The sequence below is a fragment of the Brienomyrus brachyistius genome, chromosome 14 (assembly GCF_023856365.1).
Source record: "Brienomyrus brachyistius isolate T26 chromosome 14, BBRACH_0.4, whole genome shotgun sequence".
In the NCBI taxonomy this organism is placed as follows: Eukaryota; Metazoa; Chordata; class Actinopteri; order Osteoglossiformes; family Mormyridae; genus Brienomyrus; species Brienomyrus brachyistius.
In genome coordinates, this window is record NC_064546.1 from 17960525 (window position 1) to 18031241 (window position 70717).

General features: G+C 44.4%; 4 protein-coding genes across 15 annotated transcripts in view; all 4 read right to left on the reverse strand.

The window, feature by feature from the left end:
* LOC125707328 (cytochrome P450 1B1-like) overlaps positions 1-3601 on the reverse strand; it is a 4045-nt gene extending 444 nt beyond the window's left edge. Inside the window, exons 1-2 of one of the 2 annotated variants that reach the window (XM_048974397.1) lie at positions 3590-3601; positions 1-2645 (exon numbers count right to left, since the gene is read on the reverse strand). The exon at positions 1-2645 is cut by the window's left edge and continues 444 nt beyond it. In XM_048974397.1, the coding sequence (XP_048830354.1) occupies positions 956-2536 (1581 nt within the window). In that variant the 5' untranslated portion in view covers positions 2537-2645; positions 3590-3601 and the 3' untranslated portion in view covers positions 1-955. Of the gene's footprint in view, positions 2646-3026; positions 3045-3589 lie in introns of those variants that run through there. The other variant, XM_048974396.1, reaches the window with a different exon arrangement.
* Positions 3602-23227: 19626 nt separating this feature from the next.
* Positions 23228-33805, reverse strand: rad51 (RAD51 recombinase). 4 transcript variants are annotated; one of them, XM_048974402.1, is made up of 10 exons: positions 33699-33805; positions 32995-33128; positions 32769-32906; positions 31426-31543; positions 30172-30263; positions 28357-28451; positions 25417-25530; positions 25045-25174; positions 23981-24102; positions 23228-23892 (listed from the first exon to the last, which is right to left on the reverse strand). In XM_048974402.1, the coding sequence occupies exons 2-10, from the start codon at positions 33073-33075 to the stop codon at positions 23769-23771; spliced, it is 1014 nt and encodes a 337-aa protein (XP_048830359.1). In that variant the 5' UTR covers positions 33076-33128; positions 33699-33805; the 3' UTR covers positions 23228-23768. The 4 variants fall into 4 exon arrangements, with proteins under 4 accessions (XP_048830359.1, XP_048830358.1, XP_048830357.1 ...); XM_048974401.1 differs by having other exon boundaries at positions 32995-33122; positions 33699-33802; XM_048974400.1 differs by having other exon boundaries at positions 32995-33122; positions 33637-33756.
* A 458-nt stretch (positions 33806-34263) lies between these two features.
* knl1 (kinetochore scaffold 1) lies at positions 34264-46710 on the reverse strand. Of its 4 annotated transcripts, none has more exons than XM_048974394.1 (27): positions 46563-46710; positions 46111-46162; positions 45590-45629; positions 45335-45394; positions 45156-45238; positions 44989-45044; positions 44723-44744; positions 44544-44581; positions 44403-44455; positions 42007-44065; positions 39326-41892; positions 39095-39245; positions 38912-38979; positions 38723-38821; positions 37803-37912; positions 37554-37644; positions 37344-37460; positions 37127-37214; positions 36902-36985; positions 36735-36774; positions 36495-36599; positions 36206-36306; positions 35742-35801; positions 35535-35644; positions 35313-35434; positions 34979-35104; positions 34264-34864 (listed from the first exon to the last, which is right to left on the reverse strand). In XM_048974394.1, exons 2-27 carry the CDS (start codon positions 46137-46139, stop codon positions 34768-34770), a joined length of 6576 nt encoding a protein of 2191 aa, XP_048830351.1. In that variant the 5' UTR covers positions 46140-46162; positions 46563-46710; the 3' UTR covers positions 34264-34767. The 4 variants fall into 4 exon arrangements, with proteins under 4 accessions (XP_048830351.1, XP_048830352.1, XP_048830350.1 ...); XM_048974395.1 differs by having other exon boundaries at positions 39326-39597; positions 39757-44065; XM_048974393.1 differs by having other exon boundaries at positions 34264-34597; positions 34765-34864; positions 39326-44065.
* Positions 46711-48412: 1702 nt separating this feature from the next.
* On the reverse strand, positions 48413-59718 carry LOC125708011 (adhesion G-protein coupled receptor G2-like). 5 transcript variants are annotated; one of them, XM_048975472.1, is made up of 17 exons: positions 59645-59718; positions 59364-59536; positions 59123-59203; positions 58911-58976; positions 58602-58739; positions 58139-58207; positions 57706-57871; positions 57415-57574; positions 56877-57005; positions 56616-56726; positions 56044-56083; positions 51008-51105; positions 50428-50546; positions 50066-50334; positions 49553-49643; positions 49124-49407; positions 48413-48858 (listed from the first exon to the last, which is right to left on the reverse strand). In XM_048975472.1, the coding sequence occupies exons 2-17, from the start codon at positions 59443-59445 to the stop codon at positions 48725-48727; spliced, it is 2037 nt and encodes a 678-aa protein (XP_048831429.1). In that variant the 5' UTR covers positions 59446-59536; positions 59645-59718; the 3' UTR covers positions 48413-48724. The 5 variants fall into 5 exon arrangements, 4 of the variants coding, with proteins under 4 accessions (XP_048831429.1, XP_048831430.1, XP_048831431.1 ...); XM_048975473.1 differs by having other exon boundaries at positions 57770-57871; positions 59364-59686; XM_048975474.1 differs by having other exon boundaries at positions 57415-57515; positions 59364-59686.
* Between the last annotated feature and the right edge of the window lie 10999 nt (positions 59719-70717).

The following is a 70717-nucleotide window of genomic DNA, read 5'->3' on the forward strand; positions in this document are numbered from 1 at the left end:
GCTGATGACTCCCAAAAAAAAGCCCATTTGTTTCGCCAGTGTAGCCTAAGAGACTGATTACTGACTCAAGACTGAAGTAACGTTCTTCATTTTGGACATAACACAAATAAACTTGAAACTAACGTTACATTTCCTCTCCGTCATCAATATCTCATTTTAATCCCATTCAAATGACATGTTTTATTTACAGTAGGTGCTGAATTTGAATTAATGTCTTGCAAGACAGGTTTGCTTAAACGCTGCATATTGCATATAAACACACATGAAAAATGATTTGTGCCTTTAATCTGAGGCTATACTAGTTAGTATATCTAGATGTTCATTATTCTTGGGACAAATACTCAAGCATTGGGGCTACACATAAATAGTGTTTAAAATATCAGTGGAAGCGCTGAGTTTCCCCACAGATGTCTACATCCTTGCCCATATACACTCAGTGATGCTGTGAATACTGCAGTGAATGTTTATGCAGGGAGCTGTGGAATATTTCTAAATATTTTAAGCACTTTACATTTTATTGGAAATTGTGCATAACTACTTATATGACTCATACATGTGTATCATTACTTGTACAAGCTGGATGCTGAGTATATGTAATATATAATTTTGAAATATCTAAAATATCCATTCGCACATGGTGCTCATATTTAGTAACTTATTTTCACGGAGCCTGAAGTATACGTTATTATACAGCAATACTTCACAGACATTATCTTACCTGCCCTCAATCGACTCTCTTGGAAAATCCCATTCTTACTGATCATGTGAAAAAAAAATCAGCTTTAACTTCTACAAAAATAGTAAATTAACTGATAGCTGACCAGTAATTAAATATTAAATATGAAATACCTTAACTCAGTCAGTGCAGTTTCCTTGAGATTACGGATTAACCAATTTGACACCCTTGAAGTCTTTGCTAGCCTGCAAGGTCAAGGCTGGAACAGTTTGCAGCTTTTCATGCAGGTGACACCAAGCCTAGAAATTTTCCCCTGAGTGTGGCAGAGATGGTGTAGTTGAGGGGCTTCAGGGCTAAGCTGTAGGAACAGTCCATGGTGAGATTTTCTGAGGGGTTGCTTTCAAAAGTGCACTGGTGTAGTAAGATGGCTGTGAACAAGAAGATCTCAGCCTTGGCAATCTGGTCACCGATGCACCTCCTCTTTCCGATGGAGAAGATCATGACACTGCTGGTCAGGTCCTTGTTTATGGCACCATTCTCATCCACGAAGCGGGAGGGGTCAAAGACTTCGGGGTCTTTCCACTTCTCTGGGTCGTGGTTGACGGACCACTGGTTGATGAACACGACAGTGTCCTTAGGGATGTGCAGACCTTCAATGGTGACGTCGGAGGTGGTGGAGTGGGGTATGGTGACGGGCACAAAGCTTGTGTAGCGCATGGTTTCGTAGATGAAGGCCTCCAGGTATGGCAGGTTTTTCTTGTCCTCAATGAAGGGGAGTCTGTCTCTGCCCACAATCTTATCAATCTGCTGCTGCAGTTTAGTTTGGATATCAGGGTATTTCACCAAGAGCAGAAGCATCCATTGCAAAGCTGTTGATATGGTGTCTTGCCCAGCACCTATAAGGTCATTAACAGTGCCTTCAACAAATTCTTTATTTAGTCCATTGTGTTTTCCATGTTCAATGACCCTGATGATTGCATCACTCATGTCTCGGGTCACCTCGGGGTCATAGGTCTCCCTGTGCTGGATCACTTTGTCTTTCACAAATGTAAAGAATTCATTATTCAGCTTTTTGAAGCTTAAGAACCCACTTCGCACCGGATTGGGGAAAGACTGTAGCCAAGGCATGAGGTCCACCAGGCTCCCGGCACCCACCGTCTCTCCAAACTTGTCGACTCTGCCTAGGAGGGTTCTGAATTCAGTTTCTTCATGTCCATAGCGCTTCCCAAAGCAGAGGGCACAGATGACATTGGCAGCAGCTACTGTTAGCTCTTGAGCAGGAGTGAAATGTCCTCCATCTGCACTAAGTTTTTGAAACACCTGGACCAGATCCAAGGCTTCTGCGACAATATGCTGCTCAAATGCTTTTTTGGTCTGGCTGTTTGCCGAGGAGAAAGCCCTGATGGTGGACTGAGCGATTCTGCGATGCATCTTCCACTGGTTGCTATAGTTGCTGAACGTTATGCTTTTGCCTCCTGACACCATCTGAAATGACACAAAGTTGGGTCTTCCCGCAAACTCCTTACTGTGCTGAATGAGTGCCTGGCGGATGGCAGCATCTCCGTTCAGCACCACAATGTCGTTGCAGCCCAGTCGTATCTGGTAAACGTTGCCATACTTCTTAGCCAGTCTAGAGAAGGTGATGTGGGGCATTTGTCCCAGCTGCATGGCATTGCCCACCACCGGCCAGGCGAAGGGTCCAGGCAGCCTCCTCTTACGCCTGAAGTTCCTGACCCACAGACAAGCTTCCAGGCAGAAGAGGAAGACGAAAGAGGCGACGAGAGCTGGCTGGACCTGCCCACCCCACTCCTTGATGATGCTGCTGCCTTGTCCTTCAGATTCTGTGTCCCACACGTTCATGGTGCTGGATTATCTGCTCAATAATTAATTCAAAATAAATTTCTATGTTGTAGTTTGCAGAATTGATTTAGCAGCTCTTCATTTGCAGCTTGGGTTCAGATGAGACCTGCTATTTCAAAAACATATTTCACAAAAATATAGATATTTAGTCAATAATTTGTGAAGTGATTCAGCAAGACAAATTATGAAGGTGCCATCAAGTCTTTACTGCAGTTCTGAAAAATTCTCTCGCGTCTCAGTACAAACTAGGTTTAAAAAGCACGCGCGCATTCAATGTCTGTGGAGCTGAAACAGGTAAAGTTAGGATTTTTCAAAGTCAGATTTTGCCTTGTGCGGGTTCGCTTTACTGCTGTCTGATATATGTTTGTCGGGGGGCGGGCTCGACGCTATTATCATACTCCTCCCATTGTAGTAGCCCGGAGACCCCATTACGTTATCCCCTTTCCTGTCGAGTTGCAGATCTCTCCTTGGGACGAGGCAAGAAAATTACCCCGGTAGCTGGTTTCAGCTCCAGCGCTTGCCTGGAGAGGCGTGCGGACTGAAATCCCCCTAGCAGCTTTCGGAACCAAGCGGTGCGCTTTGCCCTTGCTTTGCTCAGTCTGTAAAGTCTGAAGACTTTCTGCAATGTTTTGGGAATGCGTATCACACACGGTTTGTTTCTTTGCTAGTTCTCTTGTGTGTTTTACTGGCAGTTTCAAGCGGAAGCGTATCTTCACTCGCTCTGCCTTCGTATGCTATTAAAGGAACATCTATTATACATTTCTGGAAATATGAGCAGATTCACGTGAATCTAAATTTCTGTAATCTTCCGAGCCTTCAAACTTTCTCTTGGTCCGCCTCTCTCTCTCGATCTGTCTCTCTCTGCACCCACAGCACGTAGTAAACCACAGGGCAGTAATGCAATCATGTCTAAACTGAAAAAAAAAAGAGTTTATTCCAGGTGTAAAGGGATCCGTTTTTAAACCCAGATTCATAATAAAGCCTTCTAAGTAATGTCTGTTTCAGTTTTACGACGTGCATGCTGATTTCCAAGAGAATGACATCCGTACTCACGCGATTATATCGGTATTGGCTAACTGAATTAATGAATTAAGTGGGCCTATCTAAAAGGGTGAACACGTGCTTCTGACATGATAGTGATTAATTGCGTTCTTGTCGTAGTTCATATAATTTATTTATAGTCGAGTTTTATAATGTTATAGGATCATCTCTTAGAATTAAAAAGTATAATACAGGAATGGAAATATATAGTTTCGTATTTGGAGTTTGTGTGTGTAGGGGTGTTACATTCTGTTTTTCTCAAAAAAGTAATCGATTTGGATTACTGACATTGTATTACTAGGTCACATATAGTGATCAGACTTTATGTCTGTACAATCACCGGAGGGCACATTTGAAAAGATTTGCCAGTATAGATTCATTCACTATATTAATTTCCTTTGACTGAAAGGTTGGGCACAGAAAGAATGCATATGTCGTGAGTTAAATATTTGATGCGAGTGACATTAGTTTTATTTGTTCTTTATAAACCACAGTTGAATAGCACGTCGCTATGTCAGCAATATGAGTACCATTTAAAATTAGGAGTCCGAAAAAAGACGTAAAATTGACCGCACCATTCTTAGAGTCTGATAACCCCAGACTTCACGATTGATTAATAAAATCTTATTTTTTATCTCAGCAAATGTCTGGAAAGTAAAATCCCAGCCTCAATGACAAGCTGCCTGTGAGTCGCTGGTGCCGATTTGTCTCCCGGGTACATTAACACCCTGAGCCGAATGAAAGTGTCGCTTGAACCCCGGCGAGGGTCACTGTGGCTGCGTCTTCTTGCCAGTCTGCTATCCCACAGAAGAAGTTATAAAAATGTGGTAAGAGTCACGACACAGCTCTCCAGGAAATATTAATCATTTTACATTGCACTGCCACACGCTATGTGAGTTCCGGTTATTACTGGGATAACTGTATTTACAAGAATAAAATGTCATTAAGAGTTTCCAATATCCGAGAAGTTTATTTAGTTTTAAATAACGGTATTGAATACATAAATTTACGTGTATGTCTATCTGTCTGTGAACGTTTTAACGCAAAATGCAAAACTTGCCAAAATCATTTAAAAACTGCGTTCGAAATAAACCATTACATTGACATCCAAGTTAACAGCATTAAATGAGGAGTTTAGCCTCGATCGTTTATTCACACATTACTTTGCTTGATTTTTATCCATGCAGAGCGACACTGATTACGCGTAATTTAGCATTCTGTTTATCTTAGACTGACGGTAATCCTTCCTGCAAAAATGCATTTATTTGTAATTCATTCAACCCTATTCAGAAAATGTTACATCCCGTGCTATTTAGTGAGAGCTGTATTTGTATATGTGAACAATGTCTATTTTTATATCTCACTTTTTTAATTATTTTGATTTTTTTTTTTACTCTGGACACAAACACATTTATGTGTGTGTGACATGCACCCAAATGAACAGTAAAAAATGTTCCTAATGTACTGTGTTATGATGAAGATGAGGACTTTTGGACAGACTGGACACAGGCTGCCTTAGTTCTTGCTGGGACTCTCGCTGACTCGTCTGTGTAGTGTTGCGTCTTTGACGTGATGAAGGCGCTGCTAGAGACCCCTCCCAGACACACACACACACACACACACACACACACACACACACACACACACACACACACACACACACAGAAGTGCCAAAGAGAAAATTAGTGATTCTTACTTCTTCCCTGGCTGTGAGGTTTGTTTTTGCAGGGAGGTAATGACCCTAATTTTAGGTGCTGAAACATTTCCGAAGGGCAGGAGTGGGCTGGGGGACAGAAACTGTAGCACAGTGAAAAGCCCTTAGGAGCCGTAGAAGCAGGTAAAGGGCCTCCATTCTGGCAGGCATGAAGAATTGGGGGAAAAATTAAACACTAATCCAATAAGAAGGCAAGGAAAAGACTGCGTTTCTGTTCACTCCCCAGCCAGCATTAGCATGATCCTTTCATAAGATTTTCCTTTTACAGTCATTAATGGGTTTTTTCCTAAATCCTGTCACTTAGGCCTGTGTTTGAGACCTGGCAAATTCCCACAGTCTGTGTTAGCCACCCAGGTTTAGCTTCCTACAGGCCCCTGCTCTCACGGTCTGTGTTAGCCGCCCTGTGTTAGCTTCCCACAGGCCCCTGCTCTCACGGTCTGTGTTAGCCGCCCTGTGTTAGCTTCCCACAGGCCCCTGCTCTCACGGTCTGTGTTAGCCGCCCTGTGTTAGCTTCCCACAGGCCCCTGCTCTCACGGTCTGTGTTAGCCGCCCTGTGTTAGCTTCCCACAGGCCCCTGCTCTCACGGTCTGTGTTAGCCGCCCTGTGTTAGCTTCCCACAGGCCCCTGCTCTCACGGTCTGTGTTAGCCGCCCTGTGTTAGCTTCCCACAGGCCCCTGCTCTCACGGTCTGTGTTAGCCGCCCTGTGTTAGCTTCCCACAGGCCCCTGCTCTCACGGTCTGTGTTAGCCGCCCTGTGTTAGCTTCCCACAGGCCCCTGCTCTCACGGTCTGTGTTAGCCGCCCTGTGTTAGCTTCCCACAGGCCCCTGCTCTCACGGTCTGTGTTAGCCACCCTGTGTTAGCTTCCCACAGGCCCCTGCTCTCACGGTCTGTGTTAGCCGCCCTGTGTTAGCTTCCCACAGGCCCCTGCTCTCACGGTCTGTGTTAGCCGCCCTGTGTTAGCTTCCCACAGGCCCCTGCTCTCACGGTCTGTGTTAGCCGCCCTGTGTTAGCTTCCCACAGGCCCCTGCTCTCACGGTCTGTGTTAGCCGCCCTGTGTTAGCTTCCCACAGGCCCCTGCTCTCACGGTCTGTGTTAGCCGCCCTGTGTTAGCTTCCCACAGGCCCCTGCTCTCACGGTCTGTGTTAGCCGCCCTGTGTTAGCTTCCCACAGGCCCCTGCTCTCACGGTCTGTGTTAGCCGCCCTGTGTTAGCTTCCCACAGGCCCCTGCTCTCACGGTCTGTGTTAGCCGCCCTGTGTTAGCTTCCCACAGGCCCCTGCTCTCACGGTCTGTGTTAGCCGCCCTGTGTTAGCTTCCCACAGGCCCCTGCTCTCACGGTCTGTGTTAGCCGCCCTGTGTTAGCTTCCCACAGGCCCCTGCTCTCACGGTCTGTGTTAGCCGCCCTGTGTTAGCTTCCCACAGGCCCCTGCTCTCACGGTCTGTGTTAGCCGCCCTGTGTTAGCTTCCTACAGGCCCCTGCTCTCACGGTCTGTGTTAGCCACCCTGTGTTAGCTTCCCACAGGCCCCTGCTCTCACGGTCTGTGTTAGCCGCCCTGTGTTAGCTTCCCACAGGCCCCTGCTCTCACGGTCTGTGTTAGCCGCCCTGTGTTAGCTTCCCACAGGCCCCTGCTCTCACGGTCTGTGTTAGCCGCCCTGTGTTAGCTTCCCACAGGCCCCTGCTCTCACGGTCTGTGTTAGCCGCCCTGTGTTAGCTTCTTCAGGCTGCACCTCCGAGGGTCCATGTTAGCCATCTTATTATATGTTAGCCATTCAGATGGTGAAACAGACTAGATGTTTTAGTCAGGGGCATTGTAAGGTGGTGTGGGGTGGGTTAGGATGATTCCAAGTGACAGTCCTAAATCATTTGGAACACAGTTGAATTGGTCTGTTTTGGGGGTCTAATATGATATACTTTCAACATTTGCAGCGTCCCTGTTTTTAGCACAAGATGTGCATGCTGTATGGTTTTGCCCTGCGACTCTCAGTTCGTTGTATGACCTGCCAGTCATGATGCCACAGTGCTATGAGACCCAAGTATCAACATCATGTATAGATAAATAATTTTCACTGTATTGGTGAAACGTATTCAAAGAAAAGGAAAGGTGGAGCCAAGAAGAAGAGACAGAAGAGAAGAAGAAGCTGAAAATGTTAGAAAATGACTGACTTGTTCAGCAAAGGGTCAGGTAATGTTAGCGCATATGCAACTTGTCACAAAGGCTTGCAACTAGAGAGACCAGATGCCCAACCTTAGGCCAGACAGTCTAGCTCAATGTCCTCTGTCCAGTGCACATTTGTCCTTCTTTTCACCATAAATGTAATTTGTAAGAGATATTGAACAGATACTAATTTCTGATTAATTTCACACAGTGCCATAAATGAATATGGTGAATTACAAGTTTCCACTGAAATAATAATCCAGTTGCCGATTCATCAAGGAAAATGACAGAACACTCAGTGATCTGTATTATAAGTCCTGTTATTCACTCCGTGATGTCAAACAAATAATGTTGCATTTCATTGGTCAACATCTCACAATACCCCCCCCCCCCCCCCCCCGCTTGCTGCAAAAACACACACATTAATGGCTGAACCTCCACCCCAACCCCCCCCCCTCCAGATGATTTTATTTGCAGTGGATGTTATCATCCGAAATACTTAAACAAAAAACTTCTTATAATTCAGAGTGGTCCAAAGAATGATTAATTTCTAAGAGTAGGAAAGACAAATTCCATGCCTTCTGCACACTTTGCTTGTATGATGTGGATGTAAGCGGCAATGGAAGGAGTTCAAATATCACATGCAGGCATTATTTTGTGAGTGTTAATTTCATTTATTTATTGGTTTATAAACAATGTTCATCAAATTGATCTCAGCTCTGTGACATTACAGGACTGTCCTATATTTAAAAATATAAAATCATGTCTTGTTTTGAACCAACACTGTCACACTGTTCACTCCCATCTCAGTATAGTTGACAACACTAAAAAATGTACAGTTACTTATTAAGCAGACGCCTTTGTTCAAAGCAACATGCGAGGTAGCTAGATACATCGCAAGCATGGGGGCTTCTTTTTCCTTTGACCTTTCGTAGTCAGAGAAATTAATCTTATTTCATATCTGAACCACCAGTCCAGTGTGTAACAGGCTTACGACTATTCGACTTTACATACCAGCAATATTCCAGGAAATAAAGCTGATCTTAGTTTCTGAATGAATCATTACAATATGGCTTTCCTTACATTTTTTTTATAAACTCTAGTTTATGGTTTGAATAACATACTTAAGTACCCAAACTGCATTATTTTTATTTTTGCACCAGAGAGGTTCAGACGAGAAGTTTAGTGTTTTTTTTAATCTTGTGTCTGTAATAATCTCTAACATTTTTTATAGGCATGGAATTTTACAATGTAGGTAGCTTTGCCACGCAAACAGACGTTACGTGCGGCTCTCTGAAGTGAGGGACGGGGCTACTGCACACAGGAATGTGCGACTGCAGTGTTTATGTTACTGGTTTGTGGCTCCCAGGGCTCGCCGAGCTCGAGGAGGTAGAATAACAAAATGGCGTGCCGTGCTTACATTTGTTGGGTTAATGGTGAGATACGATGGGGGCGCAGTCTGGTTTTTTTCCTCTGGGGGGGTGGGGCAGTGTTAAAGCATGCACATTCGCTCAGTTTAATGGCCGGGACCTGCCGCAAAGTTTCCCCGCTGCGCCGGGGCGACCACCACTGGGTGCCAGTGAGGCTTGGGATGCGACTTTTCATTGCTAAACAAAAGGACCTAATCAGGCCACAAGCGGGATCCAAGACAGGAACAAAAATTTGTCAGTGAAGGTCCACAATCAGCCTGAATTTGAAAGAAGGAAGGTGATTAAAGGACTAAATCTTTTCACGTGAAAACAGTGGCCCTAATTAAAATAAAATGTTTGTAGTATCCGTGCAAATGGTTCACAGAAGTACAGTTCCCACTTATCAGTGTCTCTTTAGATGCTTATCCCAGTGTTCAAAGAGAAGGCAGAGCCACTGGACCTACCTAACTGGCCGACAGCAGATAGGCACAAATGGGAATCATTGGTGGACTTGAAGGTAACTGACTCTTTCCACGCATCATTTCCTGTCTCTGCCACCGGTGGAGTCATGCGTGCCTGCATTCAATTTTCGGTCTTGCTCGTCTGTGCTTTGGGGCAGTTGGTAGAGCGGTGGTTAAGGACACTGCCTAATCCCCTTTGAGACTTTGGTTTGGTGTCGAGATGGAGCCTGTTTTGCACCTTACATGAATTACTTTAAAAATATTCAGGTATGTTCAGGTATGTTATTGCTATTACCAGTTTGAATTAATATTCAATTAATATGCTGTTAAAATATAGCAAAACCAATAAAATAGTAGCTCTGCAAAAGTTCGTGCTTTGATGTAATATCTGGCAGCTTTTAGTAGGTGCTTTTCTGTTCCTACCGGCATAAATCCCAATGGACTCTTATGGATGGAAGGGGAAAGACCGACAGAGAAGGCTACATGGAATAGCCTGGTGTCAGCTGCCCATGCTGTCCTGATCAGTGTCTCTGCACCCCAGCTGCCAGGGAATCCCTCCCTGTGTAACTGTATCTCCCAAACTCCCCTCCCTGCGCATACAGCTTCTCTCTCTGGCATCATGTTTAATTAGAGCCAGGTTTGCAGTCCAGTCACGTGCATGTGTGCGCTCACACACGTGTGTGTGTGTGTGTGTGTATCTGTATATATATGTGTATTTTGAGTGTGGCTGCCGTGTTTGCTTGTGATTATCTCCTGTAACCTGGCTGTGAAAGTCTGGCCCTGACCCCAGGGTGACTGCAGAGGGGGGGGGGGGCACAGTAGAGGAGCATGTGGGGGTGGCTGCTGGGTTCACGTTGCATATAAATGGTCGTTGGGGGGTGTGAGGAGACGGTACCCACAGTGGACTAGGCTGCCCTGGCTCTGGAGCTAATCACTGTTTACTAGTCTCATTTCCACATCTCAGTGAGCTACTGTCACGCACGGCCCAGAGACGGGGAGGGGCGGGGGAGTATAGGCGAGGGGTTCAAGCGCTGAAACGGCTGGCGGAGGTGGAGAATAAATGGGGTGTCGAGGCAGGGAGGTGGGAAAGAACAATAAACATAAATAACAAGTGAGCTGCACCGAAAAAAAAAAACAACAAAAGACTAACAACTGAAATACTGTGGGACTTCGTCATCCGCGCCGAGCGATGCTCACCACCGGACACGGCCGTTCGGGAGACAGGGGCTAGCACAAGCACGGATCACTTGTGATTAATTTTTTTGTTTGTTTGTTTGTTTTGTGCATTTTGGCCACAGTCTTAGGAAATGCAGATGCTTCATCCTCAAGACAGCATGCATCTGTATTTTTGCACAGCCAGAGGCGAGTACCAGGGTGTCTCCCCTTCACCGCAGTGGAACAGCAAACATTCTACATCTCCCGTCGGTTTAGGGAAACGGGCATCCCGCCTAGTGCAACAACGGCCCGTCAAATGGTTCCCTTTGCATGATTGGATTTTCACGCCACATGAAACACTCTCAGCGGCCCAGAAATCACTTCTTTCAGTGGGGAAAATTCAGATGAGATGCAGGAAGATGAGGCCCCCTGCCTTCCATGTAAAACTGCTGCATGCCTTTGCTCCTCTTCTCCTTCAGGTCCTGCTGATATAAACCCTCAGGGTCTTGGCCTTGAAGGCCCCATTCAATCCAAGCACCAGCATGAAAGGTAACACAGTCAGTCACTCAGAAACATCACAAGCCTCTTGTCCCTGTTCTGCAAATCTTCCTGTCCTTAAAAAAAATTATCTGCGCCGTCGTTCACTTCAGCTTATTTTTTGCACTTTTTAATTCCACAACCCTGTACTGGATAAGTGATTAAAAGCTGGATAGTTCCCAGATGGGAGTCTAAATATTAAGTAGCTAAATAATTAAATCAAATAATTAGTTACCACATAAAATATGATGATTAATGTAGAAGCAGGGTATTATTCAGAATGGCTCTCCAGTACCCCATGTTGGATTCTGCATCTTCTGACAGACAGGCCTGTCCTCACTGCCTTGATGAATGGGGCCTAAATTCACAGCATAAGTGCAGGTATCCAGTCCCATCCAGAGCTTAACTCCCTGCTGCACAAGATGCTTTAAACCAGGCCTATGGTCCGTATTTTAAGGTGTGGGAACTTGCCTCAAAGCTGGCAGTTGTTGCTTCGCTGTATTGGTCTGTAGGTATTATCTTATATATATATATATTGATACGTCTTGATCAATTTCATCCCCAGTTTTATAAGTCTTCATTACTGGAATAAGTTCCTCCCCAGGACGGCTGTGTTTAACGCTGTTACTTATACGGACTTTCACTTGCTCATCAGGCTGATCACGCAGCCTATAACCGTTTACACGTGATGAGCGGTTTCCCCTTACATCGGTCCAACTTCATTAAAGTCCAGAACTCCCTCCCCCGAGCTACGCACCCTAGGGACAGCCAGAGGACTGGGGGGGGGGGTTGGCATTCGCACCAGCCACATTCCTCTCCGCGTGCTCACGTCCGATGCTAAACCACCCGAAGGTTGCCAGCAGTACATACACGAATTATTGACCAGTCTTTATTATTTGTTTGTCTATTCACTGCACGCTTTTGGCCAGATTTCTGAGGACTGCAGCACCATGAACTCTGCCTGACTCCAGTTTTCAGGGGCTTGTACTTGTAAGGGTGGGATCTCCAGCAGCCGAGCAACATCCAACAGAACCGGAGCTGCGGGATCCTCTGGGCACAGACATAATCACATACCTTTGTAATGTAACATGACCTGACATTTTTAGTAAAGTCAAACTGCTTGGACAACATGATATGTTCTTGGGTGACTGTGGATGTCTTCCTGTTATCAGCCAAGAACATACTGCACTAAAATGTGAAATTTACGATTTGGCACGACCTGGGGTTTCTAAACGACCATTATAGTTGTTAAACATATGAGATTCCGGATATTTGCTGATATAGTTCTCTTTAAATCGGTTATTTTTACTGGGAGACTATGATTGTGGTGCTGCGATAGGAAGTTCATATTATAAAAATGGAAATAAGCGGTCTAAAATATCCGGGGAAATGTTTCCAAATAAAATACATATTTTTTTCTGCATTTATGTAAAATAGATGTTGGCTAAACCTAAATTAAGTTGCATGAATATTACATTTATATTAAACGACATTCATGGCATATGCGGAGAATATCAAATAGATGGCCTTTAAGTGATTTATTTTTGTTAAGCTAAGCTTCTGGGCTGCCTGATATTTCTGCTGCGTTTGTTATGTCTATGCTTTGATTAAGATCGCCGCACTGCAAGCGCGCTTCTAGTCGGGGCGCCGAGTTAGATACCCGACCGCGAGCAGCGCTCCTGGCCGCCGCGCCTGTTTGCATAACCTGCGGAGCTGAGAAGTTCACAGGAGCGCAAATCAAAGCTTGAACACAACGCCATTAAATCAAATCCACTTGTTCTTCCGGAGCAAATGATCCAGTTTATTTGCTTCGTTTAAGACATTTTAGTACCGTATCACGAAATGCCTTCTGCTGGTGGGTGTGGAGGACGGTCTGGTAGTGCGTGTAATATAAGATATGACGTGGTCTTTCAGACATAATAGGCCGACGTATAGTAATAATAACACTGATGTCTTTGGCGTCTTCCTGAAGCTTGAATACTTCCGAATACTTACTATACGCTATCATTATTTATCTTATATAACTTCCGCGTGATTGTATTTTAGGTAACATTTTGATTTATTTGCCTATTTGATTTTTATAGGTTTTAGCCATTCTGCACGTTTAATTGTAAAATGGGTGTGAATGCTTAATTTTCTTATATATATATATATATATATATATATATATATATATATATATATATATATAAAAAAACTTTTATTAGTCGCTTTTCACATTACTTTCAGGAAGCATTTTCCTTTGAACTCCCGAATACACAAAAGTCGCGCATTTACGTGCAAAATCAGTAACTGATGATCGTACAAGCCTCATTCTGTTTATCAGATTAATCGGCCCCACGGAGATGGCAACCTGGGAAATTAGGCCTAATGTTGCATTGAAAGATAAACAGTCTCGTCTAGTAGGCCTACTATTTTTTTTTTTGGATGTTGTGAATGGCAAAAGATTAAACCATTTTCATTTTGAACGGGAAAAAATTATTAATTGTACAGGCTTACTGCTTCAATATTGACATTTCTTTACTGATTTTTTTTCTTGAAAGAATTTTTGGACAATAAATCAAATAAAAACGAACAGGGACTATTAATAATTTCGTGATTTAACAACAAATGTGAAGCTCCTCATTTATTACATAAAGCTAAACAGAAGTGGTCGTAAAATTAAATTAATGATGGAATTTTAGTTCACACATTCAGATGGTTTTGAACATAATTTTAAAAACACACGTGACACGAAACACAAACTGAAAACAACGCAGTTCTGGGATTTGTTTTATTTTTAAATATTTATCTGCAAAGATTACTTAGCAATTATTTTGTATATATATTATTTATTGTGTATAATTCTTTACTTATCAATAACTTTATTTTCAGTTTAGAAATATAGCTTAGAATTTCAGAAATCGCCGTTTCGGGAAAAGGTGCCGTTCTTAAATCGCACGAATCCTTAAAATATCTACAGAGTCACATATAGACTACAAACACATTAAATAAGAGGGTGCATACATTATAAACTGGTTCTATTTCCTTTCCTATTATTTCATTTTTGCGTGCTGAGCAGTGAACCTGGGATGAGCTTGCGTGCCATTGGAGCTTCGCGTGCGTGGGTCTTGGTCACCGAGCTCAGGCTTCCCCGGGGAGTGGGGGTGGAGATTGTACTAAGAGATTAAAATGTGAAGGAGCAGGGGAAAAAAACTAGTAGAAATGGCTTCCAGATGACCCCGATTTCATTTTAGTTGGCTCATCTGGAGCTGCTGACGGACCGATTTGGGCACACTTAGTTAGGCGCCCTCCACCTCGGGAGCCTTCCCTGCGTAACGCTATTCTGTGTTGTACTCTACGCGGCGTTCATTGGCCATTGCCATCCATCCATCCAGGCTCACGTATATTACTCCTGAAGCACAGAGAAAAGCACAAGGCATTTGAAACCACTGTGTACCGTGGATGAATTCGCTTTATATTTATTAGTAAGCAATTGCTTCGTGACCAAATGCTATCTTTTGTAAAAAAAAAAAACAATCTATACGATTAATTTGAATTGTTATATAAACGGCTTGGTAAAGGTGTAACCTTTTTAACGTTTTAAGCGCAAATTGCATGAAATGTAACATTTTTGTCCGTATTTACCAACAAGCTATACACACAAACACACACAAACACAAAACGTAGCAAAATGAACAATAAAAATAGCTTATGTGAAGATAACACATCTGTAAATGTTTTATTTATATAATTCTTATATTATTATTATAACCTAAACACACACACACGCGTGCGCGCACACACACAGACACACATATATGTATATATAGGCCTAATATATGTTTATATATGTGTGAGTGTGTGTATAGCCTAAATATAAATTTTAAGCTTATCGTAGGCCTATAAAATGTAGTTTTTAAAAAAGAATAAAATATACACGCAATTTTTAATTCTACCTTTGGGGACTGCTATTTGGAATGTAGTTATGTAGCTATTGCGTGATTACAAATTAATTAAATAGGTTGGTGGTGGTTTCATTTTTTTTAGTTAAAAGCGCACTTTTTAAGTGGATTTATTCTGTGTAGATGGGGCAGAGCAATGAATATCTAAAATATGACTTGAGATTTATACAGTTAAAAAAATGTGTGCGGTGTATTTACTGACAGTTTCCACAGGGATCATATATCTTCGACGAAAATTCCTGGCAAAGATAGATGATGGCCGTTTGTTCGGTGACGAAAATCGCGAGCAAAAGTTAAGGGCCTGACTACGTTAATAACAATTTAGTTTTGGTTTCATGCCATTGCGATTTCCTCCGGTCAGTTGCCAACTTTCATCCAACCTGCAATGTGCCGCTTATAAATTAGCGTTACGTAAAACTCCGCAAACAGCAGAATTGAGGGATGCTTGTGTTCAATCTCTATTGCGAACACATTAAGTTCGATCCCTACGGTACAGTAGTGAAGCTTTTTTCCCCACCGTCTAAAATGGACACGCCAGCATAAATTCGAGAGCGCGTTAGAAAATCTAATGCAGCATCCATTCACGATATTCTACTGTAGAAGCATCGAAACAGGCTTTGGGGTTAAAGACCAATTTATATGGTCTTGTTTGCCAGCGTCTGACCGTGTCCCTTCAGTACTGCCTCTTCGGTCTATCGGTCCTTGCAGGTGGGAGACCGCAGAAGATCAGCTTTGACAGTGCGAACTCACTAAGCCATTAAGTGTTAAAAATGTCCGAATGGGCGGATAATGTTCAGTGAGTCTCCAGTTTGCACCTTCATGCGTTCCGCGTCAGCGATCGGTGTCATTCGGTAACCTAAAAGTGAAATCGGGTCAAAAATCGGTCGGCCAGTACTTTTCATTTGCAATTGCCGGCGAAGGCTTTTTTCTAGGCGTTGCAGAGAGTTTATTTGTCTGTTTTTAACACAATAATGCTTAAAGGAGAACCGCCCTTGTATTCACTTGCTTAATTTTTTGCTTAATTTTTTTTTGTGTGCTAAACATTTGAATTACAATTGAATTCTTAGCATTAAGAAACAGTTTTTCCGGGTAGGTCAGTTCACAGAATCCTTTTCTGGAAAAAATATCAAATGTTTCCTCTGTTTGTTTTTCACGGGGAAAATGTTCATTGATGTCTGGTGTTTTGTCTCGCCTGATGTTTTAAGCCTGCTCACAATCTGCTTGACTCGTCTGTCTTATGTGCGTGATCAGGGGTGGGAGGCGGGGAGTCGCGTGTGTGCCGGGTTTCGCTTTGATAGTGTCTCTTAGGTCGTGCTTTTAAGTCATTACATGAAACACCAGTGCTCACTTTGAGAAATATCTTGCTCATCAGCCGCTGTTTTTAATCTCCCTTCTACTTCACGCCAAACAGCGGCCATCTGGGCATACATTTCGGCGTTAGTGAAACAAGGAGGGATGCAGACCACTAGTATCCCTGCTCCACTTTCAGGACAACACGAGATTTTTTCCTGCCAACTTCCTGTAAGATGTCAGGCTGGCAGACATATGACTGATTGCTGGTTCCATGCACTCCATCACTACCTCAAAGGAAGCCCTGCTTATAGACACCAAACCCCTCCTCCCCCTACTATATTCCCCTGTGTTGAGTCGTGCTTGAAATAAATTCCAGCCAACTGATCCCTTTCCATCACCAGACACTCTGCTTCATATCCAGTGGATATTCTGCTTTGAATAAACCAGGTCTTCCTTCTTTTGACCCGACTTCACGCCATGAAATGGCCCTTAGTTACTGGTCTGTACTGGAAGTTGTGAAAAGCTCTCCCAGGTATTCCCGACGATGTCCCGCCAAACAGGGCATCTCTCTTTAACACTGGAGCAGAGGGGAACCCCAACACCTGTCCTCATCAGTCACTGGCGTTGCAGGAATAGGCAGCCGCCTAGACAATACTGTGACAATATTCAAAACTGCCACATACCGAAATGCTGATTCCAAGAAATGAAAATGATTCTTCATTTCTTGTTGCGTGGTTTTGGTGTTTTGGCATCCTATGGCAGTAAACACGAAGAGTGGTATTTTTCGCATAAACTGTTGCTGGAATCTTCTTTCCTGGCATGTTGTGTGAGAGCATGTTCTCCCCTGCTGGTCATGTTGGAAGGCACGGCTTTCTGTGTCTGGGGCATGCCTGTAACTGGATTCTCTCAGACTGCACTCGCCTCCGGTCTGGCAGCAGCACTCAAGGGTGTGTTCGCAGATGAGATTTGATAGATCATTTTCCTTAATTTCCTAATTTGCTTCTTCCTTGATCAGCAGCATCAGACCTGCTCTTTGTTGCCCATCTTTATTGTGATGGAAGAGGCATCTCTGCACTGATGCAGTGATAATTCATTTGCTGAATCTCTTCCCCTTGTTGGTTTTTCAGCGTGGTCTTAGAGTTTGTCTCATCTAAGCGAGTGGAGAGGGTCATAAATTATAAAGGTATGTGTGTCTCTTTCATGGTTTTTATTTTCGGGACCCCCCCCCCCCCCCCCCCCCGCACCCCACCTTCCTGCCTCTGCCTTTCCAGCAGGTCCTCCAGGTTAACTGATATATCACATCTGAATCATTTTAGAAACAATGACAGATTTTTCGCTCAGAAGTGAATGCATGCGGAAATCTGGGTTGGGAAGGGGATCCGATCGCGTGAGAAGTGGCATGTGAGCATGTGAGTGGCCGGTTCGCAGAAGACGTCTTGCCTTGAAACATGTGAGACGTGGTCTGAGCCTGGGGCTGTCAAAGAATTGTGAAACCCGGTGCCATGTCGCACAATAACGGGAGGTGGGGGGGGGGGGGGGGTTGATAATGGAGGATCAGAGACAGAGTGAGAGGCATGGAAAAACAGGAGCTTTTGCATTTCAGTATTAGCTAAGGTAGTAACGTGGTGTTGAAGAGCCACTCCATGGGATTATCTTCGGGGGGAAGGGCATGACCCCAGTTTAACTGGCTGGGATTATTCATATTGATCATATGTTTTAGGGCTGGGAGGTTGAGCTTTGTTATTCAAATTAAATTTGAACTTTAAAAATATTTGCATATTGGATGGCAGAAATGATGTTCGATGTTCAGATTTTTGAAGATTTATGTAGGCAACCATGCGTCATTTTTGTGTTACGTAATCACCGTTGTTATGGGACCTGCCACTAGGGGCAGATTACCATAAATTAACTGAGCTAGCCAAGATGGCTGAAACTAGTCCCCCTCCAAGCACTCTCCTCGCCCCTGCTAGGTGAATAAATACCTTACTTTGGAAAATACCATCAAAATACCATATGCTATGGTATGACGTATGGACAGTATGATGGTATGGGAAATGAAATACAGTCATGCGTGCCGTAATGACATTTCAGGTAAAGACAGACTGCATATACGACAGTGGTCCAATAAGATTATAATGGAGCTGAAAAATGCCTATCATCTATGATGTCATAGTGCAGTGATTTACTCATGTCTGCGGTGATGCTGGTGTAAACAGACCTACTGTGCTGCCAGTCGTATAAGAGTATAGCACATGCAGTATTGTATAGTTCATCCATCCATCCATTTTCCAAACCGCTTATCCTACTGGGTCGCGGGGGGTCCAGAGCCTATCCCGGAAGCAATGGGCACGAGGCTGGGAACAACCCAGGATGGGGGGCCAGCCCATCGCAGGGCACACTCACACACCATTCACTCTCACATGCATTCCTACAGGCAATTTAGCAAGTCCAATTAGCCTCAGCATGATTTTGGACTGTGGGGGGAAACCGGAGCACCCGGAGGAATCCCCACGACGACATGGAGAGAACATGCAAACTCCACACACATGTGACCCAGGCGGAGACTCGAACCCGGGTCCCAGAGGTGTGAGGCAACAGTGCTAACCACTGCACCACCATGCCGCCACTTGTATAGTTCATGATACTTAATAATGATTATAAACAACTACGTTATTGGTTTATGTGCATGATTATGTGTAGCCTAAACTGAAGGCAGCATTCGATGGCATGATGTTGTCTAAGTTCTAAGCTATTTTATGCAGCGCCTGTCCAACCCTGCGCTTTGTGTCTCCTCCCCGTTTGGCCAGCAGGTGGTGCTGGCCATCCTGTTCTCCACCCTGTCTCTTGTCCTTCAGTCCCGGTGTGCTCTCCCTATTCACCAGCCCACCACATGGCTCAATGTGCTGTCTGCGACTTAGGGACTGCAGTCCCCACTCATGAGTTTGAGGCTGGCTAATGACCAGCTTTATCTCTTTCTTTGTATTTGAGTTAATTAATAAACTCCTTGTTTTGTTAGCCTCTGAGTGGATCGTAACCTTTTCCCCGCCACGTGTTAACAGCACGTATGACTGTGTCAGCTGTCTAACGGCGATTGTCTGATAGCTTAATTTCATGCCCCATTTTAGACAAACAGCGTTTGTTGCTGCTGGTGTTTCTGTCCTGTGAGTACCTAGATAAAAATGTTATGTTATTGACTTGTCATTTTCCTCACTAATGACAGTAGTGTTCTAACATTGCAGGTTTCATGTTCTGCGTCCGTTATACAGATCTGGCTTAGGCTATTGTGCGATGATGTGCTGGGTCAGTAGTGCAAATGTAACTAATATTTGAATTTCCTAGAATGATGCATCTGTCATATTATAAAAATACGAATTCCCACTTAGTTAATGTATTTCATATGCCTTAGTTTTTCTGCTAAATGTGTGAATTGCTGTGCTCTGCTTTGTTTGGGTCACGGAATCTCTGCCTCCAGCTGCTGCACTTAGTGTTTACAGGTGTCGCGTTGGCCCCAGGGCAGCCCTGCCCGTCTTCCTCATAAACATGTCCTGAAGAAGTCCTTTCATTATCTTCTGAGGGCAGCAGAGTAACATCTATCAGTATCCCAAAGATTATTAACTGAGCTGTGTGCTGAATGAAGATTAGGTGAGACTGTATTAAATAGCCAAAACCATGTATGTATTGGATGATATTTTTGTTAGTAATATAATGATAAGACTTTCTATTCTCTGAACAAATGACCAATACTGGCCGTCGACATTCACATTAAGTTAGTGCCTTTAAGTTCCCTGGGGAAATGCAATGACAGACAATGCGCTCAGCGTTTAGGTGAAGATTCCCAGTAAATACATTGTATCATTGACTACCTGGTAATCATAGGTACGATAGCTGCCCTGTCAGTTCCACGTCCATGAGCTGGACCCCCACAGAAAGCTCCGGCTGTGGTGAACATGGATGCATGAGTGTCCCCCCCAGCTTACCCCTCCAGGGGTCGTGTCTCTGCCTCTTTTCAGGCTGACATGTTCCAACAAAGCAGACGTCAGCTAGACACAGTTAGCAGGTGACGCGGCTTCCAGCGTCCCGCAGCGTGCCGCCTTTGTGTCGGAAGGAGGTGCCGACAGCTCTGCTTCAGACCGTGCTCTGGAGCCAGGAAAAGCAGCGTGATGTGGAAGGATGGAATGTGGGCCTGCTGCCTCGCCGGACGAAACAGGGATCGGGAATCTCATTTGCGCACAGACGTGTCTCATGGGGCCCCCTCTGGGCTGATATTCACGCAGATGGCCCCAGTCCCTTGCCCTGCTCGATTTTAGGCATCTTGGTGAGAACAGTCTGGATACCCAGGGGAGTCCGATGGGCATGGATGGCAGATTCAGGGGGCCCAGATTATACGTGAAATTGGACAAGGGGACCCAAGTTGACGTTTTGTCAGGGTATTCAGAATCTCTAGGTAGCCCCCCATATCCTTGCCCCCCAAAGGGCACATGCAGTGGCCCTTGCCAACATGCAGACTGTGCTTCTCTGAGGGCCCGGTCCATATTTCCATGAATGGAAGACCCCCCTCGTTGGTGCTGGTTTGTTGTGCCTCTGTTGCAGTTTCCTCCCCCCCACTACGCTTGCCTGTGTGTGGGATGTGCTGATGGGGGGGCCACAATGTACCCCTCCCATGCTCACTATACTGGGTCACACATTCACAGAGAGCTCCTGATCTTGGGTGGTTTTCAGGCCGGAAGCCCACAGGCTGTGTGTGCATCCTTCATCCTGTGGTCCCTGAAGCTTTAGGTGTAACACTGTAGTGATACCCCACCCCCCCGCGACCCAGCCAATGAAATGTCTTTGAGTCCCCCATGCTAAAGAGAAGCAAAGGAGGGGTAATGACAGTTAATGTCCCAACCACTTAGTGGATATAAATAGTGCGGGAGCCTGCTTTACACATCACTGCCTTTCCCGCTCTGGCATCATGTTTCGCAGGCACAAAATGAAAAGGAATTAAAGGGTTTTCCTTCTTCCGGCATGAGGGCAATCTCAGCTCAGTGCTTGGCTCGGCTTTCCAGGGGTCCAGTAGGAACGTAAATCTGCCCTGAGTGGCAGGGCTGAGATGATCAGCAACAGGATAATTGGCGGGAGGGTGGGTGCGAAGACAGCTATGGTCTGCTGGGGATGTTACAGGTAAAAGCTCATGGGAGAGAAGAACCACCCTTATGTGACCCCCGTGGTATTAGTGCATGAGTTATATGAGCAACACAGGCCCTGAACTGGACCTCAGGTGCTGAGACGCCCTGTGGGACCCTTTAATAAAGCGTGAGCGTGGCTCTGCAGGTATGCTGGAGCCCTGGCTGCCCGCTTGCCGGTATAATGCTCTTGGTCTGCAGTGTGGAGCTCATTGCCCTCCTCCTGCGGGGCCCTGGGGGGGCTAATAAGTCACAGAGCAGAAACCAGAGAAAACGTCATTAAGCCAAGGAACAATGGGCCCCTTTTATCCCGACAGAGCAAAGGCGACCCCTGCTCAGGTGCCATTTTGGGAGCCGGCTCATCGCACACGCGAACTTAATTTGCATCTCGGACGTTCCATAAACAGGACTCCCCCCCCCCCCCCCTCTGCGTTAAATGTGTGTGTAACTTAAACATTACGTGTAAAAGGTCACCGGGCTCAGAGCAGGATGTGCAAAAGAATAAAAAAAATGCCCCGAGCACAAAACTGTGAGACCGACGGAGGCACATGGGATGTGCAGGGGAGGAAGTCATGAGAAATCAGGAGTTTGACCCAGGAAAACACCCTCCTGTGATTTTTTTCCCCCTTCTTTCATCAGTACCAAGACGAGATGACTATGACCTCGTTGTGTCACACCCCCCAAAGTCTGCAACCAGAAAACCCCCCCTGCCTGATACAAGGGGGGGGGGGGCGTATGTTTCCCAGTCCTACTCCCAGAGAGAAAGGGGCTGCAGTACCAGTCATATTTGGCCCCCATGCTGCCTCTGGGGTCCTGCTTGCTAAATGCCTTCCATATGCTCACATCTGTTGCTGCAGACCACCTGCACTAAACCCCAGACCTCCCTAAACCACTCCTTCCATGCTTTGTTGGTTCCCTTCCTGTGCTGTTATTCTGTGCCTGTGCCGTTTCCTAGATTGCAGTGTGGGCCGTTGTGCATATCCACAAACACATCACTGCTCCGTAACAGTAGCAGGTGACAATATCTGGATTAGTGACATGGAAGTCGCTGCCAGTTGGCTGGGGGGCAGCGTCTAGTGGCTTCTTTAATGCAGTGAGACAGGCCTGATATATTCCTGGAGGTTACCTTAGCTAACCCATGTCCATAAGGAGGATGCTGATGACCTCTGCACTGGCATGACAGAGAAGTTACCTGAGAATGTGGCCCGAGTATGTGTGAGCGCCTCTGTCTGGCCTGGAGGGAACACTGCGCCTGCAGACTGCCTCAGAGAACAGCACCCACATGAGGTCACTGAGAGTTTAAAGGCAAAGCCCACAGGCTCCTTGAATCTCTCTCAGCACCTCGGGCACACCACCCGCTCCACGCTGGGAAAACACAGGTGGAGAGGCACCACCGTACAAACACTCCATCCCCATTTATATGTTCCATCTGCGCCTGGGGGTGGACTGGAGGGAGACAGCACAACAGGCCTCGCCAAACTAGAGGGGGGGCTGCTGATACATTAAATCACCATCTCAGGACTGGTGGACTCGGCGGGGGACAAACAGGACACAACACGGGCCCTGGAAGAGTTCCCTGCAGTGCGTGAAGCCCGGCGGAGATGTGTGTCTGTATACCTCTGCTGCACATTTGTCCCTCCCCACAAGCAAGCACTGTCTGGGAGGCCTGGGTGAGTGAAGATCCGTTTTCCTTTGAATTTCATTTTTAGTGCTTTTCTTTGTTTCTAAGGCAGCTGGTCATCACATGTAAGGAGGCAGCATTTCCAGCTGGATATACCATCCCTCTCCACAGACAAACAACCCAACCTACAATTCACATACATACAGGAACATTCTTTATTAATGGACCCCCCCCTTTAGTATATTACATTTAAAACACGACGTGCGGGGGCAAAAATAATTCAGTGATATCGGACACAGACACAGATAAAGCAGAGTACAGCAGCCACCCAGACAGAAGTAGATGAAACGGAAAGAGGGTTGCTTGCAGAGCACAGCACAAATCAAAGATCTCACAGCAGAAGGCTTGGAGAACTGCACTTAGTACAACATAAAAACCCACAGACGGCCCACGGCTCTTTGGGCCGGCCTGGTGCACAGGGGGGCGGGACGTTCCCGTCAGTTTACGACACAGAGCCAGACCCGAGCCAACCTCCCTTCAAATGAGGGTGACCGCAGATTTATTTTTCGGGAACCTCTCCCTTCCCCGTGCAAATTACTACCTGCAGTCATCGTATATTACATTTCTATCAAAGTTCGTAGTTATTTTATGTCTTGCCATCCGAGACGTCAGGTCTCCTTGAGCGTTTGATAGCGTGGTTGCCGTGACGCTTGTTAAGGCCGTGGGGACGGGCGGCCCTCAATCCTTGGCGTCACCCACGCCATCTGCGTTGATGGCGAACATGGCCTCAGCCTCCGGGAGACATGGAGAGTCATAGATCTTGCAGATCCTGGTCTCTCCTCTGCCCTTGCGCAGGTACAACCTGTTAGGAATAAGAGTAGGGACAATGGGTAAGTTTACCTGTGTTGTGAATGTCTCCATGTCCTGCAGGAGAAGACAGGGCTGCGTACCTGGTGGTGGAGGCGTGAGCCAGGATGTTGCCCCCAATGGGTTTCTTGGGGTCCGCTGAGAACATTGCGGCCCCGTCCACCTGTGCGACCACCTGGTTGGTTATCACCACGGCAACGCCAAACTGCAAGGAATCAGACGCACGCACACACAAGAAACTTAAAACACAGCTCTGCTCAACAGCAGCCTGGCCATGCCGTATGCCTAAGCTGAAAACCAGGCATGCGGAGGAGTACGTGAGAAGCAGGGATGAAAGCGGAGAGCAGGAGAGACGGGAGCCGAGGGCAGTAAATCAGCGGGGAGGGCCCGGAGATGTGCCGGCTGACATTCTCACGAAACCGAGCGCTCACCTCCCCAGGACGGGGGCGGGAGGGAACCCCGGGCTGCTAATGCGATCGCTCAGCTAGGGGGTGTGAGGCGCTCTTACGGGCTGAGGCCTGCGCTTCCGGGGTCAACGGGCCGCGGCTATTTCTGAGAAAGTGCGTTTCGGCGAACAGGGCTAATGAAACGGCTGGTGGTAATAATCCTGCGCCGCGGCCAGGCGTGGTCACACATGTGGCCCTAGAAGAACCACGGAGCATTCCAAGCTCCGCGACGTCCTGCAGGAGGAGGAGGAGTGATGAGGGGCCTTTTTGGGAGGCGGATCTGTCTTTCTGAGAAATGCAACTTGTTTAAAGCAGACATTTATACGTGTGGTATTAACAGGCTGCCCTATTTGTTATTCTAGGTCCTGCGGGCCCTTCGGAGAAGGGGCTTGCTTATTTGTCGATGACAGAGCTCTTACACTTCGAGCCCCGTGGGGAGACAGCGGGGCTGTCTGCAGGAACGCCACATGCGAGCAGCGGTTAAGCAGTCCTGCGTCTCAGCACGCCACATCCTGCTCCCGGAACGAGGTGTCCATCTGGTCTTCGGCCCACCTCCCCTCTCAGAGGACCCCTAAATCCATCGCCCAGTCTGTTATTGTCCAACTGCTTTGTCACCTTGCCGGATAGGGAAAAATTTGCTCTCGCGACGGCGGAATGGAGCACGGCGTTCAGCACGTCAGCAGGCGCCGGCGGCCGCTCACCTCATCCGCCAGCCGCAGGAGCATGCGCAGGAACCTGCCCAGGTGGCCCTGCCTGGCTGAGAGCTCACCCCTGCCGGAATAATCCGTCCTGTAGAGGGCGGTAGCGCTATCCACGATCAGCAGGGCATACCTGGAGGGAAAAAGAAATGAGGCTGGAATGTGACATGCTCTGTGCGGCCAGAAATTGCATATTCACCCTCTGAGAAAAGTACATGGGTCAGTCAGGGGATGGTGATCATCCCAGAGACCTTCTGCAGCCGGAGACGTGGTGGTGACAGACCCTCCCCTTAGCAAGGGGCACTTTGTGTGGGAGAAGTTCCCAGATGGGGTGGCCTGTTGGTCCCCAGCTGCCCTCCCCCACATGCCACTCACCTGGACTCAGCCATCATGGCAGAGGCCTGGTACAGTAACTGCGTCTGGTGGTCTGTGTTGAATGCCCGGGCGTAAGCGACATTGTCGAGGACGTCACTCCCCACCAGCCCATACCTAATAGGGAAAAAGGACAAAACCAACAATCGTGATCAGTTTAGTACTGTGGGCTCCTGCAGCAAGCTGCCCTAAACCCCCATGATTTGAAGTTAACAAAAAGCTAGGCAGGCAACTGGAACGCAGAAATCACTGCTGATGAAATGCTGCCATGTGTCAGGAAAGTTATTATACACGAGGCAACATGCGACTGCTGCAGTCAGAAAAGCGCCATGCTGAGATCAAGCAGCGGCTGTCTTGTATGAAGAAACACGCTATTAAAAACCAAGTGTAAATTTTAAAGGGGTAGCGACACCCGGGCTAGAGGCAGGGGACCCGTTACTGTTACTGAGGCCTCGATGTGGGAGACTAAAGTGGGAATTAGCAGGTCAGCATTAATCCACACACTCAGATGAAAGAGGTGGCTGGATGATTTTAAAGACAACTACAAAAAAAAGAGAGAGACCACCAAAAGGCAGGGGAAGAGAGGAGATGGGCAGATAATCTTAAGGATGAAAGAGCAGTGTCAGATTACAGGGGGTGGATGCCTGCGGCAAAAAGCCACAAGCCGTGTGGTGCGAGTCCTGTTCTATTCTGCACGAATCGCGCCGCACGCCGCTCAAACGCTACACACGCCCCCCCACCCCCCCCACCGGGCATTATTATTCTACGTGCTCCGCTTCTCGTAAGAGCAGGAAATATTTCGGGAGGCGAACATTAACCGGGAAAATAAATGAAAGTGGTGAAAAGGCCAGGACGGAATTCCTTCGTGGATCAGTGTGAGGCCTGCACGCTCGGAGCCAAAGCGTGGAGTTTCCACCGTTACTGGCTGAGCCCAGCTGGTCTGCAGCCAGTGAGTGGTGCTGGAGCCTTTGGATCACACCAGCATGCCGTGAGATGGGGGGCCTTCAGCATGGGGGGGGGGGGGGGGGGCTGTGAAATGGTAGGTCACGCTTACCGTCTAATCTGTTATGTGGCCCCCTACCCTACCCACCCCCACACAGTCCTTTTCTTTTTTTATCCTGACGACTGAGATGCTTAATGAGCACCGGACCCGCACGCACACACGCATGCACGCACACGCAGCTCCATTTGGATCCTGTGCATGCATCTCCTCAAGCCTTCCCTGCAGCCGTCCAGCAGCCAGCATAGCACATTTGCTGAGCTTTATAGCCTTTTAACTAGAGCCGGCTTCGCTGTGCTGTACGTCTCTCTTGCACTGGATAGAATGGTCTCTTATCAACGCTAACACAGAAACTAGCATTACGGCTGGTCCGACTTGCGGCCCATAAATCCACAGGTTTAATGAACACCCCTGTATTTGTCCAGCCAACTGATCTAGGGGTCAGCGCAGTGAAACATATACCCCCATTTAAAACATATGGCCGCCCCTCCCCCTCGTTGCTGTCACGCAACCACTGCCCTGCCTGTTGCCCTGGGTCGGATTTTACTGCAGCCAGTGGCCCACATCGACCCACCCCACAAATAACTTGGAAATAATTGACTCGAAGGAGAGTTGAAATGGGGGTAAGGCCTGAAGGACATAAAGGGGGAGAAAATTCCCGTCTGGGCGACCGCCGTTGTAATTCCGTCTTCGTGTAGGAAGGGAAAATGTTCAAAGAGGCATCACTGATCAGCGACAGCGCTCCTGGATCCTCCTGCTTAGCACCAAATGTTCTGCACATATCAACACCCCACCCCTCCTGTGAAACAAATCAAGGCCCCCTTTCTACTGTTAATTCTATTAGACTAATTAGATTAATCCCAGATGCATGTACTTTCAGGAACAGGGTATCTGAACTCCACAGGTCACAGGAGCAATTGACCCACCTGAGGAGTGACGCGGCCCCATGTCTGCCACTCTAGTCTGCAATGCAAACATCACACGAGTGCCCTCAAGGTACCAGTCAGATCAAACCACTGACAACGACCAGAAATGGAGTATTAAGAAGTGAGGTAGGTGATTTGAACCTGCCTCCTCCCTCGGTGTAATGATTCAAGTCGTTTGCGCTGCATTTTGGACTATTTAAAGGAAGGGGGGGGGTCATCGGTTGCAGACCCTTATCTGCATTTCCAACAGCTAAACACTGATCCCTGGAGTCACAAAGTGCTTCTTGAAGGAGCTCTTCAAAAGGCGGGGGGGGGGGGAAGAAATTTGGGGAAGCCAGAAATGGAACAGTTTACATGATGCTCGAGCAAGCAGTGTCCCCAGGAGGCCAGCAGGGGGGCAACCACAGACACGACATCCAAAGTGGGTGGGGGGTGGGCTTTTCACAAACGAGGCACCAGCGATACTTCAGAGGTCGATGCTGGACTGCTTCCTGGCCAATATCCAGACCACTACTGTACAAGCTGCATGCAGTAGGTTGGAAGCAATTACTATTCGCATTATATCTCAAATTTAATTACTTCTCCATTACATCCTCCTGCCTCAGGGAAATGTATCTGCTCGGTGTGCTAAGCCTTATTCTGGGGGATTCCAGTAGCAATGGAATCAAGCTGAATATAGGAAACACCGGTCAAAGGTAGGCTCATTTCACTGTTTTGAAATGGCTTTCCTGGAGTGTAAGGGATATTGCTTTCAGCCAAAGATATACATTTGAAACCAGAGGTGCATGAGTGGCATTTTGGGGCTAACGGAGAGCGCCAGGCACTGAGGAGGAGAGACAGCTTACGGCTACATCAGTAATACAGTGATACGAGTGTTATCAGCTGGAATCCTGTTCCTTTCTATTACTAATCGTGTGACAGCTATGTGAGGAATAACACCATGGTAGCCACTGGGCATTTGTACCACGTACAATATCATGAACATATCTAGTGAAGCTCTAGGAAACCCACTCCTACCTTTCTGCCACTGCGAGGAGCCTCTCCGGCCTGAAGGTGCCCTCAGTGTCGATGTACATGGCCTTCCCCTCCCCCCCGCCTTGGTCGACAGGCAGCTGGGGACAGACAGACAGCAGTGTTGAGCTTCAAAGCTAATGGTTTCTGGGTCAAATCCCAGAAGTGAGTCAGCTCTAGCACCCTGGAGCAGGTACAATTAAGCATCACTTAACGACCTTCCGCATAGCATCTAATCACATATACGTCTGCAGTTCCAAAAGATTAGAGCTGAAAAATCCTGATCGGCTAACGGATGCAGCAGACGCAAGCGGCTGCAGTGCACCATGTGTAGCTGGTGTAAATAAAGCGACCGCCCTGCCAGCTGTATAATGGCACAGTACATATCTAACTTACAATTCCCATAATGCACCACGTGTAGCTGGTGTAAAGTGACCGCCCTGCCAGCTGTATAATGGTACAGTACATATCTAACTTACAATTCCCATAATGCACCACGTGTAGCTAGTGTAAATAAAGCGTCCGCCCTGCCAGCTGTATAATGGCACAGTACATATCTAACTTACAATTCCCATAATGCACCACGTGTAGCTGGTGTAAAGTGACCGCCCTGCCAGCTGTATAACGGTACAGTACATATCTAACTTACAATTCCCATAATGCACCACGTGTAGCTGGTGTAAAGCGACCGCCCTAGCTGTATAATGGCACAGTACATATCTAACTTACAATTCCCATAATGCACCACGTGTAGCTGGTGTAAAGCGACCGCCCTAGCTGTATAATGGCACAGTACATATCTAACTTACAATTCCCATAATGCACCACGTGTAGCTGGTGTAAAGCGACCGCCCTAGCTGTATAATGGCACAGTACATATCTAACTTACAATTCCCATAATGCACCACGTGTAGCTGGTGTAAAGCGACCGCCCTGCCAGCTGTATAACGGTACAGTACATATCTAACTTACAATTCCCATAATGCACCACGTACAGCTGGTGTAAAGCGACCGCCCTGCCAGCTGTATAATGGTACAGTACATATCTAACTTACAATTCCCATCATGCACCACGTACAGCTGGTGTAAAGCGACCGCCCTGCCAGCTGTATAATGGCACAGTACATATCTAACTTACAATTCCCATAATGCACCACGTGTAGCTGGTGTAAAGCGACTGCCCTGCCAGCTGTATAATGGTACAGTACATATCTAACTTACAATTCCCATCATGCACCACGTACAGCTGGTGTAAAGCGACCGCCCTGCCAGCTGTATAATGGTACAGTACATATCTAACTTACAATTCCCATAATGCACCACGTGTAGCTGGTGTAAAGCGACCGCCCTGCCAGCTGTATAATGGCACAGTACATATCTAACTTACAATTCCCATAATGCACCACGTGCAGCTGGTGTAAAGTGACCGCCCTGCCAGCTGTATAACGGTACAGTACATATCTAACTTATAATAACCATAATAGCTGATAAGGATAATAAACGTTACACAATTATGTATTTTCTTTCATTTATTGTTAATGTGTTCTCTCTCTCTTATGTGAGGTATCTTGGCTGTTTAAGCATATTCAGTGTATATGATGTTCGCATAGCACCAAAGTTGCCTGACATCTTATTGGACAGAACATAACCCGAATTATAAGTGACACATACCTAACCAGTAAAGATGCTAAAGTGCGACTGCTAAAAAACAAAGAAAGCAAAACATTTCATTGTTTATTCATTATTATTATAATAATGCTTTATGTAGTCATGGCTACAGATGGCGTCTGAGAGCCGAGGCAGGCAGCGGAATTGGCATACCTGACAAGTCACCGCCAAAGTGTGGCAGAGCTGTGTCTTCCCTGTACGAAACTCGCCGAACATCTCTGTGATGGAGCCTGTCTCGATCCCACCTGAGTAGAAGACACACCTTAGCAGAGGTGTGGGCCATCGCAGGCAGCCGACACCAAAATAAACCCATTCACCACTGTACCTTTACTACAAACTAATAGATGCTGTATTATTTCCTAATTCTGCATGTTGTAAGTACAAGATTCATCCACTGCAATACATATCAAGTTTTATTGTGTATTACGCAATACCTCATAACACTGAGAACCTGATACGAACAATATATCCTGTGCAACATCTGGTTTACTGCTGAAATAGACTCCATAGTGACAGCCCATTTCATTGTTACACAACATATTTACAGTTTTGGCAGACTTTACATAATATTTTTCTAGTTAGGTGGTTACGTGAAGACAGATGACAAAAGCTTTGTTTGTGTTGCCCAGATTCCTGGGCAGCCCAAAACGTGGTTGCGGAAGAGGGGGATTCTGGGATGGAAGTCACGATCAAGGAGTGACGAATCAGGCAGAGCGTCGAAGAGCTGACAGGAGAGCTGTGCGACATGCAGACTCGCCTCTAAGGTTCCGGGGACCGAATCCCTATGCAACCTCTCTGAGATGACATGCCGACATCGCATGCCAGTGCTTACCTCACCGCAAATTATTTTTAAGCTGAAGAACCCCACCAAGGCATAAACATGGGTTTGTCCCTGGACCGGACCCAGACAACATCCTGTGTTTTTTCTTCTTTCCTAGAGCCGAGTTTTATATATATATATATAAAAAATCCAGACTGCACGGAAGAACAAAAATTACAAGATGTGTCATCACTCAGAGATCCACATCAATGCCTGCGGGAAAGGATGACTTGTGCCATTGTCCTGTCACACGCAAAAATCTCAATCCGACATCAGCAGATGGTGAACATGATGGCAAATGAGAAAGCGAGGCGTCTCGCAGAAAACAGGTGCGAGTGATGGTTGTGGAGGCCACAGGAAGAGAAGTGACAGCCCGTCCCAGACTGGGGCCTCATGACTGCACTCACATTAATAAGTTTAAAGGTACTCAGCACTTTTCCAATACTTGCAGCAAGCTGTTACTGATTTATATTTTTAATTCATACATTCATCCACCCTCTACCACAGATGGCCAGACGGGTTTGACTGTGAGACCTCCTGGATGCTGGGTGGCTGTATGAGCAGAGGGACCCGATTCCCATATTCACCTTGCAGCAGCTTGTCCAGCTCTTTGGAGCCTGTGGAGATCTGAATGATTTCAGCTCTGCGCTGGTGGAACTCTGTGGCCGTGGTGAAGCCCATGGGCACCAGCCTTGCTGCCTCTGCCTTGGGGGGGGACCATCGGGGGGGGGGGGGGGGGCGATAGGGTTAGAAACAAATGCATGGCAGGTTAGTAGAGATGCACCGATCGAGCGGCCAGGGACCGGAATCAGATGTTTTTCAGCATGCTTGGCCTGGACCGGAGACCGGCTGGTGCGTTTTACACATGGTCCCGACGTCATGCTCACAGCCCGCGTCCACGCACACAGCCCGCGTCCACGCACACAGCCCGCGTCCACGCACACAGCCCGCGTCCACGCACACAGCCCGCGTCCACGCACACAGCCCGCGTCCACGCACACAGCCCGCGTCCGCGCGCACGCTCACAGCCCGCGTCCGCGCGCACGCTCACAGCCCGCGTCCGCGCGCACGCTCACAGCCCGCGTCCACACACACAGCCATACTGTTAGCATGGAAATTCTTCACTGTGAGCATAGGTGACACAAAGCTTGCAATTTGTAATACATGTAAAGCCAAAGGTCTCCGCATGGGGAACCACCACGAAAAAGTGATGCAACATCAGAGGTAAACTTTAAAGTGATTATTAAACATATATTAGGTAATCATAAAAAGGAGTAATCATTAAAACTGCAAATCTGGTTATGGTTACTTGCGAATTGGTGCATAAGCAGTGTTGGTATTGCAGCTATTATTATTTGGAAGAGTATATTACATTTCAGTTTTATTCAGAGGTTTGTAACCTATGGACTTGTTTATTTAAGACGAGTAAAAAGAGAAAAAGGTAAATGTCGCGTTATCTGGTGAATTTAAACATACTGGAAAATTATATAAGTAACAAACAAATTTTGTTATTTAAATCTGTTGTACCTCCTCTTGTTAGGTAAAGTAAAATATGTCAGATAAAGTTGAATGTACAGCAACTCATTTTCGGTTAAGTGCTATATGTACCTCTTTCCAGTCACTGTGCACTTTATTTTGAGACTTAAGTGGGACAAGATCTTGTTACACAGTGCAGTTTGGGGGAAATTGTAAAGTTTAGCAATTTCTTTTGTAATCAACATAGTTTTGCTTTGAAGGAAAGTTGATTTTTGTTTGTAAATGCTGTCAATTTTAGTTCTTAGTAGGACAATCATTATCGGCAGGTCACACTTAAAAAAAGGGGAAGTGGCCAAGAAAATTGCAATTGGTGCATCTCTACAGCTTGGCATGCAGGAGTAGAGGAGGCGCAGCTCTGCATGCAGGGGCCGCTACCCCAGCCCCCCCTGCTCACCAGGACTTTCTCTGCCTTGGCTTCACTGATTCCCTTGATGTTGAGTAGCTCCTTCTTGGGGGCGTATGCCACAGCCTCGACCGTGTGGAATCCAGCATCCTCCAGCTTCTTGATGTCACTGGCGCTGATTCCGCATTGCTGAGTGGGAGAAAGGGGAGAGGTAAACTGGGAGGATGTGGGGACGGACTCAGACAGGAACCTGGTGACCAGAAGTCAGGGATGGTACCTCAAGTCGGCTAAGAGGCTGAGGCCCAAAATTCTCCTCCTCAGCCTCCACCTCAACTCTGGTCTCGCACCGCATTGCCATCCTGGACGAAAGGTCTCCGTAGGTCTGGCCAATGACCTAAAGTGATGCTGTGTCTCAAAAGAGAGAGTCAACATATATTAATTTCAACTGAATACAAAGAGACATCACACCAGTGCATAAGGGAAGGGCCCTCTAGTGTACGAAAAAGTCACTGCTCTCCATGTAAAACCGTGTCCTTTTAATAAGATTTCCTTAAACAACGAGAATATTAGAGCTCCAGATGTAAGAACTGTTAGCTGTTTTCCTCCCAACAGGTCAATATCTTCTGATCAACTAAATTAAAGACTGTAATCGTCTGACAGTCTAATTTACCAAGGACTAAAGCACTACGTTTTTAGCCGAATAAATATTTAGATTTGAGGTAAAGGTAAACAAACTGGCATTTCAAATATCTAAATGGCATAACCTATTAATCAGTGTAATCGGCATTAGGATGCTACATAACCACACCTAAGCAGTATTCGTTAGCTAGCGCGCTACACGCTACAAAATCACCTTAACCGGCAACGCGCTTAACTGTCAGTTGTGTGCAATTCCAGAAAACACATCTTTATATCTTACTTAGTCTATTTTTCGTGGACGTGAAGAACTTCGCCGTTTACAGATACTGTTGCGATACAAACCTCACTTCTCAGTTTCAGTCTCCTACACCAAACTTCCCGCCTGACGGCGTATATAGAAACGTCATGACGTCGCCAGCGTCTTAAAGGTGCAGTGTCATAGTTTTCGGCTCTGAAGGCCTGCGCCGTTCTGTTGCCCGCCATCATCGCAGCGGCGATAATCCGAGTGTTTGGGTTCAGGTGTCATAAAGTTGCATCACCATATAAGTATTTCTCAGAGCCAATGAATTTTGTGGATTTCGTTATTTTTTAACTCTACAACACACAATTTAACAATAAATTAGTCCTTTAATAGCGCACGTGATTAATCTTCTAATAGCTCGAAATAGATTATAAGGGGAACAAAAAGTAAAAAAAAAATCCACAACAGATAGTATACTCTGGAGATCTATGAAAATCGAGTCATAAACTGCAGGGTACTTTGCAACAAACTCACAATACGCCATAACGCTTCAAACTCATATGTCATTTCTTTTTAAATGTGTTTCACATTAAATACACGACCTGGAAATTTTTGAAAATCATTGTGATGGAATACCTTGTAAATGAACAGTAATACATGGGATGCTCTTGTTGCATGAAGTATCAATTTATTACACAACAACAATCTAAGTGGCATGATTTAAATCGTAAAAAACACATTTTCTTAAAAATTAAAAAAATACCTTTTACATATGAATAAGAATTTACACTAAACAGAAGAGCAAATGATGCAACTATTGAAACATTTTTAAATTAATGCTTTATTACACTGCCAGGTTCATTGGCTCATGAGTTTCACGACGCATTCATCACCAGTGGTCCTACGATGCCCTCTAGCGTCTGAACGAGCCCCTGCTCCTACTGTAAAACCTTGTAGTTTTAAACCCAGATTTTCTCTGCATTCAAAAGTGGTGACCTGTCTATAAAGAGAAATAATGACAAAAGTAACAAATATGAAAATACTTCTTTTTTTTTATTATAAGCAGTTGTAACATAGCAATGCTGTAGAAAAAAAACCAAACACAAAAAAATGTATGTTTAAATATAGTACACATTTATGGCAGAAGGGCGGTTAATGTTCACACACACTTCAGTGCAGGATCACGTCATGGATCCTCTTAACAATCCTCGTCAGGTAATTTCTGGCTGGCGTGACTGTGGACACAATTTCTTCCAGCTGCTCAAGCCTTGAGGAGGGGAATGACGTAGCGTTAGGCTGAGTACCTGGTTAATGATATGTCAGGATGGAATGGCTCAAAGGAAGGGCAAGGATCCAGCTTTCACACCTTGAGACTTCTTACCTCGTTTTTCCAATGTAATTTTTGAAGCTAAGCACTTCCAGATGAGAAGCTGGGTAAGCAGGATCAATAGCCAGTGCGACTTCAAACTTTGCAAATGCCTTAAGACTTGAGAATAGAATGTTGATCCTGAAATAAAAATAGGAGATAAAGAGGTCAATGTTCATTTAAAGTAGTAACTCATAAGCGCAGGATTAGTCTCTGAAGTATTATGCATGCCTAAATTTAAAGAAAAGTATATACACACATACTTTCCTAGATAATAAGCACAATATCCCAAATTTGAAGGGCAGGACACAACATTAATACTGATATGCTGACCCCAGAACACACTCACTGTGTCTCCTGGCATCCAATCTGCAAGATATCAAATTTCAGGGAGCCCCACTTCGACAACTGGTGGATCTCCTCCCCCAGGACACGGCAGCGGCTCACCACCAATGCGACATCGTGTAGGAGCTAAGTAGGGGGGTCAGAGGAGAAAGTATGAATATTTATCAAGATCCTGAACTGTTTTGCATTAAAAAATACTCCCAACATTCCCCACACTACTACTTGCCAGTGGGATGTTAGGCCTGGTGGGGTACTTTTCCATCCAGTTGCTTTCGCTTTTAATGAACTGGCTGATCAGTTTGTGAACGAGGCGGGCATAACACATTGAGTTCTCTTCTGCAAGACATACAAGTTCAAATTAATTCCAATCTCTAGACATTGCAAAATTGCACCTATAAGCCAGACAACCATTACATTGCTCAGCTCCACTCACCATCCAGCTGTAAATGAAATCTGATGTCATTAACCTTCTGGTCAGTCTGCCCTTTTGTATCTGTGTGGGAGAGGAAATTACTTAATTTTCAGATGCAAGAGAGACCCAGGTTCATGCTGCATATTTTATTTAAACTCTAAAGCAGTGTTTCTCAGCCAGGCCCCCAGGGACCCCAAGACAGTCCACGTTTTTACACCTTCCTAGCTCTCTGCCAGAGATCCCACATTTTGAAAATCAATGAGGCCTGGGTTGCGAAACACTGCTCTAAAGTCCAGTCTGATTTTATTGTGTAACAAACAATGAGTCCAACAATGAGAACAGCATCTGAAATACTGCTGCTCCAGAGAGGCATTTGGCTGTTAACTCTGTAGAACATCTCATGTTCCACTGATCAACGTCTGACAACTGAAGGGCTCCATTAGATTGCAGCAGTCATGCTTCTGATCATGCTGAAGACCACTCACTGGCACATGGTTCAAACAGCACCTCCAGCTCCACTGATCCATTCAGAAAGGTGTAAAGCGCTCTGCTCTCTGACTCCTCAGACAGCTTCCATTCGATCACTCTGAGAATGCAAGCAAGTGTGGGACAGATTTAAGTATGACACTAACAAACATGATACTAATACTAATCAAACTGCTAATAGCTACAACTCCAGACCAAACCTGGAGCCAGCAAGCATTTTTACAGACTGAACCAATATTTATTCAGATTATTCAGATTCAGTGATAATAAATAAACGAACTGCCACACCTGTCTAGGACTGTAATATTCTTTTCAAACTCCCTGGTTTCTTCCTGAGTTCTGCAGATTTTCTCCTCGATGCTGTTCTTCTCCATTACAAGAAAACTTATATGCCTTGGAAGGAAGACAAAACACTTGCAATTGAAATGGTACAGTGTACTGCCAGCAAGCATATTAAAATATACACAAGCTTACAAGAAACATTAGCTCACAGGGTGCTTAAGTAGTCCACGAAAACATGAAACTGACCTTTCATTCTCAGTGACAGCCGCATCGAGACTTTCCAGTTCTGTACAAAGACAATTATAAGTTAATCTGAAATAGCATTTAGTTCACGAAGTCTGAGGCAGTGAGCAAAAAATAAATAAATTAAAGGCCCAGAATGTTGTGCTCTGTTTAACAGCCATTCACTCCACCTTGTTGCTTAGCCTCCAATGTGTGCATCAACTCGGAATTTGCTCCAACTTCTTTCAACCCTTCCTCATCCATTAAGTCCAATTCTACAAAAAAAAAGGCTCTTCACTGATGACAACTGTTATTCAGAAAATCCAATCAAATGCAGAACTAGCCAATCATAACCGGACAGAGTAGCAACCAGTTCAGACAAAAATCCCAGTTGTGTTAACCAAAGTCCCTCCTACCAGCTTGCAAGTCCTGCAGACAATCATCAAGGCTTTTCAGGAACTCATCGGCCTCGTTAATCTTCTCTGTCAAGTTTTGCTGCGCCAGCTAAGAAGAGAGGGTGTAGCTGGTGTCAAAATGTAATTCGAGATCAAGCTGAGAAAGAGCTGCTTAGGGTGCAGCTGAAACGAGGTACCCATCTTGAATCGCACATTGAGTAAACTTGCAGGCACTTACCTGAGTGGTCTGCAGCAGGCTGCTGTATAGCCCAATCTTCATCTCATGTGAGAAGCCTTTGCTCTTCTTTCGGAAGTACACCTTCCTCTCTCTCAGCTTCGACCTCAAACTCTGTAACTAAGGTATAAGATTGGTGTCGGTTAACTGTACAATATACAGTAATGAGTGGGTCTGCTGCAGTGAGGGAAAATAAACTGGTAAGTAAAATACCTGCTCATCAGAATAGGTCTTCACCACTTCCCAAAAGGACTGATTAATCATTTTAAGAGGTTTGTTTTGATCCAACATTCGCGATTTCAGTCTGAAAAAATCAAAGGGGAAAAATAATGCAGTCTTTTTTGCATTGTGAAATTGTCACAAGTACAACAGTTCTCTGACTGGTTTTCGGTCTATGAAAAGAACAGGGAAACGTTTTGGAGACCAGTTTTCCGTTATGCACAGACCGTTATATCGACTTACTTCTCAACAATCCTGGAGAGTTCCTGATTGTCGTCTTCATAAACCCGCTGCTTGGGACGGTTGACATATTTCTCCATAAGCAGGTCCTGTGGCTCAAGAGCTAATGCAAACTGGAGGGAATTTTGCAGATCATAAATCACCCAAAGCAGTACACATGTTGTGGCTAATGGCAGCAGCTAAACTGTACTAATCTTTATTAGAAGAAAAATAAAAACAACAGCATAAATGACCTTATCAATCCATCCATCCATTTTCCAAACCGCTTATCCTACTGGGTCGCGGGGGGTCCGGAGCCTATCCCGGAAGCAATGGGCACGAGGCAGGGAACAACCCAGGATGGGGGTCCAGCCCATCGCACACTTACACACCATTCACCCACGCATGCACACCTACGGGCAATTTAGTGACTCCAATTAGCCTCAGCATGTTTTTGGACTGTGGGGGGAAACCGGAGTACCGCTAAGCTGGAAAAGCATCCCAGGATGTCACCACATTGAATTTGAGACAGTAGGGACAATCAGTATCTGAAGCAATTGGGCTTAATTGCCTTGCTCAAGGGTCCAATGGAAGGGTCACTCTGTCAACTCAGGGATTTGAACCAGCAACCGTTTGAGTCCTAACCCACAGGGCTGCCCCATCCCCAACTATTTTTTTTTACTCTTTTGGTCAGTGTATAATTCCATGTTATTTTATAGTTTTGATGTCTTTTTAAATTATTCTGAAACGTACAGAATAATACAAATAAAGTTTTCTATGGGTAGGGGTGTCCAATTTTTTTTTTACTGGTACTGTACATGCCCAAATACATGAGTAAAAACACCTGAAAACTACAACTACATATACACTCAGTTATGATGCATGATGAAGAAATAATAGTCTATGGTTTTTTCAGCATTGAGTTTCTGAGAGGTGGTCATTACATTATCTGGAAGAACACTTTGCCGTGGTTTGTGAATGACAAAATCAACGCCCAAGATATTCAGGAACTCCTTCACTGTAATGCTGCCATCATCCAGTTTCTGAAACACCAAAACGCATCTGAATGAACAGCAACATCCAATGTATGATGGTAAACATCAGATATGCAAGGAAAGGGGACACTCAAATACCTTTTGAAGGTCAATCTCATATCCTGTTGCTTCATCAAAGTCAGTTTCATACTGACTACATCTCTGAGCTGGAAAGGTAGTGAAAAATTTAGCATAGAGCGGAAAAAACAATAATTTTAAAATTTTATAAAAATACCAAGAATGAGACCAACTAAGATACAAAGCACTGTCTGGAACACTTACCACTAGTATCAAAAGTACCTTCTGCCCTCAAGTAGGTGGAGTTATTACTGGAGTTGGTCGTGTCCAAAGTCTTGACCATTGTACTTGATGGATTCTCCTCAGCAAAATCTGTCACATTTCTATTCAACTGAGATGCAAGCTTGGAGGAGCCCTGAAAAAGTTTAGACTTTAAATAATTTGGAATCACTGTATAACCCATTCACTAATGAAAAAACAGGTTGGATAGCTCACCTCTGAATCAAGGTTTTTCTTGGTCTTCATTTCCTCTGTACTGTCTTCATGGCCATCCATTGGTGAAGACCTTTTCAGGCCTTGTGCTATGTTTTTGATTGGTGCCTCCACTAATGGCTTATCAACAGCATCCTGGCCTAACTCTCCTTTCGAAGTGTCTTCCTGGATGCGGCTGCTTACACGCCCCCTACCTTCAATGGTTTCTGACAGATCTTCCTCACTACTGATCTCAGGAAGAATCTCATCATCTATATTTTCAACTGGGCCACTACCTGAATGATGGAAAGCACTATGCGGCACTCTCTTTGTTAAGAGGCTCTCCAAATGACCGCCTTTGGTTATTTCAGGAAGGTTTTTGCTCAATGGTTTGTTCTTTTGAGGGAGCTTGGGCAGAAAGCCACCAAAAGACATCCTCCCTATTTTAGGCTTACTTTTCAAGAAAGGAATAGGAGCTGTCATGTTAGTTTGCGTCTTGCAAACAAAATCATCTTTCCACTGGTCATTCTCATCTTCCTTAGAGACATTTAATGGACTATGCAGTGCTGGTTCGTAGTTTTCGCAGTCTTCATTAGAAGGACAATTCCCAGAATTAGAGACTGAATCTTTAACTTCTGATGAAAGCTGAGGGACAGGAGCTGTGAGACATCCATTTGCCGTGTCTTCTGGTTCAACAATAATATCCCTTATAGTATTAAGCTTTGACTGAAGATCTGTCAGACTCATTCTTCTGGAAATTTTCTTAGATGCTCTGACAGTTTTCTTTTCATTTTGGTTTAATAATGGATGAACTGTGAAAACCGAGTCCTTTTTGTTGACCAAATCATCACTTTCTTTGCATGTTGTATCTGTACAATCCATGACAAAAACATTATTTTTGTTGCAGCTATCCTTCAGCTCAGAATGCATTACTGTATGTTCCCGGAAGGCGCTCTGATCTATTGATGCTAAATTCCTTTCGGTTTCTTTCAACGTGTTTCTTTCTACTACGGTTACTGCATTTTTCCCCACATTCAGGTGAATATCAGAATTAGAAACTGTTGTTTGAATACCTTGTTTAGCAACCCCATTATTACAGGGCCCAGAATATTCAGTTTGGCTGCTTGTCATTCCAGTGTTGGGCAGATTAAAACATGAAACAGTTGCAGTTTCTTTGATGTAGGCATTTTCATCAATTTCCACAGTAAAAGCTGTTGTCATCTCCATACCATTATCATTTTCTTCTGCAAAAACAGTGATATCCTGAGGAGAAGCAACTTTGCTTGTGTCTGATGCAGCACCAAGTGCTTCATCACTTTTCATTCCCATATCAGAGCCAAAGGCTGGAGAGGTCAATGAAAGGATTTCATCATTAGAAGTTGACTGATTCACCATTCTTGTGCCATCGGACTCATCTGACGAAATCTTTGCCATTTCTCTACATGGCTTTGTGAGACTGCAATGGCTGCTTTCCTTAGTAGGCATGCCAAGAGCTGTAATAATCTCTCCATCACTTCTGATGTCCACCTCTGAAGACGATGTTTTGTTGACATGCATACGAGACAAACTTTTCCTTCCAGTCAAACATAAGGAGTTGGCCGTCCCAAAACCAGAGGTTTTATAGTCAATAACAGTTTTGATCCTAGTAATGTCCACATCATCTGAGTTTGAGGGCTCAGTTGTGAAAAGACTGTGACTAACAGATGCTGTCTGATCACTTAGTAATTGGTGAGATGGACCAGAATGAGCAGTAGACTTTTTACCAAGGACCTTGAATGTTGCTTTACCAGCATTTGTAAGAACATGCCTGCTCTCCTCAAAAGGCACAGTGTGAGCTGTAGTCATCTCCATATCAAAATCATCCTCTGATAACATCACTGTTTTGTCAGTAGATCTGCATGTAATACTTTTTCTTTTGACTGGAGATGAGGGATAAGCCATTCCAACAGCACAGGATTTGGAATCAAAAGTTTGGCTCTTAGTAATTTCCATGTCACCTGTGCTAAAACTACCAAGAGCTGCTGAGCCAATGCAATTACCGGGTACTTTCTGACTATTTCTTGACCCTATATTGTTAGCCTGTTCAATACGATGAGCAGATTTTGCCAAAGGAATTTGTTCACACATATTATTTGTAATAACAGGAGAGTGGTTTTCCTCAATAGGCACAGCTATGGCTGTTGTCATTTCCATTCCAACGCCCTCATCTGAAAAAATAATTGTTCCATTAGCAGGCATACATGAGAAACTTTTCCTTCTGGTGGCATGAAAGGTATTAGCCATTCCAACACCGCAGGTTTTAGAGTCAATAGCAACAGTTTGGCTCCTAGTAATTTCCATGTCAGAATCGATGTGCTCAGCCGCTAAAACATTTTGACTAACAGAACCCATTTCATTTCTGGTCATTTCCATACCATCAACTTGTCCAGATTCACCAATGTGACTTGTACTGGGGAAGCTGATTGCTGCTTTACCTTCACTTGTGGGAACAAGTATATTTTCCTCAACAGGCACAATTAGGGCTGTAGTCATCTCCATACCACAGTCGTCTTCAATTTCGTTGACAGGCACATGTGACCAGCTTTTCCTTCCTGCAGCATGTGAAGGATTAGCCATTCGTACACCATTAATAATAGTTTGGCTCCCAGTAATTTCCATATCATCCGAGTCAAAATACTGCATAGCGGTTGGTCCTCCGCACTTACCAGGCCCTTTCTGATGACTTGATGGTCCTGTCATATTATTCTGCTCATAATGAAGAACAGACTTTGTAGGAGGAATTTGTCTGTTCATTTCTTTATTTGCAATTACAGGAGGGTGGTTTTCCTCAATAGGCATGGTAAGGGCTGCAGTCATTTCCATGCCAAAGTCATCATCTGAAAACATGACCGTTTTATTTGTGGGCATATGTGATAAACTTCTCCTTCCAGGGGCAAGGGAAGGATTAGCATGTCCAACACCACAGGTTCTGGAGAGAGTAACAACAGTTTGGCTCCTAGTAATTTCCATGTCATCAGAGGACGAGGGCTCAGCTGCCAACACATTGGGAATAATGGCATCTGTTTGGTAGCTTGTCGTTCCTATATCACCAAACACATAAGAACCTGGTTTTACTTTAGGTGTCTTGAAAACTTTTTTCTGCTCACTCATTGCTGGGTGATTTATTTCTTCAATGGGTGTTGTCAGAGCTGCAGTCATATCCATACCATAGTCAGCCTCTGAGAAGATAATGGTCTTATCTGAAGCAGTTGTGCTGCATATACTCTTCCTTGAAGAGGCAAGTGAAGGATTAGCATATCCAACATTACAGGTTCTGGAGAGAGTAACAACAGTTTGGCTCCTAGTAATTTCCATGTCATCAGAGGACGAGGGCTCAGCTGTCAATACATTGGGACTAATGGCATCTGTTTGGTAACTTGTCGTTCCTATATCACCAAACACATAAGAACCTGGTTTTACTTTAGGTGTCTTGAAAACTTTTTTCTGCTCACTCATTGCTGGGTGATTTATTTCTTCAATGGGTGTTGTCAGAGCTGCAGTCATATCCATACCATAGTCAGCCTCTGAGAAGATAATGGTCTTATCTGAAGCAGTTGTGCTGCATATACTCTTCCTTGAAGAGGCAAGTGAAGGATTAGCATATCCAACACCACAGGTTCTGGAGAGAGTAACAACAGTTTGGCTCCTAGTAATTTCCATGTCATCAGAGGATGAGGGCTCAGCTGTCAACACATTGGGACTAATGGCATCTGTTTGGTAACTTGTCGTTCCTATATCACCAAACAGAGAACCTGGTTTTACTTTAGGTTTACCACTTATGGCTGGATGATTTATTTCTTCAATAGGTGTTGTCAGAGCTGCAGTCATATCCATACCAAAGTCATCTTCTGAGAAGATAATGGTCTTATCTGAAGCCGGTGTTCTGCATAAACTCTTCCTTGAAGAGGGAAGTGGCGGATTTAACATTCCATACATTTTCTGAGAATTGATGAGAACAGTTTGGGTCCTTGTCATTTCCATATCATCTGGATCAAACACAGACACCTTTTTCTTAACTGTGAACTGACAATTAGGATCCGAATCCACGAATTCATTTGTCACCTTCAGATTCTCTTGATTCGTAGATTGTTTCTGAACCCACAGGTCCTTTCCATCCATCGAAACTGCCTGATTTTTTGTCAAATCCATGTCATCTCCATCTGCTTCTGTCACAATTTGCTCATTAAGCCGAAGGCTGTGCTTTGGGGTTGGAAATGTGGTTGTTGACATCACATCATTTTTGCTTGCCATTTTTGTCATATATGGCGCTTGGTTTACTTTATCGGCTCCTAATCTATATGAACTAAGGCTAGACAAGAAAGCTTTCGTGTTGACTTTTGGACACAGAGCTGAATCACTGCACTGACTGAAGGAAGTGCCCATTGTTGTCGCTTTTGGACCACTACTAGAAGTCCCTGGACAGCTATTTCCAGTGATTCCTGTAAGACTTGCAAGAAAGTCATTCATATCAGATTCCTTTATTTGAGCTCCCACTGAAGTATCTGGGCCTTTAAAGGAGTTACCAGGTTTCCACAAATTCTTCTCACTCTTCTCTTCAGAGGCAAAGGTAAGCATTTCACTGCTTGGTACTTTCTCGTTAAAGTCAGCTGCATCACTGTCAAAAGTGTGGCAGTGGGTCATCTCCATGCATGCAGTGTCCTCTCCAGAAAACAAGATTGTCTTATTGCTGATGCCATCCTGGTAATCCATGTAAAACATGTTTTCCTGCATGAAACAAAAATATATAATTACTGACAGTCCCTAAGCCATTGTTTATAGAAATCAGACAGCACGAGTCTGTGAAACATCATTGCTGATTTTTATAGAGAGTCTGAGCAGGATAAGTGGTTACAAGATGGATGGATAGATGGATTTAAGGAAATTAGATACTATTAGAGGAAATTCAGAGAATCACCCAAAATTTACTACTATTCATTATAATGTTTTGTGTATAGTTAGCCTTAAATGCTGTTTCAATATTTGTTAATTTTTTTCAGAAAGAACTAAAAACAGACATTTGACTTTGTACTGGCAACTTCTAGATTTTAGACAATACATGTACCTTGTTATGTTGGTGTGAAACATGAAGGGGGGCATTCAGCAATGTCTCCATCCCTAAAGCAAAAATATATCTTCAGGTAACTATTTTACGTTAAAAATAAGTCAAGTATGTTAAAATAAGTTTTAAAGTAACTGTCCTTACCGACAATTTGCTGTTCTATGTTGTGAGTACCATAAATCCTGTGTGTACATCAGAAAAATAAAGGTTATTCGATTTTACTGAAAAATACCATTACAACAAAAAGAATTACTCTAGGTGACACTTCAGAGCTCATTTTAAACAAAGATGACCTTGTAAATTAATAAACACCGAAAACATACCTCTCGTTCTGTTGTTCTGTTCCTATTAATACAAAACAACAGAAATGTAGTAGTGCTGCTTTTGAACAATAACTTCTCATGATTACAGAATTTGTATTAAAGACAATCAGCATTGTCAGTGGAACACAATTAACTTAAATGAACTTCTTTTTTGGATATAAATACTACTAGTGAGATTAAAAGATTTAATCATCATTAAGCCTCCTAGGTTTTGAAAGGGTAGCCAAGTCTACCTCTCCAATGCTGAAAATACTCTGAACACTGACCTGTGATGTCAAGGTCCTCACAGAGACCCATCCCGGAAGAACTGTTTTTTGTGTCACTAAAAATGTAAACAACAAAAGACATTAGACATTGTGTCTCATTATGTTGCTGCATGTGACAATGGCAGTAAACACCAGCGATTCAGTGTCACGTGGTGCCCTGTTCATACCTGATGTACTTTATATCGTTTGTTGTTGCAAAACTGACCCTTCTGGACTTCCTTTTCTTTTCAACTGGTTCAGTTGGTTCATCCTTCAAGGAAAAAAAAACCAAAATGGAACAGGACTGCTGCAGAACCTAGATGCAAGATTCTGATCCTCATTAATAGAATGCGTCACCCAGATTTACCTGACAGTCCTCATTGTCTACGTCAACAGCTTTCAGTGGAGTGCGAGGTGCTTTCAAAATCTTAATAAATACAAATAAATAAACATAAAACACCATATAAACAAACAAAATGTCCAGGTTAATGAGAGCCATGCGATCACTTGTCATTTGGCAGTGTTATTTCAGGTTTCCAGAACCACAAATGCAAGAAACATAAAACTACCACAACTCTGTTATAAAGATTATATATTAAACGTTTAACAAAAACACACTAACCGATGAAATCCTCCTTGTACCACGTTTGCTTGGGTTATTTCTGCATAAGGAAAATGTAAATTAAAGTAATGCATAAATATATGTTCATAATAATGAAATTATTATAAAACACATAATATTAATTAATAATGAAAATAACATTCCAATCCATAGTAATGTATGGTTAAATCTTCCCGAATATCACGTAAACGTTTAAGCATACTTCAATTATTAAAAGTATTGTTCGTTAAAGGCAGCAATTTTTTTCTGTGAAGCTATGATACATAAATAAAGATATTTTTAAAACAATGCTTCGGGTGTCATATTAAGAGTATACTGTATAATGAATTATGTAATACAGGTAATTCTCCACATATTATTACCAAATGCACCTATACAATTCTAAAAACGAAAATATGCCGTTGTTAACTTACAATAGTAAAAATACGAATCAGTAAAACAGTTATACATTGACAATTATGGCTACTACTAATTCACAGATTCGGTCTTGACAGATGCAATATAACTCCGCCAAAACTCACCGGTTCCTCTCCGCCTCCTCATGGTCCATGTTCGTGATTATTGTTTAGCTGACTGCATATTTAATATAAAACCACACGAAGAACATGTAACCGAACCCTTTATATCCTCCTTACATGAACACTTAATGAATGTCTTATACATCAGATTTGGTTTTCTGTGAACTCAGATAAGGCTAACCCCAAGGTAGCTGATTAAAATACCATTTACAGATTCAGTCTTGAACCTAACAAATAGCTCGAATGCTAATTGCAAATATGTGACAATAAAAATTTCCGTACGACTGATGGATAATAATTACATTAATATCAATATTTTAAACTAGGTGCTTTATATTTAAAGGCTTGCTAGCCAGCTAACACGTAGCTACAATAAAAACAGCATAACAAAATATAACATACTGCGAAGTAGTATAACTATTACATTTGATAGCACGTGCGTGTGTAAGACATACCGTAATATTAACTTATGTAATCCTCCAGTTTAAACGTTTTGTGTGCTTTTTTGATTATTTCCAGCTCTGCATTCATTCCATTTCATTTTTGTTTTTGAATTTAACCGCTTTCTCTCCGAGCATGCGCCGTAGCCCGGGCGATGTCAGAAGTCGGAGGGACGGTTGAGGCGTAACGGAAGTGACGTATCAGAATTTCAAATTGTACCCCGCTTCGGTGTCCCTGTCTGTCTAAAGCAGTGGTCCTCAGGACCGACTGCCCTGCTTGTTTTCCGGCTATCCCTGCCCCACACACCAGTCCCAGCTGTCTTTCAGCTTCTGATTGACTGAACACACCTAATCCAGGTAATCAGCAGTGTGTAGGTCAGGGATAGCTGGAAAACAAGCAGGGCAGTGGGTCCCGAGGACTGAGTTTGAGAACCACTGGTCTAGAGTTACTTTCGTTACCTGCGAAGCATGTTAGCGGAGCGGCATATTTGAAAAACACTGTATGTGAGATGGCTGAGCATCATCTAGAAACATAATTACACGTGCATAAACTAGCGTTATTAGTATTAATGTCCAAAGTTGCTGTGTGTCTATTTTAGCAGGGGGAGCCCAATATTTTAGGCTTAAGATAAGAATGTTCTCCTTTCATATCTATCTATGAGCAAATGTACGTATTATTGATGGCGGAAAACGTGATTCAGCTATGCATTTCCATGTAAACAGATTTGTCTCACCAATTTGATGTCCTGTAATTTCTGTATCTGTGTGTTAGCATAACAAACCATGCATCTAGATGTTTTAATAAAAATGTATTATGTCTGAATACTTAAAGGACATCGTTGTCAACAGTAGTTGATAAATGTAACAAGTTGCTACAATTAAGTTATAATCAAAGTAATATCAGATCGATCGTCACGCATAATATAGGTTAAGTCCTACAAGCAATACTATAGTTTCCTGTGTTTTCACAGCAAGCATCTAGTATAAGCGATTTAAATCATTTTGGTTATCTTTTTAAAAAATATAAATCGAAAAGACGTGAGTTGCTTTCGCATATATGGCTTGTTTACCTTTCGTATACATTAAAACAATTTCGTTTGAAGCCTGACTGACCCATAATATATCTGTATTATTAGACTAATTGTTCGGTCAGAGCCGCAGCCGTATGTAAGGAGCTTTTTTGAAGCGAGCGGTGAACAATTTAATTGGTGCTGGGCGAACAGTGACCGGAGCGTGGAGCGATAATCAGCGGAGCGGTCTGCAGTGGCCGTGAGCGACGAGAGACGAGCGGAAATTCTCATAGCTCCTATTTGGGACCTAAGAAAGGGTTTTTTATATATAAAAAAAAATTTTGCAGCTGCATTGTCTGACAGTACAGAGAAAAATGTGTTATTATTTGAAGGTTTCTGAGAAACCTTCGCGGTACACTAGTTAGTCTGGTCATTTCAGTGTTAATTTAAATTTGTACTAGCGTTAGCATGAAACACGCAGTGTTTTCACTTACTTGTCATTATATATTATTAAGTATGTTGATGTCATTTAAAATATTCATACGGCTTTTAAGACGAGGCAGATTAATGTGATGTGTTTTCAGCGTTACAAAACAACAGGCAAATCATAAAAGTTTCTGTTCGTGGGGAGCAGCCTAATGTTGGGATGTTTAATATTTTCGTTTCTCGAATATAACTGAGTTGCCGTGGTTTTAGGAACGTTACGTTTCACAGACGAAGTGCTCCGGGGCGGTCAGCACATAGCAGAAGTAAATAATTAGATAAGATAGGAGCTCCCTTGGTTTCACGTTTATTGCATCAATACCTCCACTGACTTGAAATTTACGAAATTCAACATACATCGCCTGACACATGTCGGTAGAAGAAACGTTTTATTAGAAAAATTAAAAGTTTTTTATTTACAAAGACCAAGATCATGAAATAAAGATAACAAACTCGTCTGCCCAAACCAGTCTTATGTCATTTTTTAAAATGAGAAATCAGAACAGGTATAGAACGTAATATTACAATGAAATACGTAATAAATTGGTTTAAACCATCGAATTAATACTTAATCTATTCTATAAAAGATCATTATTAATACATCACAAATTATACAATACACATCTAGATATACTCATGCATATTTTTGTAATCTGTACCCAGGGGACAGATGGACCGGGCAGCTCATTGACTCTTGCTGACTGTATAATGAGAAATGTTAGAGCTCTTGATATTTGAAATTGTGCTTCTTAATGTTGACTTCCTGCTTTCTCCAGCGTCATTGTTTGTCATGCAATTGTATACAAACAGGAGGAAGCCTGGTGAATAGAAAGGAGATAATTAGCCACCCTAAAAAAAACCCCTAATATAATGATACCTTTTTACTCAGACTCATACGAATCTTGTATTCTTAGGCTAATCTAAAGCCATTTAAGCAAGCACTATTTTTATATTTCTTTGCAGTAAGGACCTGACATCTTTAGTCATGCCCATGACAATGGATCCTGAAGTCGACAAATTCCTTTACCACGGTATGTAGATTTGCTAAACAGACGGACCAAGCTTAGGTTCTGTGACACAAACCTTGAAAAGAGTTGAGAATGGTGAAAATGTAGTAGGATGGAATCAGCAGAGGCCCACTGCTGAAGAAGGCAAAAGCCCATGTGACGCCTAACATGCCACACAAGCCTGCTACCGTGAATGCGTCCTTTGACACCGAGCGTCGCTTGGGTTGTCCTACGTTTGCCGTTCTCAGGTATACGATCTTCTGCAGTACCATTATGAAGACAACCGCAGTGAAGATGAATACAGCCACGTAGTAGCCCACATTCACAATGTAATTAACTAAGGGGTCAGTAATCCAGCACCTGTCACAAAGAAAAGAGGATTATGTTGTGTTAGCGCATGCTAACCTGTCCGTTCAGGTGTAGCGGAAGCTACATGCTTTCTCAGCCATGACTTTTTAATTGCTATTACATACGTAAGTTTAAGAGAAAAAAAGAATGAGCTTACATGTACACTGGCATGTTATCAGTGGTGTTTATGGTGAGACGACCATATTTTCCCGCTCCAGCAATCACAAAGGGAACCAGAAGAGGAAACGCTAAGGGAAATAAAAGGCCCAGTAAGAACTAGTGGCTGAAAACTACATCCCATAACCCTTTTAGTCTCAAAATCTGCTTTTATATGGTATAAAATGTAAAAGCCCATATTTCAAACCATCCCTTGATGTCAGGAGTTGTGCAATATGTGACCCTCCAGCACGAAACCGTACGGAAGTCGCATGGAGATGTACAGATTTTCCCGAGGGATTCTAACGTGCCCGCGTACACAGGATTACATTGAATAGTTATCGAATGAAATATAATTACGTTCGTTATATGGAGAATGACTAAACACGGCGGAAAAGAGCATCTGCATTAGTTTGAGAGTTTCTCTGGCAGTCGATCGGTGGCGACTTCCGTACGGTTTTGTGCTGGAGGGTCACATATAAGTACTTTATAATTAATCTGATTGTGAACTTACCCCAGCCTACAACAAGGATCTTCACCATGTAGTAACGGATATTGATGTTGAACACTTTTATCAACTGTAAGTACAGGTGAAACGCCTCAATGGCAAACCAGGTAAACGTGGACAGCAAGAAGTAGTGGATGGCTCCAGCAATGAATATGCATATGGGAACAATATTGAGGCTGGTGATCCAGTCATTCAAGAGGAAGGTGAGGTTCAGCATGAACAAAGAAACGAAGAGGTTCATGAGGATCCTGGTGGTTTTGGTGGACTTCGATCTCCTGATGGAAGATTCGATTTGGTTATGATGTGGCGTTGAAGGTTAATTTAGCCTAAAACAGTTGTCAAGAAACCAGAGGTACCCCCAGAAGTACCTCAGAGTGGCATGCATGAACAGTGCGATGCCCAAGAAGAATGTGGACACTCCGCAGCCAATGTATGTGATGTAGGTCAATTTTATCACGTCGGAGCTACTTATTTTCACAGGGTTGCTCTAGGAGATTCCAGAAAACATCTGTTTAAGACCATGGCCAACGGGCAAATAAAATATAATAAAAATATAACATGCATAAAAGATCATAACAGCTTAACTTTTTTGTGCATTATGGATGTACAGAAGCATTGGGAAGATACAGCTAGAATATAGAATATTCTCCTATACTGTGGGAACAGGTAATGCTTGCTAAACCGGAGGCACCAGGGCAGGGGTACTCAATTATTGTTCTCTGAGGGCTGCATGGTCCGGATTACATTGTGTTTCATTTGAGTACCCCTGCATTAGGGTGTAGGATTAAGTCCCTTGGCAGGCTTAAGCTGTGCTTCACTAACCCAGCTGTAAAAACAGGTTAAAATTTTAACGAAAGATATCAGAGATACATAAAATGGTACAATGTATTACAAGTTACATATGTGTTAGGGGTACAACTGTAGCTTCTAGTATTAAAATGAACTCACCATTAGTACAGCAAAAAATGTCAAGTGCGTGCACCTGCACACAAATGTGTTGTTTATTTCTTCACCGTAACAGCCGTCCGGTTGCCAACTTGGTTCTCCTGTTACACAAAGCACACTAATCTACGGCGTATGAATCATACAGCATAACAATCATGTGGATTTTTACGCTTGTTTTTACGACTGGCAAATCCATTGTAACATTACAAAAGGATCTTTTATTTGTAGCTGCTCTGTTAAATAAAGATAGCATTTATATTTATTTAGCAGTTTTTAAAATTATTATTCAAAGTCACGTACGATTGCGAAAGTAAGGTCAGTCAGTCTCTGGAACAATTGTTGTTAAGGGCCCTTCTCAAGGGCCCAGTGGTAAAATCACTTTGCTAAGCTCGGGATTTGAACCAGCGGCCTTCCAATCACAGTATCCAATTGGCCAATTCATAATTCACCTTTCTACATGCAGCCTGGATTTTTATATCTGGTGGACATTATAAGCATCCCTGGACTGACTGTGCATGACAAGGAAATGGACTAGGTGTTTCCAGTAGGTGGCAGCACTGACTTTCACTGTGGTCAACAAAGAAAGAGTAGAAGAATAGTTGTTGTTGTTGTGGTATTTACAGTTAGGGTTAGCAGCTATGTGAGGAAGTGTGGAGGTACCTGTCACGATCGGGTACGGGTGAAGCGGCGATCGTGCGGGCAAGCAGGCAAGCAGGAAGCAGGAAGCAGGAATACAGGGCAAACGGGAGTTTAATACGAGGACAGGGACCGGGAAACAGCTCACGCTTACGAACATCAGACATTAATGACAGACAAAGCAAACTGGGGAGACCAGGACTTAAATACACAGAACAAGGCAGCAGGAAACAAGACACGACTGGGCAGGATCAGGAAATCACACGTGGGTAATTAGGGGGCGTGGCACACACGAGGAGCGGACGAGCCGGGCATGACAGAACCCCCCCCCAAAGGCGCGCTACTCCGGGCGCGCCAAGGAAGGGGGCGACGGACGGGACGAGGCAGAACAGGACCTGGAAAACAAGAACAGAATTAACGCAGGACCGGGAACAAGACAGAGGCACAAAACACAGCCAGGGACAAGACAAAGGACAAAACCTGACAGAGGGCCGGGAAAGCAGACAGACAGACAAGAAAGGGCGAAGCAGAGGGCACAGGCGGGACACAAGGGCCAGGAGTGAACGGAGGGAACACAGGAGGACGAGGAGCAGAGACGGGAGGAACGAAGCGAGGGGGAGCAAAAAACGAAGGGGCAGAGACAGGCGGGACAAAGGCAGGGGCGTAGGGAGACAAGGAGGGGGAACAAAGGGGAGCCCGAGGGAGACCCAGCGGGCGACGGGCGGCAGCCGGAGGGGCCGCAGGCGGCCGGGAGGCCGGAGCCGGAGGGGACCGAGAAGGGGCAGAGGAGACAGGGCGAGGGACCTGCGGAGGGGCCAGGGAGGGAGCAGGAGGGAGCACCAGGGAAGGGGACGAGGGAGCAGGAAGGGGCCAGGGCGAAGGCCCGGAGGAGGGGGGAGCCGCAGCAGGCGGCGACGTCCGGGGAAGGGCCGGAGGTAAGGGCCCCGCAGGCGACCGAGGAGCCGCCGTCGGAGAACCCCCAGGCGACCGACCAGGACCCGGAGAGGGGAGCGAGGCAGGGCGACGAGGCACCGGAGAGGGACCCGCAGGCGACAGCCGACCCGGAGGGCCAGGACCCGCAGGCGCCAACCGAGCCCCAGCGCAGGCGAGGCAGGGCGAGCCAGGGGGCAGGGCGGGCGGGACCCCAGCCCTGCGTCTGTGTCCCCTCCCTTTACGGGACACAGACATGACCCCTGGTTGGGGTCGAGTTCGCCGGGGTGAGAGAGACAAAGTCACTGGAGGAGAAGGGACAGGAGCTGGAGCTGCTGCAGGCGGAGGGGGCGCCTCTGGAGCGCGGTCAGGGACTAGAGCGCGGTCAGGGACTGGAACGCGGTCAGGGACTGGAACGCGGTCAGCTGGCCCGGGAGCCGCTGGAGCGCGGTCAGGACTTGGAGCGCGGTCAGGGGGCGCCTGCCCTGGAGCTGCAGCAGGTGGCTGCAGTGGGGGCGCCTGCCCGGGAGCTGCAGCAGGCGGCTGCAGAGGGGGCGCCTCTGCAGGAACTGGAGCGCGGTCAGGAACTGGAGCGCGGTCAGGAACTGGAGCGCGGTCAGGAACTGGAGGTGGCTGCAGTGGGGGCGCCGGCCCGGGAGCTGCAGCAGGCGGCTGCAGAGGGGGCGCCTGCCCTGGAGCTGCAGGTGGCTGCAGTGGGGGCGCCTGCCCGGGAGCTGCAGCAGGCGGCTGCAGAGGGGGCGCCTCTGCAGGAACTGGAGCGCGGTCAGGAACTGGAGCGCGGTCAGGAACTGGAGCGCGGTCAGGAACTGGAGGTGGCTGCAGTGGGGGCGCCTGCCCGGGAGCTGCAGCACGGTCAGAAACTGGAGGTGGCTGCAGTGGGGGCGCCGGCCCGGGAGCTGCAGCAGGCGGCTGCAGAGGGGGCGCCTGCCCTGGAGCTGCAGGTGGCTGCAGTGGGGGCGCCTGCCCTGGAGCTGCAGCAGGTGGCGGCGGCAGCGAAGGCGGCTGCGCAGGCAGCGGCGGCTGCACGGGAGCGGGGTCCGCCGGCAGCGGCGGCTGCACGGGAGCGGGGTCCGCCGGCAGCGGCGGCTGCACGGGAGCGGGGTCCGCCGGCAGCGGCGGCTGCACGGGAGCGGGGTCTGCAGCCCTCTGGAGCAGTAGGAGCTGCCGCACGTCCTCTGCCATACTCTCCAGCTCCTCTGGGTCGGAAGCGGGAGTAAACGCCGCAAAGCTCCTCTGGAGTTGCTCCGCTAGCCCCGCTACCTCCGGACTTACTGGAGGGACCAGTTCCCCCCAGATCCTCCAGAACAACCCCTGGAGGGCAAAGAACTGGGAGGCGCAGTTCACCGGCTTCCCTAAGTGAGGCGCGGGTAGCGCCTCCGGGGTGGTTACTGCAGGGGGAGAGAGCTGTGTGTCCGTGGGCGTTGACGGAGGGAGCTCCTCGGGACAGGCAATCGCCGGTCTCCTCCTCCTTCTCCGGCGCCCAGCGGCGGCGAGAGGTGGTGCGATGTCCTGAAAAACAGGCGGTGAAAGGATCGGCTCCGGCTCCGGGTAAGGATAGAGGAAGGGCTCCTCGTCCTCATCCTCACTGGAGAGCCAGTACTTCCACACGGGATCGGGGTAGTGTGTGGTCAGCTTCCGGGCTGGAGGTAGAGCGGGTACTTCCCTCTCATTCTCCTCCGAAGCGATCCATAGCCGGGAGAGCGAACAGGCTCCCAGGCGGATCGTCTCCTCCGGTCCTCTCCTTCTCCGGGGGCCTTTCCTTTTGTGGTCTGTCATTCTGTCACGATCGGGTACGGGTGAAGCGGCGATCGTGCGGGCAAGCAGGCAAGCAGGAAGCAGGAAGCAGGAATACAGGGCAAACGGGAGTTTAATACGAGGACAGGGACCGGGAAACAGCTCACGCTTACGAACATCAGACATTAATGACAGACAAAGCAAACTGGGGAGACCAGGACTTAAATACACAGAACAAGGCAGCAGGAAACAAGACACGACTGGGCAGGATCAGGAAATCACACGTGGGTAATTAGGGGGCGTGGCACACACGAGGAGCGGACGAGCCGGGCATGACAGTACCCACGTTAATTTTTTATACTGTTCAGACATTATACCAACATATATGCTTTTTTCAAAAGGTTGACCATTCAGGCATTTTAAAATATTGCAGTCTTGCTGGGGTGGGTTCCGGCTAAGTTTGTCAGACATGGAACTAGTCACATATACACATGTCACAAGTCCAAACCATCAAGCTTCAAGTCAAGGCTCAAATCATGTTTATCATTACGCAAACCATGTTAAATCATGCTCAGTTTTCAAGTAATTTCACCATCACTAACTATGATAAAGGTAATAGTGAATAATCCTAATTTAATGCATTTAATTACACTGATTAATTTAAAAAACTGATCAATTTTATTTCTGATTATTTCTACATGTATTAATATTTGAATTTTAAGTGTTCAGAAATTCACATCTAAAACAGTTCTAATGAAAGTACAGTGACAAATTACATGAGAGATTTTTTTTAGACTGCTGTCATTTTTCTATTTCGTCTTTATAAAAATCTGAGTAACCAAAGTTTATGATTTTTAGCATGGATGCTGCGTTCACCAACAAATCCCTTGTGTTGCCCATTTTGTGGGTGTGTTGCTCGTTTTATTGGTGTGTTGCCCATTTTGTGGGTGTGTTGCCCGTTTTGTTGGTGTGTTGCCTATTTTGTGGGTGTGTTGCCCGTTTTGTTGGTGTGTTGGCCATTTTGTGGATGTGTTGTAGCATTTGTTGTTTATGGATGCACCTAGCACAGCATTGTTAAGGCTCTTATGAAACCAGCCAGAATCACAATTGTGAAGTTGCTGAGGATGGGAAAATCAAGGTAGAAACTAATATTAAATGCAGTGATAGAATGTGTGACTTTGCAAATCCAGTGTTTTTATAAATTGGAAAGCAATTCTCAAGTAAAAAAAAAAAAGAGATTTGAGTCAGATTCAAGTTATATGACTCGAGTCACCCACCCACTGAATTATGTCGCAAGGATTCAAAATACCGCCGTATGCTATATTACCATAATACAGCCCAAGCCTAGTGCCAACTTTATTGTTCAGAAAAGTTCACTAATTTCACTATACTTCTGGTATTTGTCTGCCCTGTCCAGATCTGGTGGAATATCCTTGCTTTACACATCCACCAACTGCGACCATCTACGTCCACAGACAAATATAGTCTGTACACAAGCGCACATGGTGAAAGTGATGTATCCGCATGAGGTGAGAACCAGCTTTAACGTGCCGAGCCACACACTTCCCCATCTCGGTTATGTATTTCTAGGCCGATTTCTAAAGTTTGACGTCATTGTTTGAGCTGAGTTCAGTTCTACCCATTTTTTAAGATGCAGATGTGATATGGAGAACAAGCAAACTGGCTCATTTGCTCATTACAAAGGATATGGGGAGTACCTGTTCCATTCCACGAACAGCAAGTGAGATTTCCGTTCACCTGTGTAGAATAAGTTCATTTTAATTTCAGTTTCATAGTGGAAACATTTTTATATACAGTACTTGGCAAAAGATATTTATCTGGGAAATAAGTATATTTGCTCAGAAAAATAAGCTTGGCATTGAAACATATGCAAGTTAACAGTAGCAATTAAAAACTAATAAGAGTTTCTTCTGTTCCCCTAAAAGTCACTGATATTTTGTTGGATGACTAGATGAACGTCGCTTTGGTTCCCAAACCTCTTCCATGGGGCACCCCAGCCATTCCATGTATGCAATAGATTTCACCCCCAGCTCATTTAATATTGATTAGCCAAACAAGGTGTGCTAGTGGCTGGGTCAAAAAAATACATGTGCGAACGCTGCAAATACTTTGGCCTTAAGGAGAGATTATGACATGGCTAAGCTAACCCTATTTTGACAGAATAACATCAATATAATGACCATTCATATATAATTCTCTTTTGCACAGTACTGTAGAAGAAATGGGACGAAGTTTACAAAAATTAACAACAGGCCTTCCTTTCACTTACCTTGGAAAGGTTTGTGTATGTAATGTTTATCGTATGTGAAAGGTTAGATATGTGGGTTCCCATTTCAATCGCAAAAATCTCAGAATTTAAAATGTTCTGTCTATCTTGATCCTACAAGCAGAAAAGAAGCAGGAAAACGATACAGTGATGTGTGTTATAAATAGGCTTGCCAAGGATTCTATTATACCAAGTACATTCCGTGCCCAATCCATTGATTATAAACACAGATATGCATGCAGTGGAACACCCCCCCCCATTTACCTCGATCATGGGTGGAGAACGAAGAATCCCTATAAAAGACTTGTTGTTGTCTTTCTGAGCGATATCAATCGCTTCAGCTGGGATCATAAATGAATTCAGGACGTTTACACTCGTGCCGCCGTATATTTTCTACAAAGGCAGAATGGAAAAATGTCTGTTTTTCTGAAACGCAGAAATGCATTTTTGTCCTTCATCGGGGCAAATGTCTTAACAGTGTACGAATGCAAATTTCCAGTCTGTTTTTGCAGGTATTACGAGTCTTGTGTACTTTTTCAATATCTACTAACATCACTAACATTCCCAAGATATTGCTGAGTGTGAAGCAGTTTCATGTTTCGTTACAGCAACATCTGACAAATTTACAGGTCAACTTAGCAGTTAACTTTTGTTAAGATTGCCACCTAAAGGCTATATAAGAGTTTATCATCTACTTCAGCTGTTGAGCAGCCATTACTTGCCTTATTGTTTTTTCTGTAGACTTCAAAACACAACCAATATCACAAAAGTTGCACTGGATTACAGTGGCTTGTGTACTCACAGCAAAATCGCTGTTGTTGGTCAAGATATACGTCATGTCTTCTGGATTTGTTTCCTTGGGAATAACGTCAATGATTCCCTTCACCACTCCCATGTAGACAGCTGCTAGAGTGGCATTTCCCATTTCATTCATCAGTGAAGTTAGATTGTTCACGAAATTACTGTCAGATAGTGAATTGTTTTAGGCAAAATGACAGCACAATGACCCTATGTACCATTTTTTTCAAAGTCTTAGTTTTGCCCATCTCTAGTAAAATGTATGTGATTCTTGCATGTAAAAATGTGTTCTTACACAATATCTTTAGCTTTTACGAATCCGTCAGTAATTTTCATTGGACTAGCTGTGAGGTTTTTACTTGGACTCATCAGTGTGCTGGTTGTACTTGCGCTACTGGTACTTGAAGTACTGGTTGTATTGCTCATTCCAGGGGAAGTGGTCGATGAGTTTGTAGGTGAACCTGAAAAAATATCACCATTACTCCTCATCTATTGCTCTCACTGGAAATGTTTTTGATGAGCAAGATTTAAAGACCAGTGAAGGTTTTCCCTTTACTGTGATCAAAGCAGTTTTTATTAGATCTAAAGCAAATTGCATGTTTATACTCAGAAGGCACCGCTTAGTACTACCAGAACCAGCCTTGACCACTAAATATGGAAACACCCACCAATATCCCATAAGCCTTATTTTGATGCAGCCGGGTGCTGAGTCAATATCAAAATCTTACCACAGGTGGGAGCTTTATTTACTTCGTTGGGGCAGCCCGTAGCATTATTCAGAATGGCGTAGAGGGTATCTATGAATGAAGAGAGGAGTGAGAATGGTTAGATTTCTTGTTGTTAAAAGTTAACCCGTTTATATCATAAATTAATATATGTATTGTATGAAATTATGTATGGCATTTGGAACTTTTCCGTAGTCCGTGAAATACAGCTTTGACAGAATTTCTCTACCTGCGCTATATTCCAATGCAACATCATTTTCTGTATGAGTCGGGCGATTCGAATGTCGCCAGTAGGGGGCATGATCGCATAGCTGATTAATTCAGAAGACTGACTAATCGGCACGTGTATCAATGACAGGTCAGCTAATTACATAATGTAACGAAAACTGAAAAATAATTAAAACGATCTGCATTTCATGTACGTTTCTGCTAATATGTAAAATTAGTATATAAAATAGACACATACCACACGCATAATGTGATTGCAGTAAGCACGAAGGAAAGAGGTTCCAATCAGGTCCACAAGTTATATTTGTAACATTCTTTACATTGATATATACAGAACACATGTTACAATTTCCCAAAGATCCATTCAAGTAAAATCCTAAAGAATGTAATAATAATGCACATTAGTATGACAAAAATATAGGCTATATGGCAAAAGAAAATGAATACAAAATTAATCAAATAGAATGTTAAGGCCTAAATAATTTGAAACCATAAAAACAACGTAATGCTAAAAAATGGCAAGACAAATGAAATACAACGTATTTACCTGCTACGCCAGATGATTGGTTTGTAATCTGGCTGTAATTTGCGGTCGCAATTACATACGTTTCAACTACAAGGAAAAGAGCCATCGAATGAAGATATCATCTTATGAAATTTAATAAAAAATGTATTGAATATTTTCTTCTCAAAGTTTATTGTATTTATAATGCATCTGACAGGTTATATTCCATAAAACAGAAATGGGGTAAAACTTACCGGTATTTGTAACAGAAACGTTGAAATATCTGATGACTCCTGTGTAAGTCTCATTAACTAGAACAATCAATTGCTTAATTTCTGTTCACAGAAATAAAATAATTTTATTGGATTATCAGTTGTAATCAATAAAGTATTTTCAGATTTTTAAAATAATTTTAAAAATTTAATAATTTTTAAAATAATTTGCTTAGTCAATGCGCACGGATTTTTCCAGTTGCCAAAGGACGCAATGTTTTACCTTTTATATTACCGTAATCGCCACTGATGTAGCCGAACATAACGACTAATATTCCAAACCACAGGCCAGATTTCCATGCCATAATGCCCAGTAACCTATGTCTATCTGTCTTTGGCCGAAAGGTTTCTTAATTATCGAAGAAGATGAAGATTGCTCCGAACAACTGTAATACTCTGCGAAGGCATTAGTTGCATAGTATCACTTTGTTTCAATATGAAAACATGGCATAAACATTAGAAACAAGGAACTTTAACCACCATTTTACTGCTGAAATTCCCTACCTGCAGGTCGAGAGCGCCAGTACTTTGGTAATGGGTTGGTGAACTCGGTTGATAGTACAGCTAGCCAAATATAGTGGCACCAATTGTATTTTGCATTTTCTCGCATCTACATAAATTTACTTTGCAAAGCAGCAATTTACATGTTCAGTCGATGCATTATCTACAACGCGACTCTAAACGTGCAAAGTGTACCGTAGGCTCTCTTGGTTTGAGGTTATTTTGTTGCTACATATTATTTAGTTTTGTTTCTTTTTATGTTTCAATATATTTATACTTCGGTTTGCTGGGCACAAAATAATTCGTTTTGTGTTCATGCTATTAAACAACTTAAAGGTTAAATATTGGGGCAATAACTTGAGGCACGTAAATAAAGTTGAATTGATACCTTTACGTTTTTTTAACACACGTAACAGTTTTTTTGGGGGAAGGGAAACACTTGGTGTGGTAATTGTTATGGTATTTAGGCATGTACTCATTTACTCATCCGACTGACCTATTTCGTTTATTCTAGGGAATGGTGTATAGTCATTCCTTAGATGAAGTTTTTTCGAAACCATGATCATTTTTGTATTTTAAACATCCACATGCGTTTTACGTAAAAATCTGAGTGTTGATGGTCAGCTCACATTTGGAATACACACTGGCTAAAATCTATAATCACACTTTTTCGCATCCTTTCCTGCAATCGCGAATCGTCCGTAAACATTTCTTTATTAAATGTCTGAACTATCAGTAGGGATTCGGTGATATGTGTCTTAAATTAGCCTGTTGTCAAAAGTCGATCCCTTTGTTTCCCATTTGGGGAGACACCGCTTGCGGATGTACTTAGCCAGGATATTTGTCATTCTTTATACTTAATTTAATATACTGCAAACGGAGAAGTATCTTTTTCCTCTAACCTACGTAACTCACTTTACAGTGCAAAGACATGCAAATGACTACAAGACAGAGATAAGATCTTGGCCACAGTGATTAACGTGACAGCATACGCACATATCAGGAATGACTGTCCTGTTTGTTTTCAAACAAGCTGCACGCATTAGTTCAGAAACGAGCCCATTCACTGTTAGCTCAAAAGTACCAGTTTGTACCTATTGACTTATCAATAGGGCTGAACTCTTAAGGGTCTGCCAACTGTACCTTAGCTGTAGGTAAATGCGCATTTTAGTTTTTGTTTTTTACCTTGGGGAATTAAACTGTACCAGAACTGTACCCTGTTATCTGACTGTGCTACACACATCATATCAAAGTTTAAATTTCTGTGTAAACTTATTTTTACAACTGATACCATATTTTACCCACCTGCCACACTAATTCAGAAACTTAATAAAAATGTGTGATCAAACTAAAGAACTGCTTCTACCCTAGAGCCACACGTGAACTGAACAACTGTGAAACTGATGCTGACCTCTCGGTATCTAGCAGCCTTAGCAACCTCAGCGCATTAGCTCACCTATCTGTGGTACTTCATGTCCATACATGGTTTATTGTGTTGCGTTATGTCTTATGTGATGTCCTTTACCCTATAGTATTACTACGTCACTTTTCATACCACAATCACTTTAAAACAACAAGTGTAAATGTTTACATCCAGCCACACTTTATCTGTATTTATTGCACTGGTGATTATATTTACTGCATCTTACAATTAATCTGTCTGTGCTATCTCTTGTACATACGTTATGCTGCTATTATGTCCTGTCCTCTACACTGTACTCTAGTTACACCTCTTTACATTTTAACTACTTGTTACATGTGTATGCATTGTTTGGGACTGCTGCAAAATTCCATTGTACTCTGTACAATAACAATAAAGAAATCTAATTCTAATCTAATCTGTCAAATACACCTTGTACCATCTGTACACGTAATGAAGCAGCGTCAGGTACAGATATAGCATGTATGTGAAACACCCTGGTACATTTGTTAAGGAGGCATAGATTAATGAGATTGTACTGAACAATTTACACATTCTTAAAGGTGAATTCCAGATTGCAAGTCATTCACGTCTGACCGACCATTGGACTTTAATGTCTGCCATGATAATCCACAGGGACACACAATGCTTAGTGCCTTTTAAATGCCAATTATCTGTGCTGTGTGACTCTAAAACAGGCACAACACCGAAGCACATGTGTAACATTATTTTCTTAGTGGGTTTAACATGGTTTAGCATGATGCTTGTGAACTCTCAGTTGTGACAGTAAACTGCAATATGTTGCATTTCTTTTGATCTTTTTCCATATAGTGCTCTATTCTGTAATGTAGTTTCTCATTCTGTAGTTTAACATGGACCCATCGGTGACCTTGCTGCAGCTTCAAGGACATAATTACCACCAAAATGTCTGCTGGAATCTGCTTCCAGAAGCATTTGCTCTCTTTTCCAGTAATCTGCTGTGGGAAACTGGGGGAAAAAACAGCCCATAGATACATTCAAATCCATTCTTGGATCACCTACTTTGAATGGCGCATGCAAAATACCCGCACTGATATAAGCATAGATAAAATCGGAATATTTTTAGAAAGTAACGCTGCTTGTATTTATACTTTTATTGTCATTCAGAAGTGAACAGTATTATCCATCCATCCATCCATTTTCCAAACCGCTTATCCTACTGGGTCGCGGGGGGTCCGGTGCCTATCCCGGAATCAATGGGCACGAGGCAGGGAACAACCCAGGATGGGGGGCCAGCCCATCGCAGGGCACACTCACACACCATTCACTCACACATGCACACCAACAGTATTATCATTCAACAATATATTAATTTAGAAGTCATCTAGTATTGGTCTTGTGTGCGGAAACACTGGCACCCATCCATCTCCTAGTATAAGGTCTGAACAATCATATTGGGACGCCATATTTCACATTGTTGACAGGACGTCAGTCAGGGCACCGCCATTCAGGACAATTTTTATATATATCAGTTTAATTTCACTTCTGGCAGTGGCAGTTAAGGAATACCATGAGAAAAATCTATACAAACACAAACAAACTGCACAAAGGACATGCCATGTTCTTTGTGTGTGGTTCTGCAGGTTAAGCCTCCGTGCCATTGATGGGAAGGTTGCTGGTTTGAATCCGGCTTTGGCAGAATGGTTGCAAGTCTATGGGCCCTTGAGCAAAGCCCTTAACCCCCAGCTCCACGGGTGTGGCTGCCCTGCACTGCCAAGCCTGCTATCACCTACATATGTGTGTGTGTGTGTGTATGTGTGTGTGTGTGTGTGTGTGTCATAAAGAGCAAGCTGGGTTTGGCCAAACAAGATTTTTCCCACAGGGATGAACAAAAATACTGGATTAATCATAAAAACCTGACCAGGCCTGGCCGGCCTTGGGTGTTGTGACACCCTAGGTGAGATCCTGATGAGTGCCCCCCCCCAGAACAACAGAAAAATTGTTGGTCCAATTATATAGAAAACATTTCAGTAGCACAGGATGTCTGGTGTCTGTTTTACAAGAAAAGCAGTAATATTTTAAAACTAATGGAAATATCTGTTATATTCAGATTTTCTGCTTCCTCTCTTGCACCCTTTAAGCGACTTGCCGTAAGCGACTGCCTGTGTCACCTACTGGACAGGACGGCCCTAGTCTGCTGCATGACTCCAGTGCAATTTTATAGAGGTTTTCTTTTCTTGTTTTTACAAGTTAGCTAACTGGTTAGAAAAGATCAATTAAGTTTTAAGCTCAAGATCTAGTGACAACGCTGGGATCTGCAGTGACAGATGACTGACAAAGCAGTGAGTTATACAGACAGTGAGATGTTATGCAGGCTGAAAGTGCTTCACGCTCTGCTGTAGTGTTGCAGTCGGAGGAATAGCAACCACGGGGGTGGGCTGTACCCTCCAGTGTTTAATTTAGCTTTGTTCAGTCCCCCTAATAAACATACATTTGCATTTAGATTATGAAGTTGTGCCCCCCCCCTACCCAATTTTAAACTCCCTCCTATGCTGTCGATTGCTGCTGTCGATCGCGCAGGCATCGCATGACAGCCGCTGGGGCTGTTCTGTTGTGGTATTGCTCTCAGTGCGCGTTGTCTCCCAGTGTTTACGCAGATCGGCAGCAAGTTAACCTCCACTATCCGCCCAGGAAGTAAATGACATCACTCTTAAATGCACTTTTACAAACATGAAACAACCCAGAGGAATGGAAGTGAAAAGCCGTTGGCTTCCGTTGGCCTAAACATGGTGATTAACTATGATAGTGACTCAGTGCCCCACTTATTCTCTATTTAACTGACTTTGCACTAAAAGGGGAAAGGCAGAAAGAAACATTTTCTCTTTCCTGTGCCCTTACCATGCTCCAAAATAAAATCTTACACTTCAGGATTACAAATACTCATTTATGAAGAATTTACATTTTTATATTGACTAAGGAAGTAAACACACGGGGCAGAACAGTTGTTATACTGTATATCGATCAGCCATAACATTAAGATCACTGACAGGTGAAGTGAATAACATTGATTATCTCATTACAATGGAATCTGTCAAGTGAATAGTCAGTTCTTGAAAGCAAGAAAAGCAAGAATAATGGACAAACTTAAGGATCTGAGTGACTGATCGGTGTAAGTAGTGCACTTTTAATTGATGTTATTCCTTGTCTTGTACTGCAGCCTCCGGAAAAGGCTCCAGAAGGAACCCATGGGACCTGGAATAGGACAAGTGGTTATACAAAATGGATGGATGGATGGGTGATTGGATGGATGTGTGGATGGATGGGTGGATGGATGGATGGGTGGATGAATGTGTGGATGGATGAATGTGTGGATGGATGGATGATGGATGGGTGGGTGGGTGGATGGATGTGTGGATGGATGGACTTGTATCTGGGCATTTATGGGAAGCTCAGCCTAGCTGCACTTATGCCTAGTCGTATGTTTGTAATGTGCTTTTTGCCTCGCATGCATGATGCTTTGAACAAAGGCATCTGCTAAATAAATGCAAATGTGGTATGAATGCCGTATCACAATTCCCGCGATAACACAGAAGTGCTTATCTACAATTGCAATTAGTTAAATTATATAATAAATAAATAATTGTCATACCGCCCACCGCTACTTGTATCCATAGAGGTTTGAGGTTACAGTGGCACCCAGTCACACTGCTGGAAACAGTGAAAATGATAAGTAAGCTGTGAAAGGCTGCTACAATTCCTTTCACATAATCAATAAAGTAGTACTACTACTAAAACTGGATTGGGAGATGGGGGGATACATCACAGAAATACTGGGGGGTGCGTGGGAGTTTGCCAGAGGTGGATAGTTCAGGTTTGAAAGTACAAATCCAGACAAAGATATGCTTTCTACCAACCAGTTGAGTATAAATAATCACAGTAATAGAGTATTCACCTGGTTGGAACAAAATGATATGGGTTTTGTTCAGAAGTGAGGGAAAAAGGGAGCTGGACCTCGACAGATGGATCAGGACAGCAGCGTCAGTGATGCGGACGCTCTACTGTTCTGTCTTGGTAAAGAGAGAGCTGAAGTAGACGGCAAAGCTAACGATTTACTGGTCAATCTGCGTTCCTACCCTCACCTATGGTCACGAACTTTGGGTAGTGACTGACAGAATGTGATTGCTGAGGCAAAAACAAGTTTTCTCTGGAGGGTGTCTGAGCCTTAGATGAGGTGAGGAGCATGAAGTAGAACTTCTGCATTGAAAGAAGCCAACTGAGGTGGTCAAGCATCTATCCAGGATGCCTCCTGGATATATTCCTCGAGAGGTGTTTTGTGCATTTCCAACTAGGAGAAGACCCCGTGGCAGACCCAGGAACACTGGAGAGATATCACTTGGCTGGCCTGGGAGCACCTTGGTATTCGCCTGGAGTAATTGGAGGAGGTGGCTAGGGAGAGGGAGGTCTGAGCATCTCTACTTAGACCACTGCCCCCACAACCCAGTCCAGGATAAGCGCAGACAGATGGATGGATGAATAGATTTATATTTTCAGGTAAATCTGAAAGTGAATGCAACAGAAGGTCTGAGAGGTTACCCTGACCTCTACTGGAAAAACCCGTGCCAACATGTTGATGATCTCACTGTATTTCACAGCCTTAGGGGGAAGACTTATGGTTTCAGTCCACCACTGATACTTTGATATGTGAGCCAATAACTCAAAAACCATTTGATGGATCTTTTTCAAACTTTGTACAGGCATTGTATTGTATACATTGTAAGGAACTAAAACTGATTACATTTTGAGACAGATTTAAGCAATGTTGCACAGTGATAGCAATAAAAGGGCAGTTTTGACACTTCAGCCTATTAGGACAATAACTGAAAAAGTTCTTGATGGATCTTTTTGAAGTTTGCAGTGGCCTAGTTATCCCTGTTTTAAAACTGTAGATTTCAAACATTTCTTGTTGTGATTGTGCAAGAAGAAATCTTTTGAAACCTGTAGGTTTTATTTCAGCATTAAATTTCATAGTATAAAAAGAGCCTTTTAAAAGTGAATAGTATTATCATTCAAAAATATATAAATTTGGAAGTCATCTAGTATTGGTCTTGTGTGCGGAAACACTGCCATACATCCATCTCCCAGTATAAAGTCTGATAAAATCCTTGTTAGTGATTAGGTGTCCAGTTTGGTATCTCACCGTGCCCATGATAGTGTTAACCAGATCATCACTATTAGTGAGTTCCTTGATTTGTATTTGTTTGGAACACCCCTGTTAACTTAAAACTAACTGAAAACCTAACTGATGACTAAAATGATATACAGTACCTCTATATTGATTTATTTGTATTTCATACAACTTTTCCTTCCAGTGAAATACTTTACAAGATAAGTATGAACAAGGGGTACGATTGATGTTCACCTGTTTGTAACATATAAAAGAGGATAGGTCCTTACTGCCTGGAGTGAAGTGACACCAGAGGTGCAGCAACCCTGGGGTCTATCTCGGCTTTCGGGTTTGTGTTTGCAGTGCTTCTGCGGTCTCCATGGCAATAGCGGGACCCTTGCGTGTTTTGCGAGCGCTGTAAAATGCTATCGCTAGGGACCCAGGGCGGAAAATGCTGCTGGCGGAGAAGCCTCTGCAGGGACCTGTGCATGGGCCCACCCGCACCAGCATGTAAACACATCATTAATTATCACTACGCTCCTTAGCTGTGGCTTTTAAACAAGGCACAGTACAATTTCTAGGTATTTTACGGAAGTACTTTCCTCAAGAGTGTAACAGCAGGAATTTTCCTGGTAAATGATCCAGCAATGCTCTGGTTACAGGTCTGTGTCCTATAATCACTGGTTCCCTAAACCAGTACTTCTCAAACCAGTCCCCAGTGACCGATCTCAGACAGTCCACGTGAGAATATTAAACCTGAAAATATTCAAGGGATTTCTTAAGGCAATTTAAACTATGAGTAAGATGAAGGAGCTTTTTTTGTGTCCAGCAGCAAACCATCGTCACCCAAATGAACAGTAAATTGTAGATTCAAGATTCTTTAATTGTCACATACATAGTCATACAAAGTACAATACGTAGTGAAATGCATCCTGAACCGCTCTTTTTTAGACTGTGCAACATAAAAAATCCAATTATGTAAACTAGTTAAAGTGCAAAAAGCTAAAAGTGCAAGCAGAGAAATATGTTCAAAATGAACGATAACACAGATATAAAAAAGTGACCAGTGTAACAGTGTGGATATGGTGAGGGGTACAAGAGCATAGTGTACATCAGGGTGTGAGGTGGCATGTGCAGGGTCAGAAGCCTTATGGCCTGGGGGGTACAAGAGCACAGTGTACATCAGGGTGTGAGGTACAGTGGCATGTTCAAGTTCAGAAGCCTTATGGCCTGTGGGTACAAGAGCACAGTGTACATCAGGGTGTGAGGTACAGTGGCATGTTCAAGTTCAGAAGCCTTATGGCCTGGGGGTACAAGAGCACAGTGTACATCAGGGTGTGAGGTGCAGTGGCATGTGCAGGTTCAGAAGCCTTATGGCCTGGGGGTGCAAGAGCACAGTGTACATCAGGGTGTGAGGTGCAGTGGCATTTCCAGGTTCAGAAGCCTTATGGCCTGTGGGTACAAGAGCACAGTGTACATCAGGGTGTGAGGTGCAGTGGCATGTGCAGGTTCAGAAGCCTTATGGCCTGGGGGTACAAGAGCACAGTGTACATCAGGGTGTGAGGTGCAGTGGCATGTGCAGGTTCAGAAGCCTTATGGCCTGGGGGTACAAGAGCATAGTATACATCAGGGTGTGAGGTGCAGTGGCATGTGCAGGTTCAGAAGCCTTATGACCTGGGGGTACAAGAGCGCAGTGAACATCAGGGTGTGAGGTGCAGTGGCATGTGCAGGTTCAGAAGCCTTATAGCCTGGGGGTACAAGAGCACAGTGTACATCAGGGTGTGAAGTGCAGTGGCATGTGCAGGTTCAGAAGCCTTATGACCTGGGGGTACAAGAGCACAGTGAACATCAGGGTGTGAAGTGCAGTGGCATGTGCAGGTTCAGAAGCCTTATGGCCTGGGGGGTACAAGAGCACAGTGTACATCAGGGTGTGAGGTACAGTGGCATGTTCAAGTTCAGAAGCCTTATGGCCTGTGGGTACAAGAGCACAGTGTACATCAGGGTGTGAGGTACAGTGGCATGTTCAAGTTCAGAAGCCTTATGGCCTGGGGGTACAAGAGCACAGTGTACATCAGGGTGTGAGGTGCAGTGGCATGTGCAGGTTCAGAAGCCTTATGGCCTGGGGGTGCAAGAGCACAGTGTACATCAGGGTGTGAGGTGCAGTGGCATTTCCAGGTTCAGAAGCCTTATGGCCTGTGGGTACAAGAGCACAGTGTACATCAGGGTGTGAGGTGCAGTGGCATGTGCAGGTTCAGAAGCCTTATGGCCTGGGGGTACAAGAGCACAGTGTACATCAGGGTGTGAGGTGCAGTGGCATGTGCAGGTTCAGAAGCCTTATGGCCTGGGGGTACAAGAGCATAGTATACATCAGGGTGTGAGGTGCAGTGGCATGTGCAGGTTCAGAAGCCTTATGACCTGGGGGTACAAGAGCGCAGTGAACATCAGGGTGTGAGGTGCAGTGGCATGTGCAGGTTCAGAAGCCTTATAGCCTGGGGGTACAAGAGCACAGTGTACATCAGGGTGTGAAGTGCAGTGGCATGTGCAGGTTCAGAAGCCTTATGACCTGGGGGTACAAGAGCACAGTGAACATCAGGGTGTGAAGTGCAGTGGCATGTGCAGGTTCAGAAGCCTTATGACCTGGGGGTACAAGAGCACAGTGAACATCAGGGTGTGAAGTGCAGTGGCATGTGCAGGTTCAGAAGCCTTATGGCCTGGGGGTACAAGAGCACAGTGTACATCAGGGTGTGAAGTGCAGTGGCATGTGCAGGTTCAGAAGCCTTATGGCCTGGGGGTACAAGAGCACAGTGTACATCAGGGTGTGAAGTGCAGTGGCATGTGCAGGTTCAGAAGCCTTATGGCCTGGGGGTACAAGAGCACAGTGTACATCAGGGTGTGAAGTGCAGTGGCATGTGCAGGTTCAGAAGCCTTATGGCCTGGGGGTACAAGAGCACAGTGTACATCAGGGTGTGAAGTGCAGTGGCATGTGCAGGTTCAGAAGCCTTATGGCCTGGGGGTCTTTTGTGCTGGGAATTTCTCATTTTTAAAGCTGTAGATCAGCTAAACATAAAGTAAGTGGCCCTCGGGAGGCTGGGAGAGGAGGTCAGCGGGCCTCACCATGCCACTGCAGTCAGGTCAGCGAACGCGCTGGTGCTCAAACCACTGTCCCAGGGACTCAGAAAGTAGCACGGGCCCTGACCTATGTGACAGATACAAGTGTCTGACCAATCAGTGCAGTCAGGTGGGGGTGTGGCTAGGGCAGCTCTCCTACCTGGACTGGATAGTGCCAGACGGCAGCTGTGAGGGTCTGCGGTACCATGGCTATATTAACCTCTAGGTGGTCTTTGCTGTTGGTATATTGCATTTCATTTCCTTTCTGAACCTGGTCCCCGGGGACCCCCAGACGGTGCAAGTTTTGAAGGAGAAAATGTGGACTGTTTGGCAGGGAGCTGGGAGGAAGCAAAAATGTGGACCGCCTGGGGTCCAGGTTGAAAAATGCTGCTAACGGACACAGATCTATAAGCCTGGCAGCCTTCAGCAATGGAAGCTAAACAATAGATAGACACAAACAGGGCTTGAACGTAAGGAGGTGTCATGAACAGCAGTCACAGCACCAGTGTAGGTAGTACCACTGCAAGTAATCTTGCATTTTAAAATATTAATCTCTTAACATGTAGCCAAGGTAATTCCTGGATGGCAATTCACTTCATTGGGAGAGTAGTGTTCTTATTTCTGTTACTGTGGCTAATAATGCCACTAATATTTCATAATAGTAGCAACAGAAATAGTACATAACTGTATTTGTGGCTGAAAAACTGGAAACTCTTAGAATATTACAGCCTACCGCTTCCAAAAATATTGCATGGTAGATCCTTTTGGACAGCAGCTAAACTTAGAAGAGTCATTAACAATTCAGATCTTTGCGCATGTTGGAAAAAAGTTAACTGCACATATCCAGTTAAATTTCATTGCTGACCTAGTTTTTATGGGTCATTTGGTTTGTTGCTCATTATGGATCCTTAACGAACTCCGCCTCTTGATACTGAAATGTAGTGTAAATTGGAAACATAGAAATACAGACATCTTAATGAAATTTTAACTAGATCATCCTACATAATTACATTTCTATGTCAGACTGTGTGTGAGTGTGAGCGTGGGTGTTCATGCGTGTGCGCACACACCAGTAACTGAGTGTAAATTAGCTGTAAAGATGGAGGGATGCTTCTATAATATTAGCCTCTGGTTGTTATTCCGCCTTTCGTCATTCATCTCTCTCTCCCACTCATTTATTCCTGCCCCTGATTACGCTGTCCACAGTTCCACACGGTTCCAGGTCCAGCTGAGTCCTTCCCGTGGTGCGTATCCCTGTCAGCGGTGTTATCAGCAAAAGAGAACCTCGCTCATATAATAACTGGTGTACAGACTGTGAGGAATTCGGCTTGTTGATTCACTCCGCCGGCCAATTTGATTAGACCCTTGTGTGTTTGGCTCAGGGGCACAATGGTCAAATTACACA

Bases quoted from the DNA above. Each gene is read 5' to 3' on its own strand.
- rad51 (XM_048974402.1), bottom strand. From the start codon at position 33,075: ATGGCAATGCGGTGCGAGACCAGAGTTGAGGTGGAGGCTGAGGAGGAG. The intron at 25,175-25,416 runs GTGAGTGGCATG...TTTTCCCTCCAG, and splicing joins GCCATGATGGCTGAGTCCAG to GTATGCCCTGCTGATCGTGG. The intron at 23,893-23,980 runs GTACGCAGCCCT...TATTCCTAACAG, and splicing joins GCTCACGCCTCCACCACCAG to GTTGTACCTGCGCAAGGGCA.
- knl1 (XM_048974393.1), bottom strand. From the start codon at position 46,139: ATGGACCATGAGGAGGCGGAGAGGAACCG. The intron at 44,066-44,402 runs GTACATGTATTG...TGTTTCATGCAG, and splicing joins TTTCACACCAACATAACAAG to GAAAACATGTTTTACATGGA. The intron at 36,986-37,126 runs GTAGGAGGGACT...TTTTTTTTGTAG, and splicing joins TCTGCAGGACTTGCAAGCTG to AATTGGACTTAATGGATGAG.
- LOC125708011 (XM_048975472.1), bottom strand. From the start codon at position 59,445: ATGGCATGGAAATCTGGCCTGTGGTTTGGAATATTAGTCGTTATGTTC. The intron at 58,740-58,910 runs GTAAATACGTTG...TACATTCTTTAG, and splicing joins CCAATCATCTGGCGTAGCAG to GATTTTACTTGAATGGATCT. The intron at 56,084-56,615 runs GTAAGTGAAAGG...TATTCTACACAG, and splicing joins CATACACAAACCTTTCCAAG to GTGAACGGAAATCTCACTTG.